At 46.5% G+C, this 71,811-nt stretch overlaps 1 protein-coding gene across 1 annotated transcript; it reads left to right on the plus strand.

Moving 5' to 3' along the window:
* The first annotated feature begins 4,909 nt into the window (after positions 1-4,909).
* Positions 4,910-26,744, plus strand: LOC115932787 (dual specificity mitogen-activated protein kinase kinase 3-like). Its single transcript, XM_055386547.2, has 4 exons — positions 4,910-5,157; positions 23,662-23,801; positions 25,017-25,062; positions 25,669-26,744. Exons 2-4 carry the CDS (start codon positions 23,668-23,670, stop codon positions 25,750-25,752), a joined length of 264 nt encoding a protein of 87 aa, XP_055242522.2. The 5' UTR covers positions 4,910-5,157; positions 23,662-23,667; the 3' UTR covers positions 25,753-26,744.
* The last annotated feature ends 45,067 nt before the right edge of the window (positions 26,745-71,811 follow it).

Raw genomic sequence — 71,811 nt, forward strand, 5'->3', positions numbered from 1 at the left:
AGCAGAAAAATTAATTCATCAGCGTGTCTTTTGGGGGAAGACTAGGGATAGTGGATGGAACCACAGAAATATGCTCGTATTACAAAACATAATCTGTAAAATGCCTTTAAAGAAAGCCAGTCCTGTTAACTGGACAGGGAGGTGGGATGGGTAGCTTTTGTTTTGCTGAATGCCAAGTCTGAAATTTAGAAACAGAAACTCCTTCAGGAATGAATTACTCTGCGTAATAAACAAGAGATGATCCAATAAGGCTGGGCACTGCGTGAGGAAAGGGAAAAAGGAGATAGAAAGGGACGGTGAGGGAGAGAGACGGGGATAGAGAGAGAGAGAAGCTCGTCCACACCATGCCCCTGTTAGTACCATCATGGAGATCAGAAGTAAAATTATATGCTTTAAATAGCTTATTTTGGGAAACAAAATGTAAAGCCTTGCCTCTTGGTCCCTTACCAAATCCTCAGTGAAGTCTCAATTGTGCGAAAGCTTTTGTGTGAGTGGATTCATTTTGTGGAATCCGAAAAGGTTCTATGTTTTGAATCTGGTATGTGCAGAGCAAAATTAGATACTTCACATGCAAAATGGAAGGGAGAGAACAAAGGATCACTTTAGAGCTGGTTAACCTTTGGGAAGTCCAAGATGAAATTATTTTAAACAAGATGTAGTACACGGTTGCAGCTCATATTGAATCACCACATTCTGATTGATCTATGACTCCCCAGTTACTGAAGCGTGGTGTGGGAGAACCTGTAGAGGTGTTGAGTGTTGAGACCGAATGAATGCAGGAGAGAAGAGAAGGGCCAGCTCTAATGTGTGTCACACACTATATTGCAATAGATTGTTTACTTTTCAATTTCCCAAAGACTGTCAATTACTGAAGAATTGGAATAATGTCTGTCACAGCATTGTAGGCCCAGTGCCTAGCATGGTGCCTGACAAGCACAATATTTGTTGAATAAATAATTTCAAAACAGAATCCTGATTTTTATAATGACTTCAACTTCTATCCACTGAAATTTCATATTTTCTCAAAAAGCACATTCAATAGGGCAAAAAAAAAAAAATCAGTCAAGGGGCTACTCTGACCCCTCCTGCCCCCGAGACTGACCCAGGTTTTCTGACTTCAAAGTGAATTTCATAAAGTATGAGTTATAATGTCTCATCTGATTCATTTTTCCTTGCCCAGAAAGTAGTGTGTATGGATACGTTTCAGCAGCATTTGAAAAAAAAAGTATGGTTGCCATTGCACTTCTATAAATCTTAGATTCTCAACCTCCTTGTCACAGATCTTTAAACTTATCCTGTAAAATACTGGGTACTTACCCAATAGGCGTCAGGTACCATGGAATGCACTGAAGATAAAGAGAAGCAGCAAAACGAATGAAATAAACATGTATGTTGGATAAGAATACAGTAGTAGAAATACCAAATTCTTGTTGATCTCTGAAGAAACCTTGTTCTTCTAAGCTCCTGAGTCTTTGCCCAAGCTGTTCTGCCTGAAATTCTTATTACCTCCTCCCTCACTGCACCAACACTGCTCAATCTCCACCATGCTTCCTGGTAAACTTGGAAAATTCCTATTCATTGTTTGGGTTTGAGCTTTAATGCCAACTGTTCTTTCCTCAATCGTTTTCATTGATAATTTATTCCTTTGTGCTCTTATAGTCTCGTATGCATACCTTTGTAATAATATGTGCTACACTGTTGTATCTCCTTATGTGTCTGTGCCTTCATTAGATTGATGGACATTCTAGGGGAGAGTCCCTCGAAAACTCCCTCATTCGAGAGGAGAATCACCTCAGGCTGAATCCACCTACCTTGGATTGCTGATATGTCACAAGATTCTGGTCCTGACAACCAAGCAGTTCTGTGGTTCCTATCCCTGGTCTGACATTTCCACTGATGCACTACCAACTTTGGTTAGAATTGGCTCGTTTGAGAGTGGCCAGAGAGCTTCTTTGCCAGAAAGAATTTTATTGATGGCAGAGTTTTGGAATTTATTAACCGCATCCTCTATATCATACTTATTTTTGCATCTATTTTCTACTTGCAACCCTTAATCAAGATCACATTTGTCTAAGCCGTAAGTAACTGCAAATCAGAGTTCTTCTTAGAACCCTATGGCCAGATAATCTCATTTATTCTGAAATCAATGTCTCACCTAGATTCTACTCCTTAGCTTGAGCTCTGCATATCTCAGTGTCTTTAAAATGTTTCCACTTGGAAATCCTCACTGGTAGAGGTGAGCTGAACCCAGCCTGTGCTAGCTTATGAAAGCCTATTCATGCACATTTCTTTCCAACTGCTTATTTGGTGGCATCATCTTGGTAGCTTGAAATAGGCCATCACGGGTACATTTGCATCGTGGAAATCATCAAAGGCTGTAAACAGGATTTTTTGTTTTTGTTTTCTGGGAGAGCAGATTTGTCTGTATACCCCTGCTCATAGGAATCTCAAAGTCAGCTTGTTCAATTGGAATGTTTTTTCTTCTTCCAAATGTCTTCTGCTGCTTCTTCTCCCTGTCTGTGAATGGTATCCCAAATCAGAAACTTGGCCACTGTCTTAGTGACTTGTCTCCTCTCCTTATGCTTCTATATGGTCATCCTCAGACAGGATTGAATCAATGTACAGAGCCCGTTAGTTGTCTCTGTCATCAGTTGTACATATACAACATTTAAAAACAGTTTCTGGCACTTAGTTTAAGCACTAAGTAATTAGCAACTATTACCGTCACCACCCCAACTACTACTATTTATGCATGGGAGTAAATTTTGAGATTGGCTTTTTTCTCCCACTCAGCGTAATGTCCATGATGTCCATCCAAGTTTTTGCATGTGTCAACAGTTCATGTCGACATATTGCCTGACTCACAATTAGGCAATATTGTTTGTTATCTTGGTTTCTTTAACTAATATTGTTTCTAAAACCTACTCCTCACTTCTTTATTTGTTTCTTATCTTGTGAAGTCTTTGGCAGCTCTTTCAGAGGGGACCAATATTAGACTGAGTACATATTTTTTTCTTCCTAAATAGATGATACATTTACTTGCTATAGAATTAGGTGAAAAATATTTTTCTTCTTAGCCTTGAGGATACTGTTTCATTCTCTTCATGCATCCAATGTCATTGATGAAATGTCTGATGTCAAAGTTAGTATAATTGTGGATCTTTGTAGCATTCTTCTCTCCATCGTTGGTATTATGAAATTTTATGCAGATCTTTTTATCTTCATCATGCTTGGCAACTTTTAATCGCCCATTAGACCTGAGATCTAATATCTGTTAACTTTTCTTTCATAATTTTGATCACACTTTCCTTTTATTCTATATTCTGCAGGAATTCTTGAGTTAACATTTTCTCTCTCCGGTTTGTTTTCGTTTTGATCTTTAGTGTGTCCCTCAAGTTTTTCTTTATTTCACATATCACATTGTAAATTTAACAAATATCTAGTTAACTCTAAGTATGGCTGCAATATCCTCTCACATCACTCTGGCAATTAAACACACTTATTCTAAATTCTTGTATCAACTGTCCTTTTAACTTTGTTTTCTTGGCATGTCAGTTTCTTCTGATTATCGTGCTTTGTGCCTCTCTTTCAGGTATTAGTCTCTTTCAAATGATTGGTAATTTTTGGTTATGTGTTCATCTTTGCATTTGAAATTTTCTGCTAGCCTCCCTGTAAATGTTGGGTTTATTTATTGCACTTTTCTTCTGGGAGAGGGGTTAGAAATATTTCCTGGTGCTGAGTGCCAATATCCATTCTTCTGAGAGTGCGTGCTCTCTTCTTCCCTCTTGGGGATTATGCACAGCACTGCTCTGTCTTCCCAACCCTTGCACACATTCTCAGTGCTTCCATATGATATGTGGAGAGGTCATTCCTCATGGCTCTGTCTGTCAAACTCTGTGTCCACCTTTACTGATTTCAGTAAGAGTCATAGGAAAAGACAGAAATACTATTATTTTACATATTTCTCATCAGGATATCCAACAAGTTCTCTTTGATATCAAACATAAATCCTGGGACTATTTAATTATGCCGTTTTCCTAGATCCAAAAATAATCATATATCTCTACTTAATTGAAAAAACAATGTTCCTCTAGTAGGAGACCTAATATATGCTTTGAGCATCTTGAGTGCCAATTGCCTTGCATGTGTGCTGTGTTTAATCGTGTGAGGTTGTTTTTCTTCCCCATGTTCACTAATGGGGCATCTGAGGCTCAGAGAGCTTAATTGTCCTATGAGCAAAAGCTGTGTATACACGGAGACACATATACTGGGGGAAGAAGCCAGGTCTGCCTCCCCTCAATGGCCATACCATCTATTCTGCCTCTAGGCCTCTAAACTAACTGCAGGGACTTTCTTCTTTCATAAAGTGTTTTCATTAATATTTTTTATCATTGTCATTACGTTATCTGTGCATATTTTCTTTTATGTTCTTTTGGTTTTTTTTTTTTTTGAGACAGAGTCTCGCTCTGTCGCCCAGGCTGGAGTGCAGTGGCACGATCTCGGCTCGCTGCAAGCTCTGCTTCCCGGGTTCACGCCATTCTCCTGCCTCAGCCTCCCGAGTAGCTGGGACTACAGGCTCCCGCCACTGCGCCCGGCTAATTTTTTGTGTTTTTAGTAGAGATGGGGTTTCATCGTGTTAACCAGGATGGTCTCCATCTCCTGACCTCATGATCCGCCCGCCTTGGCCTACCAAAGTGCTGGAACTACAGGCGTGAGCCAGCGCGCCCGGCCCTCTTTTATGTTCTGTAGTAAATAAAGATGACCGATTCCTGAACATTGAGAAGAGGCTAAATATGTAAATATTTAGGAAGAGTGGAAAAAAAATGTGCCCCTAGCCTCTTCTCAATGTTCAGGAATCGGTCATCTTTATTTACTACAGAACATAAAAGAGGGCCGGGCGCGCTGGCTCACGCCTGTAGTTCCAGCACTTTGGTAGGCCAAGGCGGGCGGATCATGAGGTCAGGAGATGGAGACCATCCTGGTTAACACGATGAAACCCCATCTCTACTAAAAACACAAAAAATTAGCCGGGCGCAGTGGCGGGAGCCTGTAGTCCCAGCTACTCGGGAGGCTGAGGCAGGAGAATGGCGTGAACCCGGGAGGCGAAGCTTGCAGCGAGCCGAGATCGCGCTACTGCACTCCAGCCTGGGTGAAAGAGTGAGTGAGACTCCTTCTTAAAAAAAAAAAAAAAAAAAAAGTTGCAAAGTCATACTCAACTTTCTGCTCTTGTCAGACAATTAAGGGGTCTTTGAATACTTCAGCCCTAATAATTTGCTTCCTAACATACATATTGCAGTGTTTATCTAATTTTAAATATCTTTTTGTTTCAACACCTAATTTTTTATTTAGATCTATCTGTATGTTTACAATATATTTTGCTCTGTGTTCATTCTTTGATTTCGGAACTTCAACCTTTCTGAAGCATGTTTTCAGAGTTTCTCTTTAGTTTCTTTAGTGGAATTCTGCTGGTGGCGTTTTGGTTTTTGTCTCTAAATATGTTATTTAGCCATAGGTTGATGAATATTTTTCTTGGTTGAGAATTTCAGAATGGCATTATTATTCTTAACAAATAATATTGTTTATTTTACCTTTCATTCTTTCCGATTTCAATATGATTAGAGGTAATTTGATTTTTCTAGTGCTAATTGAAATATTTTTCCCTTCCTGATTCTTTACTATTTCTCTAGGAGATACGTAGGTGTAGGTTTATCTCCATTGTAGCTTGCTTAGCATGCATGGAATTTTTGAATATGCGGTTTAGTGTCTTACAAAAGTCTAGAGAACTTTCAGCCAAAATACCATCACATATTGTCGCTTCCCAGTTCCCTTCTATGAGAACACTCACTAAACACATGCTACACTTTCTCACTGTATCTCCCATGTCTCTTCATGATTCTGTCTACATTTTGCATTTTTTTAAATTTTCTGTAATGCATTCTGAAATATTTATTAACTCCCACCATGGCCATGTCTAATCTGATGAGTTCATTTTTGAGTTTTTAATTTAAAATACTATATTTTTATACAAACTACTTTTCAAATTTGCTACATCAATTTTTTAGTCTCCTAAAAATATATTCATTTTTTAAAAATTTTTTTAAAGCAAATGTGCTTTATAATCTAACAGTGATATTTCTACTAATGAACCTTTGTGGATCTGTTTGTACTCTTTTCCTGCTTTCCTTTCAAATGGTGGAATATCATTTCCTGCGTACTTAGATGCCTTTGAATGACAAATATTTATTTTTCTCTGAAAATTATTTTTGTGCACTTCTGAGGATTAGTAAGAAGAAAATTTGCCAAAGAAAATTTGAATTTTTTTTTGTGAGTCTACTAAAGGCACCACCATTCTGGGACCACATTATGTTAATTCTTGGCCTAGAGATGTTTGGACATATTTTGGACTGCACATTTAAACAATTTTTAAATTAATTGCTGTAAATCATTAATGATTGAGTTTCTTTAAATCTGTCCAATCTCAAGTCATTTTTATTTGCTGTTTCCAGGGAATGTGAAATGAGATTAATTTACCTCTGATTCTTCTTTATACTGAGGATAGAAATTTTGGTCCTAGCTTTAGGGAGGAGCTCCTGTGTGATGCCTTATCTTGGGAAAAACTGTGTATTTCTTTACGTCCTATGTGATGTATGACAGTAGGAATCTGCACTCATTCATTTTGGTACATGTCCGTAGGGCAAAATCAGTTTCGGTGTTTAGGTATATTTCGTCTGCTCCCTGCCTTCCCATGGTTTTGACCTTATATTTTACTTTTTTTTTGTGAGCATACCAATGCTTCAATTTTTTTCCAGTAATATAATCAACTATATTATGAGAAAGAGAAAAATTTTGATAAAACACAAATTTTATGTTTTCCTACTCTAATTGCCTTTTACGTAAAAATACAGGTAAAATTTATTTGTGCTTTTTTGCTATTTCTGTTTTGCTATTCTCTGTTTGTCTATGTCTTCTCCACATAGACACAGTTAGGGAATTTTGTACACTCTTGTGCCAACTGCTTTGATAGTAACAAAATGTATTTCTCAAACTCCTAGGTATAAAACTCAAGTATCCACAATTTAAATTCTTTTTCCCTCACTTCTACTACGTTTCCAGTCTCAATAGAAATCGATGCCAACCCAGAAATACAAGCATTATTCTAATACTTCTCACACATTACAGATATAGATTAAATTTTCTAGATCTCCTTAAATACTATCATTTTTCACTACTTGTATCTTAACTGTTAAGTTCAACATTTTCTATAATATTAATATATTGTGAAAATTTCCTTACTTTCTTATTTGTCCCAGATTCAACGTTTTGCAGTCTGTACCTCACCCTGTGAAGCATAAACATTGTACATGCTGTACAAATAATACATAGTTCATGTGCTTAGAGATTGCACAATTTTTATTTGGTTGACAATAGTTAATGTTTTCTTCTTCATTTTCTATTTCCTGATTTTTCTGTATTTAGTATATACTACATTATCATAAAAGTAAGAACGTTTTACAAACTAAACCAAAAGCAACCCTAGGAATAAAATGCACAAATAAAATATATAAACATGCAATTAGATGTACCATGTACCCTTCTAATTTATTTAGACATTCAATTTTAGTACAATTTTAATTAAAGTCTGTGTATTATCTGTCATCGTCTTAGTATTTTTTATATAACAAATTTTGTAAATCAAAAAGTCTCAATGTCATTATAAACTATCTTGGCAGAGGTTGATGTCCAAGGAATAATTTCTCTCCCAAATTATGCCAATCAGAATTTCACTCGACCATAATTCTTTTAATCAGTTTCAGAGGAATAATAAATTTCAAAATTGTTCAAGGTACTTGTAGTTCAAGTACATTTTGACAGGTGTAAAACTGTAGACAGACTGATACAAACATATTCTAATTGACTTAAAAGTATATGGGACCTATTTTAAAATCTAGATTTTAAAATGTCGTGTCAACATACACATGTTCTCCTTGTGAAATAATTGCTTTTTATTCTCTGGATGGAATAATTTAATCTTTAAACCTTCAATTCACAGTTAAAAACAAAATATTACATAAGGATATGCTTATAAAAATATTTCCCAACTAGCTTTTTAATTCAGAAATATATGTGAAAAATCATCAAGCGTCTAATGGATTTCAAGGAGAAATGGGTTAGTAATTTATTCCATATGTCTCAATTTTTCCTAGACACAAGGCTTCCTTTAAAATAATTGTAGGCGTTTAAGAAACCATGTAAACTAAAAAGAAGAAATTGTGACACTGCCGCTTAGGTTTTTTAAATCTTTGGACATGAATCAATATATTTTTAAATTTTATCTTAATTAGACACGGTGAGTTCACCATCTTCCTGTCAGTATAGCATCCAAGCTAATTATCATAGATTACAAGTTCAACTATCAACTGTGTTCTGAGAGTCTAAAAAAATTAATGAATGTATTTGTTTGGGTATTCTTAAAGCAGGAGTGAGGACACAGCAAAAGTGAGACAAGCAAGAGAGAACAAACTAAAACAGGAAAGATAGAAAAGCCAATACCACACGTGTTAAGAGGCAAGTTCCTGTATTAGATATCTGGGCTTAATTCTATGGGAAGCTATGTGGAGCATGCCTCAGAATTACATCACTGAATCCAGGGAGATTCTTCTTAGTTACCCTCACCTTTTCTTCCCACTTCATGCCCAATATCAAGCTCCCGTGCTGCTAGAGAAAGTCCTCAGCTAGAAAATGGTGCAAATTCTGGAGATGAGACCTTGTAGAGTGTTAAGAATGGCTTTCTTCCCAGCAGCTACAGGTAAGGAATAGGGGCTGGGCTATTAATAATACATCTGCTACAAACCAATAAAGCCCTTATGCTCCTTTTGGTGATCGAGAATGTATTTAAAAATATTAGATGATCAAGAAGGGCTGCAGAAAGGAGGAAACAGAATCAAACAGCACACCTCTTGGTTTATTTTTATTCATTTCATCAGTTTCAAGGAAAATGTGATGGGAGTTCCTGGCATAGAGAATGTCACAAAGATGTGTTTTCAATAGTGGTGCTATCCCTAGGGCAGAGAAGACCCAGAGAAAGCCCAAGTGGCTGCTGGAACAAAGTCAGACACCGTGCCACCTGTCCACACTCCTTGGCTCTGCCATCATGCTGAAGATAGGTTTAAAGGACTGGCTTCCCTCCCCCCAAAATTAAAAGAGCACAAACTGAGAAACTGAATGTGGGAGACAGCAGTGGATTGTGCTGTTCTCGGGGGTCACCTCAGGTTTGGAACCATTCTTTCAAATTAACCCATCTCAGGCCATCTGCAGAGAAGAAAGGTGGTACCTAACTTTTTTTCTTGTCAGCATTTTGTAGGGGTGTTTTATTGACCAAATATGTTCCCACAACCTAGTTTTTTGTAACTAACTAAATATAGTAGATTTTTAAATTTTATCATCAAAATCTATAGACAATTTTTGATTAAAATAGACTCCACATCTATGTCCTGCTTTTCTTCTTATTATTAATTACATTGCTGTATAAAAGAACAAGACTTCAGAATCAAGAATATCTTGTCTCTTTGCATTGAATTTATACAAGGTGCTCTTTCTTTAATGCTGTCTCAAAGGATATATTTTTACTCATTAAAAAGGAAGATTGGAATCTAGTTGTATGCACTGCTCCAACGTATTAATAATTAAAATTAGGAGGTAAATGTGGTCAAAGCTAGAGAAAGACTTGAGATGCCATTTATATTGATTACTGTATAGCACTCTACAAACAGAAATTGTTAAATAATAGTTTATGTAAATATTTTGTAGCATTTCAAATATTTGAGTGCCTGAAGTTTCTCCTCTTATATAGTTCAGATTATCAATTTGAAGACTTACTCTGCTAGTTAAAATGTTTTTAGTCTTGTTTGAGTATTATATAAAAGCAATTTTCAGTTAAATGTGTTCTGCTTACATCAAACATTACAAATTAGTGAGTATTTAATTACATTTTCATGTTCCTGTAATGTCTTTAGAAGATTTTCATATCATTACCTATCAATATATGTATGCTTTGTCAAAGAAAAGTCAAACATACGTATCATTGAAATTGAAAATTTTAAAAGTACTTATTAATTCTGTTGAGAAACCACATCCATAGGAGCAATTACAATATAATATTGTGAACATGTAAATATATATCCTGTGTCTATTTTATATATAAGCATATATGATTAAAAATATAGTAAGAATTTTTAAACCTAGCAATATAAACTAAAAATTAGTTAAACTTCTGATGATTATTTGTTAATTAAGATAGAATTATTTTGATTTGGGTGATTTAAAATAAAAAATTACATGACAAAAATTCTTTATAAAATGTTTATGATTTTTACATTGGTTTTATCACTTTATTCCACTATTTTATTTTAAGATGACCTGCCTTGTTTAAAACACTGTATTCATCTTAATTAAATTAGATTCCATTTGTAAAAAAATTAACAAAGATTTGCTCTATTATACAGTGCGGGTTATAAACTGAGTCAGTATCTCAAGATTTATCCCCATTATCATCATCTGCGGCCCTATTTGTTTGATAAATGTAGTGTCTTTTTCCATGCCTGTCACATCTCTATTGCTCATTCATTTTTCTCTTTGTCCCTTATAGGGAGAATTGCCTATCTCTATATTAAGCAAAAGTTGCATCTTAACAAAGCACAATAACCTGCTCAATCTTTCTCACACAGAGAAATGTTTGTTAAGTAATTAAAGTGTAGATGATGATGCAAAGAGCTTGATTAAATTAGGTGCCAAAGTACCCTTGTGATTCATAATATGAATGGTATTTAATTTCTTTGAAATCAATAATTGCAGAGTGACATTAATTAATGCCAATATTTCAGAAGTTGTTCTAGTTAGTGAAATGTATACAACATGCAAAAGTTTCAGAACTCTGAAGGGCAACACTATTCTATAATTAAGAATTAAGAATTAATTCACATTAATTTTTGGGGAGAAATAATTATTAAGAATTAATGACTGAGAAAATGTTATTTTTATTTAGAAAATTATTTTGTGCATGAGCATTACTGCAAGTTTTGCAAGAAACATAAATTTAAAGAAACAATTATGTGCAGAAGATGAATTTAATAACATCTTGATATTTTCCACAATTAGAGTTTTATTTGGTAAATCTTTAAATGCACATCATCTAAAGATAATAAATGAATCTTGGAAATCTTGTAGGTAAGGATAAATATTAGGATGTATCCAATTACATTTACACACACATACATGCACACACACTCACTGATACACATGTGTATATATAATACATGAATTTACTAATTGATTTTAACTAATATTTATAAGAGCCAGTAGGATTGATATATATTGTTGAACCTGAAAAATATTTATTATATACATGTTAAAAATACACAAAGGAATAAGTAGTAATTGCACTGGGCATTTGAAACTGTACTAAAATATAACATGTGAACATTTTGTGATCATTACAAATTCTTACACTGAATAAATATTTTTATTTTTATAATATTAATATGTTTGATACATGTGTACATTTTTTACAATGTATTATTTTATTTTTGTCATAGAGTCATGTCATGCATAATAACATTTCAGTCAAAGACGGATTACATACACAAAAGTGGTCCCATGAGATTATAATACATATTTTTACATACTTTTCTATGTTTAAGTATATTTAGATACATAAACTCTTACCATCGTGTTCTTATTGCCTGCAGTATTCGGTACAGTAATCTAGCACACAGGTTTGTAGCCTAGGAGAGAGAGGCTATACCATATAACCTAGACGTGGTAGGCTGTACAATCTAGGTGTTTGTAATATTCTCTGTGATGTTTACAAAACGATGAAATTGCCTATGGACGCATCTGTTAGAACATATCCATATCATTTAGTGATGTGTGACTGTACTAAAATGCTCAATCTAAGTTTCAGTGCCCTCCATAAAATTGTTGTACTGTGAAATACAAATCTCTCACCTATGGCCTGAACATGTTTGCAAACCTAGCAGATCATGGGAAGGAGAATGTGCTGGCATCGCTGGGATGATTTTCTCACACTACATGAATTATATCTCCAGACTTCACGAATATGAGCCACTTGCATAGAGTTAAAGTAGGCATCTCTTTGCTGGGAAATTTATCAAATGGGAGTGTGAAGTGTTTTTTAAAAGATACTTGTTTGTTTGTAGCCGGTAGGCCTACAGTGGCTCATGGCAATGGTTGAGGTTGCTAAGATTTGGTGGAAGGAGGCAAAATGAAATGGCCACTTATATGGTATATGGATCACTTGTTTCTGTTGAGTTACAGATTAAGCTGGCTATTTCTCCCAATGTTAGGTATTTGGAGTAAAAAAAACATGATGGTAATTTTGGGGTAACAAATACAATATTTGATAAAAGCAAATTTATTGAGGATTAGACAGACTACAAGATACTTTAGGCTGCAAAGTCAACACGAGACTTCTGGCCCAAATTGTGCAGAGTTTGGGTCCAGCTGCAAAGTTCAAAGGAAGAGGCCATATAAGACGATTCTCACTTTCGACACCAACTGCCAGTTCAGGGGTTTCCCCAGAAAACCCTCAGTTTCAAGAATTTACTAGAAACACTCACAGAACTCATTGAATGCCATTGTACTCATGGTTTATAATAGAGAAAGCATAGAAATTAGGACCAATCAAAGGAAGAGACATATCACATAAAGTGGAATCTAGGAGGAATTTGAATGTTAAGTTTCCATTGTCTTCAGGACATATTACCTGCCATTGTTGTACAGCAATAAACATGGAGTACTACCAACCTGGGAAGCTCACCTGATGCTAAAAAGACACTATTTAGAAAATGAAAAGACAAAGGAAAGGATGAGATAATATGACCTTCCACATTAAGGCACTGGAAAGAATAGCAAACTAAACCTAAAGCAAGCAGAAGGAAGAAAATAAAAATTAGAGAAATTAATAATTTATAATATTAATCATATTTGTTAGTATTGACTAATTGATATTAATTCTTGACTAACTTTTTTTAAAAAGAGAAATATTCACTTCCCAATTTATTCTGTGGGGCCAGTGTTACCTTGATACAAAAGTTAGTCCAAATAGCATAGAAAAATAAAACTACAATAAGTATAAATGCAAAATTCCTTAAAAAATACTAACAAATCAGATCTAGCAACATATAAAAGAATTACACAATATGACAAAGTGAAATTTATACTAGTAATCCCAGGTTGGTTCAACAGCCCAAAATCCATTAAGGTAATACATCTTATCCACAGAATAAGAAAGAAGAATTGCATGATCATCTCAATAGATTCAGAAAAGACATTTAACAAAATCCAAATGCTTTAATGATTACAAATAAAAATAAAAACTCAATGAACCAGGAATAGAGAACTTTCTACACCAGATACATGGCACTTGTGAAAAGCCAACAGCAAGCATTCAACTTAGTGGTGAAAGAAAGGATACTTTCCCGCTATGGTTAGAGATAAGAATAAGATACATACTTTGACCTCTTCTAGTCAACGCTGTACTAAAGATTTTATGCAGGACAAATCGGCAAGTAAAGAAATAAGAGTCACCCATATTGAACAGGAAGAAATAAAACTTTATTTGCAAATAACATTCTTGTATATAGAAAATTTTAAGGAATCCACTGAACGACAGAACTAGTAAATTATTTCAGCAATATTACAGCATAGAAGATAAATATACAAAAATCAATTGCACACATCTACAATGAAAACCCCAAAATGAAATTAAGAAAACACTTCAATGTACAATAGCATCAAAAAAAGAAATAATAATTAATTTGGAAAATGTGATACAAGATTTTACTCTGAAAATTAAAAATTATTGTTTAAAGAAGATCTAAATAATTAGCAAACATCTTACAGCCATGAATTGGAAGATTTAACATTGTACTCCTTTACAATTTGAACTACAGATTTGATGAAATCCCTGCAAGTATCCCAACAGACTTCTGTCTAGAAACTGACAAGCTGATTCTAAAATACACATGGAATTGTAAGGGACTCAAAATAGCCAAAATAGTCTTGAAAAAAGAAAACATATTAGGATAATTCACACCTCCATGCTCCAAACCTTACGGCAAAGCATCAGTAATCAAGATAACACAATACTGATGAAGGAAAAATATATGGATTGATGGAAGAGAATTGAGAATCCATATATAAAACTATGTATCTATAGTCAATGGATTCTTACAGTGGTGCCATGTGCAATTCAATGAGGAAGAGACAGTCTGAACAAACTGGGTCAACAACGTACACGTGGATCACCACTTGCAAAATAATAAATTCAAACCCTTACCCCAAAGCATACAAAAACATTAACTCAAATGAATTAAAGACATACATGCAAGAGCTAGAATAAAGCATATGGGAAAATCTTCAGGATATTGGATCTAGCAAAGAAATAACTGTAACACCAAAAACATGAGCAACAAAATAAAAATTAGATAGTTAAAATTTCTTAAAAATTAAAGACATTGGTGTTTCAAAGGACAACCAACAAGTCAAAAGGCATCTCGAAAATCGTGGGAAGATATTTGAAAAACACATATCAATATGTCTGTATATATATGTATCTTGAATATAGAAAAATTAACTCAGTAACAGATATCCCAACTCAAAACTGATAAATGATAGGAATAGATGTGTTTCCCAAGAAGATACATGAACAGTCAATAATCCCATAAAAAATACTCAATAGCATCACTCATCAGGTAACTACAAATCAAAACCACAGTTAGATACTCTATGGCTAGAACTGGCCACTTTGGAAAATAGTTTGATGGCTTCTAAATATATTAAACATAGAATTGTCATATGACCCAGAAATGTATTCCCAGGTATACCCCCAGAGTATTGGAAAGAGGTGTTCAAACACAAATTGTACACAAGTATTTTTAGCAGCACTATTTACAATAGCCAAAGGCTGAGCACAACTCAAATGTCAATAAAAATATTATTGGATAAACAAAATGTTATATCCATGAAATTGAATATTATACAGTTATAAAAAGAAATAAAGTACCAATACGTACATGAACCTTGATAGCATTATGCCAACTGAAAGAAGCCAGGCACAAAAGGCCACCTATTGTATGATTCTATTTAGATGAAAATAGAATAGGAAAATCTATAGAGACAGAAAACAGATTTGTGGCTGCTTAGGATTGAGTAGGGGATGGGTGCATAGGAGGTTAACAGAGAAGGTGGGGTTTCTTTTTGAAGTGATGAAAATGCTCTAAAATTCATTGTGATGATGGCTCCACTTATCTGTGCATATACTAAAAGCCACTGACTTGTAGACATTAATGTGTGCACTCTACACTATGTAAATTATATCTCAATAAATCCTTTCAAAAATACACAGAAGAGTAAGGGGTTTTGGAATGTTGCAGCTCGGAGGCAGTTTGAAATACTGAATAGGTCTCATCGAGAATGTGAGGTTTCAGTAAAGACTTGAGGAAGTTGAATGATCAATGGATATATGGAGGGCTATCTTTCCAAGCCAAGAAATTAACTAGAGTTTTGGTCATAAGACAGCAGCATGTCAGCATGTCCAGAGGACAGTGAGGTGGCCAGGACCACTGGTAAGATCAAGGGCGAAGATATAAAATAATTTTGGTGGTTAACATGCAGCAGATCATGATGGGCTTGCAGACCATTGTAAGAATTGTGGCTTTTAGTGTAAATGAAATGGGCAGACAAATCATTATCCCATTATCAATATTTGAATAAATTGGATCCATGAACCAAATCCAATGAGATTAAATCAATTAGTAATAATATGCAAATTTGTATTAAAATTACAAGAATTACTTGCACATTTGAGAACAGGAGAGTCATGATTGTTATCAGCAATAATAAACATTATTAATTTTAATTGTGATCAGCTAATTGAGATTAATTGTAATACATCATGCTTTATAATGTGACTGTCAAAAGGAAAATATGATTGTAATCTTATACTACATCTATCAATGTCTTTGATACATAAGACTATAGAGTAAGCCCCTAGTTTTCAAAGCCAACTTATGAGGCAGTGACATCTTAGGCAAGTTTGCTGCTTTCTGCCACAGTGGTCCTTGGTCAGCTGGCACAAATTGTTTTACAAACGCCACTAGGTCTAAAAATAGTTTGGATCACAATGAACACAGAAACACCTTCATCCCTTCAGGAATACCTATCAATTACTTCCAATACAGAATGAAAAATTGACAAAGGAAATATGTCAATTGTAAAAACGCCAGTTAGCTTGCATCTGCCTGAAAGAAAAATGCCATTTTTATTACATTAGATCATTGTTTTACATGAGTTTTGGTATAGCACAATGTTGAACCAAGGGCAAAGAGAGATGAATTAATGAAGTCTTAAGATATCAAGAATTTGAAAGAAAAGGAAGGTCATCTTTGAAGGTTAGTGACATAGCATTCATCTTCTGTTGTCACCTTTTCTGTCATTCCCTGTATGCCTGATGGACAGCTTTCACTCAAGTTCAGAGAACAGCATGCAAAGATTAGCTGCCAATTAATCTTTATGAAGTGAGCTTAATTTCTAGCCAGACTGAGCTTACATTTTAGCAGGAAGCATTTTTGGGAAATGTTTATGTTAGAGTTTGCCCTTCTTGACAAGGTGAGACATAAATGTCTACTTAATAGACATGAATTAAGATGGGAAGATATTTGGGGGAAACATCTACTCAAACGCTAAATAATAAAGGTCCACAAAGGGCAAATTATGCTAGATTTCTTTCCCACTTATTTTCTATGTCTCATGCAATTCACCTTGATTCCCTTCAGTTTCTGTTTAATGTAGAAAGTGGCATTTTCATTACTTTAAGCTTTTTGCACAATGAAAGAATTTCTCTTTTTCATGAACTGGATCATAAATGAAAGGGAGGAAGAGTGTCCTATATCATATTTATTGTTCAACAAAACACTGCTCCATGGCTTAAATTCAGTTTAAAAAAGAGAATTTATTGAACATCTAACACATACATAAAAGGCAGTAAAGACAAATGAGAAGGGGGCAGGATATTGAAGTATACGGACTTTAATGCTGAGTTTTGTATCTTAGGAAGTTACTCCACCTTACAGAGGCTCAATTTCCCCTGATTTAGGAAGGCGATGCTAATGGGTATTGCTTAGGTGTAAGATGTGTGACTTTGGCATCAGTGGCTACTTGGTGGACTCTGTGGCCAAGACGATGGATGCCGGCTGCAAGCCCTACATGGCCATGAGTGGTCCCCAGCCGGGCGTGGTGTGCGCCTGTAATCTTGGAGCTACTTGGAGGCTGAGGGAGGAGAATCGCTTGAACCTGGGAGGCAGAGGTTACAGTGAGCTGGAGATCTCGCCACTGCACTCCAGCCTGGGTGACAGAGTGTGACTCCCTCTCAATAAATATGAGCTAATTTTAAGATGTGGTGAGAAGCGTTGGTGGGGTGTTTTCCAACACCGCAACCCATTCTCGGATTCTCCAGACACCCACCCAGTGCCCTGCAGTTCTGTTCGGTTCTGATGCTACCTGGAGTTCGCACAGACCCCAGAGGTTAAGGGCTCTGTCCCACCAGACTGCCCCCAACATCACACACCAGTTGGAAGTAGCGGGTCTCCCATGCTACTGGACTGACCAGCTACAAATTGGGGGTCCCCACGACCCTCTCCTAAGGTTTGATAATTTCCTAGAATGGCTCACAAAACTCAGGAAAACATTTTATATGTGTTTACTGGTTTATCAGAAAGGATATAACTCAGGGCCAACCAGATGGAAGAGACTCACGGGGGACGGGTGTGAGTGTGGGGTGCAGAGCTGCCGTGCCCTCTCGGGGCCTGGCACCCTCCTGGTACCTCCCTGTGCTTGCCAACCTACAGGCTTCTCAAGCTCATGGAATTTTGTTGTTTTTGACACAGAGTCTCACTCTGTCGCCCAGGCTGGAGTGCAGCAGCACAATCTCAGCTCACCATAACCTCTGCCTCCTGGGTTCAAGCGATTATTGTGCCTCAGCCTCCCGATTAGCTGGGATTACAGGCACCACCATGCCCAGCTGATTTTTGTATTTTTAGTGGAGATGGGGTTTTGCCATGTTGGCCAGGCTGGTCTTGAACTCCTGACCTCAAGTGATCTGCCCACCTCAGCCTGCCATAGTGCTGGGATTACAGGCATGAGCCACCACGCCCAGCCTCACATGGAGAGGTTTTTTGTGAGAGAGGGTCTCGCTCTGTTGCTCAGGCTGGAGTGCAGTGGTATCATCGCAGCTCACTGCAGCCTTGAACTCCCAGGCTCAAGCCATCCCCTACCTCAGTCTCCTGAGTAGCTGGAACTACAGGTGTGTGCCCCCATGCCCAGGTCCTTTTTTAATGTTTTGTAGAGAAGGGGTCTCACTATGTTGCCCAGGCTGGTCTTGAAATCCTGGGCTCAAGCAGTCTGCCTACCTCGGCCTCCCAAAGTGCTGGGATTATAGGCACAAGCTACTGCACCCACTGAAAGTTTTTATAGAGCAGAGTCTCCAGGCCCCCGTCCTCTCAGCATCAGTTGGCGGGTGATGCTGAGCATTCCCACCCTCTATAATCAGCTGGGTTTTCTGGGGAGCAGCCGCATCCTGAGGCTGTCTAGGGGCCTTACCCTGAGTCACCTCATTAGCATAAACTCAGGCTCCTTGTGGATAACAAAGCCACTCCTGTCACTCAGGAAATTCCAAGGGTTTTAGGAGCTCCATGCCAGGAACAAAGACCAAATAAATTCCTTTTTATGCCACAGGGGTGGAGAAGGGTGGAGCAGGTAGGGGTGTCTCTGGGGACAGGTGGGAGGCCACTGTTGCAGATGCGGAGGCCCCTGCAAGGAGGGCACCCTGCTGACCTGAGGGCAGGGTAGACCAGGGGGTGCAAGTGCAAAGGCCCTGAGGTGGGGCTGTGCCTGCTGTGTGCCTGGGTGGCCGGGTCAGAGGAGAGGGAGGGAGGGTTGGGAGCGAGGGAAGAGAAGTGTCTGGTGGGTAGAGAGTTGACGCGGGTGTTGTGGGTTTTACTGGTGTTGCTGCTACCATCGTTATCATCATCATGTGGTTATAACTTTATTTATTTTTAATTTTTATTTTGTTGAGATGGAGTCTCACTCTGTTGCCCAGGCTGGAGTGCAGTGGGACGATCTCAGCTCACTGCAACCTCTGCCTCCTAGGTTCAAGTGATTCTCCTGTCTCAGCCTCCTGAGTAACTGGGATTACAGGCTCGTGCCACCATGCCCGGCTATCTTTTTTTTTTTTTTTTTTTTTTTTTGAGACGGAGTTGCACTCTGTTGCCTAGCCTGGAGTGCAATGACATGATCTCAGCTCACTGCAACCTCTGCCTCTCATGTTCAGGCAATTCTCCTGTCTCAGCCTCCCCAGTAGCTGGGATTATAGGCGTGAGCCACCACACCTGGCAAATTTTTGTATTTTTAGAAGAGACGGGGTTTCACCATGTTGGCCAGGCTGGTCTCAAACTCCTGACCTCAGGTGATCTGGCTGCCTCTGCCTCCCAAAGTGCTAGGATTACAGGGGTGAGCCACTGTGCCTGGCCTTTTTTTTTTTTTTTTTTGGAGGGAGTCTCACTCTGTTGACCAGGCTAGAATGCAATGGCACAATCTCAGTTCACTGCAACCTCCGGCTCCCAGGTTCAAGCAATTCTCTTGCCTCAGCCTCTCAAGTGGCTAGGATTACAGGCATCTGCCACGATGCCCGGCTAATTTTTGTATTTTTAGTAGAGACGGGGTTTTGCCATGTTGGCCAGGCTGGTCTCAAACTCCTGACCTCAGCTGATCCACCTGCCTCAGCCTCCCAAAGTGTTGGGATTACAGGTGTGAACCACCACGCCCAGCCTTGAGCCACTGTGCCTGGCCTGTGGCAGTAACTTTATAAACAGTGTATCTGTAGACAGTGACTGGGAAAGACTCAAAGTCAAAATAATTTTGTCAGAGAGGTGGGACTGGGCCATACCTTCAATTTTCTTTAACTGGTGACATGTAATTTTTCAATTAAATTTTTTTTTTTGAGGTGGAGAGGAATATTCAGCCTGAAGGCAGGTGCTGTATCTGCAATAACAGTTTTCCAGGTCCTAGGTTTGATGCAAAGGACAAGTTCTTGCTGTATTTAGACTGCACAAAACTGGTTGGATATTAGAGACCCCGCTCATGACTACCTCACACATACACACACCCTTATGTCCCTTCCCCATCTCCCTGTCTCCCTTCCATCTGTCCATCCATCATGATTGTTGGGGCCACCATGGCTGGTGGCCTTCTGATATGGCTGGTGGAACTTGGACAATTGTGTGCTAAGTGTATATTTCAGTTATCAAATATTGCATAGCAAACCACCCCAGAACCTAGTGACCCAAACCAACAGCAGTTTCTTATTTCTCATGTTTCCACCATTGTGGCTGAGCTCAGCTGGATGGCTCTTCTGCTGTACCTGGGACTGGCTGGGATCATGGCTGGACTGGGCTGGTCTGGAAGGCCCAAGACGGCCTCACAAACATGGGCCTCCTCTGCCTGGCCTCTCCATGCAACTTACTCACATTGGCCTGCTCCGGAAGGCCCAAGACGGCCTCACAAACATGGGCCTCCTCTGCCTGGCCTCTCCATGCAACTTACTCACATTGGCCTGCTCCCTGGGCTTCAGAGCATGGCAGCGTCAGCAGAGTTGGAGTTCTTTCATGATGGCTGGCATCTGAAAGGAAGTTCTCTGAAGTGCTAGGCCTGGAACTGGCACAGCATCACTTCTGCCTCATTGTGTTGGTCAGCGAGTCACAGGCCAGCCCAGGTTCAAGGGCAGGGAATGCTCCCGGCTTAATGGAGGATCGGCAGGCGCACACAGGGGGAGGCGGAGATGGTCACTTTAGGCACAGGTTAGGTTTTTCTCTCACAAGTTACAAAAGTAGTGGAAACCTAACATAAAAACACAGAGGCAAAGTAAGGGGAAAATTACTGTAGTTATTCTACCTAGAGACACCTCTTACCCCGTTTCAGTGCCAACATTGTGCATTATATATATAATATTTTTATTATATTCTATATAATACATTTTATTATAATTTAGAGAAATACAAACAATATGTAATGCTTCTCTTTTTTGTTGTTGAAACAGAGCCTCGCTCTGTCACCCATGCTGGAGTGCGGTGGTGTGATCTCGGCTTACTGCAACCTCCGCCTCCCAGGTTCAAGTGATTCTCCTGCCTCAGGCTCCTGAGTAGCTGGGACTACAGGCATGCGCCACCATGCCCGGCTAATTTTGGTATTTTTAGTAGAGATGGGGTTTCACCATATTGGCCAGGCAAGTCTCAAACTTGTGATACACCCACCTTGGACTTCCAAAGTGCTGGGATTACAGGTGTGAGCCACTGCGCCTGGCCTTGTAATGCTTCTTTTAAAAAAACTTTTTAAAAAAAATTTTGTAGCATTACACATTGTTCATATTTCTCTCTCTCTCTCTGTTTTGTGTTTTTTTTTTTTTTAGATGTAGTTTTGCTCTTGGTGCCCAGGCTGGAGTGCAGTGGTGCAATCTCGGCTCACCACAACCTCTACCTCTTAGGTTCAAGTGATTCTCCTGCCTCACTCAATCTCCCAAGTAGCTGGGATTACAGGTGTGCACCACCACATCCAGCTAATTTTGTATTTTTAGCAGAGATGGGGTTTCTCCATTTTGGTCAGACTGGTCTCGAACCCCTGACCTCAAGTGATCTGCCTGCCTCAGCCTCCCACAGTGCTTGGATTATAGGTGTGAGCCACCACACCTGGCTAATTTCTCTAAATTATAATAGACTCCCGTATGTATCCCTTCCAAAGACTCCATAACCATCTGCCACCATTCAGTCACCCTGTCTGCTGATGTGGGATGTTTCCCTTGTTCCTGATGTTTTCCTTCCATTTCAAATTCTCAGCCATCCTGGGGGAGTGACTGGTGAAACAGAGTCTGGAGAGTCCTCCTGGGTGGGGCTCTGGTCTCGGCCTCCCCCTATCCTGCAAGGGCCCCAGAGCTCTCTTGGCGTTGGCTTTTTCCCACTCACTGCCCAAGCCTCAGGATGCCAGTGGGAATCACCCAGAACAGACAGGGGTCATGCCGGGGATGGCCCTTGGCCAGGAGCAAGTGCTGACTGGGTGCTGGCCTGTTAGTGTTGTCGCTGGGGAGTCACAGGGGTGCGACTACGGTCCTGGCTGGGTCTCCGCCCCCATGGTGGGGCCGGCCCCTGGCGCTGGACATTCAGGCTGTTTCTTAATATTTCCTGGCAGATAACACCATATGGCACATCTTCGTGCCCGGAGGCTATTTTTGTTGTTTTTCATTTTTTGAGCTCTTTAGAAAAAATAAAGGAGTACGAGGTTGAAGGTTTGGACACTTCTGCTTTTCTAATTATAACTCTCATGGCCGCTGGTCCTTCTCCTGTAGCTCGTATGGGGTACTTGCTCTAGATATTGCAGTCAGTGAAAATTCTAAGAGAAAAGCCCCCCAGATCAGTACAGTTTTGTCCTGTGAACATGCGTGCACACATGCACACACACCCAGTGGGCCCTGCCTGTGTGGGTGTGTTTGTCTGAGCTGGAAAGGGCCTCCAGCCTGATGGGAGGCACAGTCTCGGCACAGTCCTTAGGGTCTTGTCCGGGCTCCAGTTGCCAGCGCCAAGTGTTTGTGCTGAGGTCTCTTCCATTCATCATGATGATGACGGCCGGCAGCGAGGGCCCTTGTGCTGGAGCCTCGGAATTCTCTGTTCTTCCAGGCCGGGGCCAGGGCTGACATGACTTGTTTTTTCCATCCAGTCATCATGATTGGAGCCCAGAGTTGGTTGTAAGCTAGCTAGTCCGTCACTTCCATGATGACTTCCTGCCAACCACAGGGCTGGGAGCTTGGAGCGAGGACAGAGACCCACCGGCCCAATGTCACCCACAGGAAATCTGGATCCAGCAGGGCACATGTGGCCACACAGGCCACTTGTCTAGGAGGGAAACTGCTGGGGCCCTGCAGAAGATGAGGCTGCAGGCTCACGGGTGCAGAGGCGAAGCAGCCTCATGATCTCACACTCTGTCCGCGGCCTTGGAGACAGCTCTGTGTGTGTGTGTGTGTGTGTGTGTGTGTGTGTGTGTGTGTGTGTAGCATTTCCCATGTGCCTCCTCTGTGAAAACAGCAGCCCAAATTAATGACAGCAAATGCTGAAGTCTGAGATGGTCAGATGTTAGGAAGGGGATTGGCTGTGACTACCTGGGACCTGCCCACCTGGCTCATGAGGCTGCGGCCCACGGTTGCCAGCTCCTCAGATTTTTTCCAGAGCAGCCGGAACCTGCATTGTTTTGTAAAATCTTCAGAATTCAGGTTTTCTGAAAACCCTATGATGGTCCCACCAATCCCGGTGTGGGCTAAATCTGCTTCCTGAGCTGGGTCCTGCTGGCTGGGTCGGAGGAGTTAAGAGCTGGCATCCCCGGCTTTCTCACCTTTGTTCTGCTGGGATGTGGTAGGGAGATCAGCTGTGCAGCTTTGACGCCTGGCTCTGGTACCAGGATGGGTGGGAGCCCCCAACCCTCGCTCCTGGGTGCAGAGCGTGGTTGTATCTGGGGCCGGGGCCTCTGACCTCCCTGTCCCTGCTGCAGATTGAGATGGCCATCCTGCAGTTCCCTTACGAGTCCTGGGGGACCCCGTTCCAGCAGCTGAAGCAGGTGGTGGAGGAGCCGTCACCCCAGCTCCCAGCTGATCATTTCTCCCCCAAGTTTGTGGACTTCACTGCTCAGTGGTGAGTCTTGGGTGCTGTTGAGCGCCTGCCACTGCCCCTCCCTGCCCAGGTCCCTGCACCTTCCTGGGCCCTGTTCCTTTATTCCTTTAGCAAATAAACCCCCAGAGGACTTGGCATCCAAATATGTAAGGCAGAAACAGCTGGAGCATGAGGAGCATTTGACAAAACGATGGTCTTGGTGGGAGATTTTAATACAGTTCTTCCAGAAGTGGACAAATCAGATAGACTGAAAAAGAGAACAAAGTGTATGGAAAATTTGAACACAAAAAACAAGTTTGCTTTTATTGATATCTAGAACTTTGTACCAAATTAAAGAATGCCCCATAGGAACCTTATAAAAATCATGTTTGAGAGGCTGGGCACAGTGGCTCACGCCTGTAATCCCAGCACTTTGGGAGGCCAAGGCAGGCGGATCCCGAGGTCAGGAGTTTGAGACCAGCCTGACCAACATGGTGAAACCCCGACTCTACTAAAAATAGGAAAATTAGCCGGGCATGGTGGCGCATGCCTGTAATCCCAGCTACTCAGGAGGCTGAAGCAGGAGAGTCGCTTGAACCCGGGAGCCAGAGGTTGCAGTGAGCCTGAGCTGAGATCATGCCATTGCACTCCAGCATGGGCGACAGAGCGAGACTGTCTCAAAAAAAAAAAAAAAATCATGTTTGAGGTTACAGAAGGAATAAGGAAGAGGGCAACTTCTCTGACCATAATTAAATAGAGCAAGAATTGGGTAAGGAAGAAGCGGCTGGGTGCGGTGGCTCACACCCATGGTCCCCGCACTTTTATTGTTGACCATAATCAGCAACAGAGGAGCCCAGCAGAGTCCCTGGTCAGTCTGACCCCTTTAATTGTGGACTAACCTCTCCCAGAACCCATGATAAGGAGTTTCTCTCCTGATTGAGGATACCAAGTGTGTGACTGTTAGGAAGAGCATTGCAGCCCCATTTTGGTGTTGATATGGAAATTCCTAGGTCACTATGGAGACAAGAAAACCAGGACCCCAAGAGCCAGAGAAACTCACTGCAAGTCTCTAGTTTGCTCCTATGAATGCCCCTCCACCCTGGAAGATGCTCTGGACAGTCCTGTCCCTTCTTCCATGGGTGCATGTGTCCCCTGCTGCCAGGCCTGGGGCAATCCTGGGGTGGTTTGGCTGGCCCTTGGGGGCTGGGCTTCCTTCCTCCCTGCCAGCCTGGCCACAGCTGCACTATTCTCTCCTAGCCTGAGGAAGAACCCCGCAGAGCGTATGAGCTACCTGGAGCTGATGGTGAGTATGGGCGGGAGGTGCCTGCCCTGCTCTTCAGGGCTGGCTGGGGCTGGGTGGGGCTCTGGGGAGAGGGCTGCATCCTGCACACAGATGGGTAGCTCGTCTGGCTGGCCCCACGTTCTCTCCTTTAGGTGCTCGGTCATTTGTTTGCTCCTGCATACATGGCTCCTTCCCTCCTTCCTGCATGCCAAGCCCTGGGAAGGGTACACAGGCAGTGTGTGACAGAATGGGGCAGAGGGGCCAAGGGTGGCATCAGGGAAGGCTTCATGGAGGAGGTACCATTTGAACTGAGCCTGGAAGGATGAATAAGGGTTATCTCCTGATGGAGAGGCTGTCCCAAGCAGAAGGTCCAGCATGGGCAGAGGCCTGACGTGTGGGGGGAAAGGGAGGTTAGTGTGGCTGGAGAGTGACCACAAGAGAGCTGAGGAGGAGCCACAAATGCCATCTGTGACAGTCATGGAGGGCCTCCTGGGGGTGGAGGTCCTAGAAGGATGAGTAGGATTTTGCCAGTCAGGAGAACACTTGGGCTGGAGCTGGTTGGGGAGGAGTGGCCACCTCCCCCTCCCGCTACCCCTCCATGATGACTGTGCCTTCTGTCACCCCCAGGAGCACCCCTTCTTCACCTTGCACAAAACCAAGAAGACGGACATTGCTGCCTTCGTGAAGGAGATCCTGGGAGAAGACTCATAGGGGCTGGGCCTTGGACCCCACTCCGGCCCTCCAGAGCCCCACATCCCCACCTGGGGGTCAGTGCTCACCCATACCATAAGCTACTGCCATCCTGGCCCAGGGCATCTGGGAGGTACCGAGGGGGCTGCTCCCACCTGGCTCTGTGGTGAGCCATTTGTCCCAAGTGCCAAAGAAGCAGACTATCGGGGCTTCCGGCCTGGCCCTTCTCGGCCCCACCAGCACCTCTCCCTGCTGCTCCAAGGACCCGTCTCCAGCTCCTGAGATCCTGGACTGAGGGGGCCTGAATGCCCCCTGTGGATGCTGCTGCCCCTGCACAGCGGGCCGCCGGTGCCTGGGTGGATGGGCCACCGCCTTGCCCAGCCTGGATGCCATCCAAGTTGTATATTTTTTTAATCTCTCGACTGAATGGACTTTGCACACTTTGGCCCAGCCAGGGTGGCCACACCTCTATCCCGGCTTTGGTGCAGGGTACACAAGAGGGGATGAGGTGTGTGAATACCTCAAGACTCCCATGAGGGAGATGCCATGAGCCACCCAAGGCCTTCCCTTGGCACTGGCAAACAGGGCCTCTGCAGGGCACACTGGCTCACCCAGTCCTGCCCGCCACCGTTATCGGTGTCATTCACCTTTTCGGTTTTTTTTTTAATTTATCCTCTGTTGATTTTTTCTTTTGCTTTATGGGTTTGGCTTGTTTTTCTTGCATGGTTTGGAGCTGATCGCTTCTCCCCCATCCCCTAGGGTACCAGCAGGCAGAGCCTTGCCCTCTGCTCAGGCTGGGGTCCAGTGGGAGGGGCCCAAGTTCTCTGCTCAGAGAAGTGCAGGGGGAGCCTTCCAGCTCACTCTCCCCTGAGGTCTGGCTTGACAGGGGCTATGGGTTTCTTTTGGTGTTGTTTTTAAAAAAAGAAAATATATTTTTTTGAAAAAACAACTGCCCATCCCGGGTCCTTTCCCTGATGGGTTGCGGCAGTTACCTGGTTGCTGTTTTAATTAAAAAAAAAAAAAAAGGACTAAAGGTTGTGTGAGATTGTGTATGGCACCTGTGAGCTCCCCTCCTACTTGGGGAAGGTTGTGGCCCCTTGAGGGACCCTTGTCTCTGGGCCAGGGGCAGGGTGTCGTGCTCAGGGGAGGGAGGACTGCCAACCTACCAGGCCCTTCTACGTCTGAGGACACAGAGGCCCCCAGAGGGCTGTGATGAGGTAACATCCTGTGATCATCCAGGCACCAGGCCCTGTACTGACGCTGGACAGAGCAGTGAACACACAGGTCCAGTCTGCTGGTGGCAGCCACCCATCCCACTGTCCTGGAGTAGTGATGACAGCCAGGTACACAGAGTAGAGAGCACCCTGCACACTGTGCCTGGGCTGGACACGGTAACCTCATGGAGGTTACGTGACCTCCAGTTTACAGATGGGAACAACAGACCCAGAGAGCTGACATCACTTACCCAAAGCCACACAGCTTATAAGACAGAAAAACAGACTTGGGGACAGGTGGTGGGCTCCGGAGAAGGCTCCGAGGGGAGTAGGGGCAGCCTGATGAAGGCGCCCTGCAGTCTGGCCCTGTGACGCTGGCAGCATGGCTGGGGCAGCAGGGAATTTGCTCACGTAAGCTGGGTGTGCTCAGCTTCAGGTACCGTTGGGTTCGAAGTTCAGCTGATGGCCTGAAGGACTTGCATCCACCTTGGCTGTTCATCGGTCTCAGGTTCACCCCCTCATGGGGACCAGTCAGGACCCAGGGACTCCAAGAGCTCGGCACACCGTGCCCAGGGTACTCCTGAAGTCCCAGGACTGGCTCTTACCAGCTGGGAAGGAGTCGAATTCATCCCCAGGCCAGGAGGGTGGGTGTGACAGCTCAGGTCAGGCGTGAGGGGACTCCGCCCACTACAGCTCAAGGTCTGAGAGCAGGGTCTCTGTGGTCCTCTGAGGAAGCTTAGAGTGTGTTCCCAGGAGGAGGGTCCCCATGGGGTCTGTCTCTGCACTCCTCCTGTCCTCCAGCCCCAGTCTGGGACAGGTCTCTGCCCACTAACCCTTCCCTGGCACAGGGGCTAGCAGTTCCTGGGAGCTGTTGTCTCCCTCCCTCCATCCTTCAATCATGAAGACTTGTTTTCACCCCAGGGCCTTTGCACTGGCTGTCCCCTCTGCGTAGAACACCCCCTCCCCCGTCTTCCTGTGGCTGGCTCCCCCCAACCCCATCCCGGTCTCCCATGTCACCTCCTCAGCGAGGTCTTCCAGGACCACTCTGGCTCAAATAGCCTCCGCCCACTAGGCCCAACCAATCTAGCTTATTATCCTGGGTTATCCGGGCTGAGACCTGACTTGTCACTGTTGTGTCGTCAGCGCTAAGAATGCTGCCGACACCGAGGGAGCGCTCGGCTTCTCCTGAATGAACACATGAAAAAATGAATGAGGGAGGGAGGGAAGGGGGGAGGAAGGGAATGAATCCCTTGCCAGGGGCGCGGCCCCAGGCTCTGTTTCCTGTAGCCGCCTGGGGGCGGTAGAGCTCGGCTTCAACCGCGTGCCCTGGAGCCATGCCCGGCCCCGAGCGCCGGTCCTCTTGCGTCCTCGGCGCAGCTGGAGGCCGCGGGCTTGCCACCCGTCATCCCAGTTCTCGGCCTCTGCGGCTGTCCTGCCCGTGTGGCTGGCCCTCGGGGCTTCTGGGGACTCTGCAGCCTGCAGACAGCAGCAGACCCAACGCCTAGAGATTTACCGTGCGCGCCCCTGAAGTTACCCAGCGCCCCGCAGCTCACCGCGCCCCTCGCGGCTCGCAGGCCTGGCTGGACGCCGCAGGCCTGGCTGGACGCCGCAGGCCTGGCTGGATGCCGCAGCCCTTCACAGACAGCAGGCTCCTCCGCGCACGACTGCAGCCCCAGTCGTTTGCAGTTGCCTTGCCATTTATGGGACCCTTTGGCTTTTACAGAGCGTGTCCAGCCATCAGAGTGGGGAAGCCAGTGTACAGATCACTAACATTTACAAAGCCCAGGCCCTTGACAGTTTATACTACCCGTGGAGGTCTCAAGCGGCAGGGCCCCTCTGCCCTGTTCCCTGTCCCTGAGGTGGGGGAATGGGGATGGGGAGCGGCCGGGCCCCCCCTTCCCTGAGGCTGGACGCCCGCATTTCCTGTCAGGCAGCAGGGTCCGGGCAGGCGCCTCTTCCAGGCCAGGGATTAATGAGTCTCTGGACTGGGAGATGGCAGAGGCATGTAGACTTTGTTCAATTACAGCCGTGAGAGCCTTCTCATCAGGCAGCATTAAAACTGCAGCAGACAGGCCGGGCGTGTTGGCTCACGCCTGTAATCCCAGCACTTTGGGAGGCCGAGGTAGGTGGATCACCTGAGGTCGGGAGTTCGAGACCAGCCTGGCCAAGATGGTGAAACTGCGTCTCTACTTTAAAAAATACAAAAATTAGATGGGCGTGGTGGCGCACGTCTGTAATCCAAGCTATTTGGGAGGCTGAGGCAAGAGAATCACTTGAACCTGGGAGGCAGAGGTTGCAGTGAGCTGAGATTTAGTTGCTACACTCCAGCCTGGGTGGCAGAGTGACACTCCGTCTCAAAAAAAAAAAAAAAAGAAAGAAAGAGAAAGGAAAAGAAAAAAAAATGCAGCAGACAGGCCTGCTTAGGAGCAGGGAGGCTGCAGAGGGAGGATTTGGCGAATTCCCTTCTAGAGGCCAGGGCGGGAAGCCTCTCCTCCAGATCCCTGCTGCACCTTCCGTCTTCGGTGGGGGCCTCCTCATGGTCCACAGTGCCCCACCCCGGGCGCCCTCCCCTGTACCCTGTGCCTGGCTCCCTGCGCTTCACCCCGAGCCTGGCGGTGCAGGGCCTCTGCAGGAGCTGTCTAGTTCTCCTCCTGGAACGCTCTTCCCCGGATGTGCTCCCGCTTAGGGGTCTGCTCAGATGCCTCCCTGACCACCCTTGTCCTGCCGCACTTTCTTTACATTTATTCATTTTCATTCTTGCCCAGTGGCCGCCTCCCCCGCAAGACCAGGAGGAGCCGGCCTTGCTCAGAGGAGACAGGGCGGGTGCAGGAAGGCTGCCGCAAGGCCCAGCGCAGGCAGCAGGCAGCAGGCAGCAGGGCTGTGCGGGAGGTGGTCTGGGGACAGTGCTGCCATTCCATTTATTCCGGGGGTCTGCTCTGGGAAGGCTTTCCAGGAGCGAGCCAGTACTGAGCCGATAGGCGCGTTGTGCTGGCTGAGGACTCTGCACCTCAGAGAAGGGAAGCCAGGAGCTCCAAGTCAAAGAGCAGGCAGCACCCATGCCGGGGGTTAGCGTCCCGGCTGCGCTCCGCTCCCATGCCCTCCCTCGGGGCCGAGCTCTGCTTCTGAGGGCAGAGCCCTAGGAGGCCTGTGCTGCCCACCTGGCAGCTCAGGCCCCAGCAGCCCCGAAACTGTGGTCAAGTCCCTCTTCCCCCAGGGAATGGACAGAGGCCAGAAGGATTGAATGTGTCCCCCAAGCTACTGTGTTGGGAGGTGGGGCCTCACAGCAGGATTAGGTCCTGGGGGCCCGCCCTCCTGAATGGATGAATGCTGCCAGCCATCTCCCAGTGGGTTAGTTACTGAGCGGTTTGGTTGCAATAAAAGGGTGTTTTGCCCTCCACTGCTCCCTCCAGCACTCTCTTGCCTTTCGGCCTTCCTTCTGCCATGGGAGGACACAGCAGGGAGGCCTTGTCAGATGCCGGCCTGGATCTTGATTTCCCAGCCTCCAGAACCCTGAGAAATTTCTGTTGTTTAGAAAGTACCCAGTCTGGGCTGGGCACATGGCTCACACTTGTAATCCCAGCATTTTGGGAGGCCAAGGCGGGCGGATCGCTTGAGGCCAGGAGCTGGAGACCAGCTGGGGCAATATAGCAACACCTCACCTGTACAAAAAAGCCAGGTGTGGTGGTGCATGTCTGTAGTCCCAGCTCCTCCAGGAGCTGAAGTGGGAGGATTGCTTGAGCCCAGGAGTTCGAGGCTGCAATGAGCGGTGATTGTCACTGCACTCCAGCCTGGGTGACACATTGAGACCCTGTCTCAATTTAAAAAAAGAATAAAGAAGAAGAAATCATCCAGTTTGTGGTATTTTGTTATAGCAACAATGAACCAGATGAATACAGGCCCCCAACACCAGCATTATCTCATCCTGGTTTCCCTGTGGGCAGGGGCTGTGGTGGGCAGGCAGTACCAGTCACCTCATCTTCCAACAGGGGCTTCGCATCTGACCACACCTCTCCCTGATGCACCAATCCCCTTGACCACACCCCCACCAAGGACTGCTGGCCTCTGCTTGCATACCTGCCCTGATGGGGAGCTCACTCCCATACAGACGCGATTCCTGGAGGGATCTGGGCTCCATCTTCTTGTCCCTGTTCTAGTTCCCCAGGCCTGTGACGTGAGGGACCCATGTGTAAACCCTGGCTCACTCTCAATGCTCATTTCTTCGCCTCTTGTGAAAGCTGTTGCAAATCCTTTTGGAAACCAGGTGGGAGGGTCTATATATACATTGGCTGTACTATGTTTATCAGAGCTTGTGTATCTTCACACCCACGGCAGCTGGCTTCTCCTGGAGGTTACAGAGGCTCAGCGAGGCTCTGACCCGTCCTGAGGCCACCAGAGAGTGAGGCAGAGCCAGGGAAGCCCAGAAACCCAGGTGTCCTGCCCCTAGTCCCTACCCTCAGCTGAGGCTCTGCCCAGCCCCAATCAGCCACCTGCCAAGCCAGGTTTAGCTGCAGCCACCCCCGCTGTCCTCGCAGAAGCCATGGGCTGCTCTATTCCTGTTCTCGGCCAGCCTTATTGGGGACTTGAGTTGGGGAGGCCTGGGGAGGCAGCAGCAGCTGCAAGCTCTGGTTGCGGATGGGGGAGTTGCTCTGTGAACTAGCCTAGGAAATTCTTTCCTTGTCTGCCTCCCAAATCCTCCATAGCTCCCTATTCCAACAACATCCAAGGAAAAGGAGGCACAGCATGAACTTGACAGCAGGGCCTGTCAAGTTGTTCTCCACTTGACAGCAGGCTTGACCCCTCTGGGTTGTTCTCCACAGGGCTTGGCCCATGGCACACTTTATCTGAGCACCTTCTATGTGCCACGTTGTGTTCTAGAACCAGAGCTGTAGCAGGGCTCAGACAGACCTGGACCTGCTCAGCCAGGGTGTCAGGCAGGGAGGAGGCACTCACCTTCGTGGAAAGCCGTGCTCTCCCCATTCTTCCAGCATCACCCCATGATCACTCCCTAAGGAGAAGTAGTGAACTCTAAGTTAATTAGCAAAGTCATTTAAACTAGTTAAGCTTAATTACCATTAAATGATTACATTTAATTAATTAAAATTTTACATTTGAATTTAAAAGCCCCTGGGGCAGGCAGGGATTTCGTGCCACCCAACAGACCAAGGGGTTGAAGGACAGATGGCACGGGCCCTGCAGGCCATGGCAGAGAGCCTGAACTTCATATTCAGGGCAAAAGTCACTGGAGGGCTGTGAGCCGGGGAGAGATGTCTTCTGCATTAAGAACAACAGCAGCGCAAGATGATGCCTGTTTGCCCTCAAAGCCCTACTCCGTGCCTTTTCAGTCCCCACTGTCCCCAGTCCTTGGGTCAGACAACCTTGAATTTGACACTTTCACCCCAGGTTGTATGACCTTGAAGATGTCACTGCACCTCTCAGAGACTCAGTTTCCTCATCTGCAAATTGGGGCAGGATCTGGCAGGATTGCAGGTGGTTTCAACAGAACCCTGCAGCATGGAACAGGCTGGCACACAGTAGGTACTCCATGAATAATGCTGTCCCCCTGGTCCCTGCCTCCACTGCCTCCTCTTGGGCCAAACCCAAATTTATTTTGCTTCCTATAGTCGCCTTCAACTACAATCTGTCCCTGTGGGGTCCCTCAGGATGCACATCCATGGCAGAGCTGGGCTTGCTCTTAAACCTTGGGCTAGGAGGCTGGAGGCATCTGTCCTGGGACTCTGAGATTTCACAGGCTGTGCTTGTAAGTGGGCACAGACCTGTCATCTTGGAGTCCTGGAGCCCTGATTGGAGCTAGGGCAGAGCCTGGCCAGATACCCAGACCCCCTCTTGGGGCCCACTTGGTCCCTTCTGTCTGTGGATGACTTTCAGCGAGTCACCACATCCCTCATGGTTTGGTTGCTGTGAAGTGGAGCGGAGGGGTCAAGGTTGCTTGCATGAGTGCAAAGCCAGCCAGCTGAGGCTGGTGTTCCTCAGGAGCATCCGTCCAGCTGAGAGAGGAGACCTGGAAGTGTATATCCTGCGCCATCTCCAAGGGATGGAGCTCCAGTTGCACCCAACGGTAGCTCTGTTGATGACATGGCCTTGGTTGGCTCTTCCCTGTCTCACTTCTCCACTTCCCTATGGGTATTTCCTAGGATTTACTTGAGTTCAAAGCTTCTCAGTGTCTGAGAGTGTACTGGGAGAACCCAAGGAAACAGTGCCTCTGGGAATCATGGTGGGGAGAACAGGACTTGATGACGAAGTGCTCGGCAAATGACGCCTGATGTTACAGGGATCCTTGCTGCCCCACTGGACCATGCCCTCCACACCAGCGCTGGTGGTTTCCCACAGAGTCTGAGGTCTACTTCCCCCAGCTTCTCTCGCACCTTTAGACTTCTCTGTGGCACTGCTTTCTCCTCTCCTCACCATCTCAGCTTCTCCCTCCTGTTAGCCGTGTGGCCCTGGGCAAGTCACTGCACCTCTCTGCTTCTCCACGTTCTCAGTCCCATGGCTGGGACCTGACACCCTCTCTGGGCAAATGCCAGCATGCTTTGCTAAGCAGTCCTATCCCAGGTCTTGTGGTGTCTGCCAGAAATCTCCGGGAGGCAGAGGATGAAGGCCTGGGCGTTAGTGTGCCTGGTTGGAGGTCCTGGGGATGAAGGCTGCTGGGGTGGGGGTATTGCACTCCCGGTTGAAGGTCCTGGGGAAGTGTTTGTGGGGCTGTCACTCATTCATCTTGTTAGGCCAAGGTGTGAGGAGGTGGGCTGAGGTGGGTGGGGGAGGTTGACAGTTGTGGAAATCACAGAGGGCCTGGAAAGCTGCTGCGAAGAGTCTGGGACTCCTGGGCATAGAGTAATGTTGGTGCCTTGACCAGAGCCTACAGACCTCCTTACTGGGACAAGCCAGCTCCCCGCCTGCTCTGTGCTGTGCTGCTAACCCTTGCATCTCAAACCTGCTTCAGGGAAGTATGCAGCAGGAAAGCCTAGCCCTTTGCCTTAAGGCAGGACAAACTCAGAGGCATAATTTGTGCTGCAGAGCTCCCTTGGGCTCAGGCCACGGCAGGGATGGAAATTGAAGAAACCCTTGCTTGTCTTCTCCTTCTTTTTCCCTGGCTCCCTCACTGGTTTCAGCTGGGAGAAACTCCCTAGGGAAACATTTGCACCTGAATCCTGCTCTCAGGCTCGGCTTCTGGGAGAACCTGACATGAGACAACCTGCTGGCCTGGGCACCATAGGCAGGTTTTAATAGAATGAGTTTATTGGTTAGAATGCAGGCTCGGTTACTTATTAAACAACAAAACCGGCCGGGCGCAGTGTTTCACGCCTGTAATCCCAGCACTTTGGGAGGCTGAGGTGGGCGGATCACTTGAGGTCAGGAGTTCGAGACCAGCCTGGCCAACATAATGAAACCCCGTCTCTACTAAAAAATACAAAAATTAGCCAAGCGTGGTGGCCGGCGCCTGTAATCCCAGCTACTCGGGAGGCTGAGGCAGGGAGAATAGCTTGAACCCGGAGGCGGAGGTTGCAGTGAGTCCAGATCACGCCACTGCCTCCAGTCTGGGCGACCCAGCGAGACTCCGTCTCGAAAAACAAACACCAAAACCCAAGTTAATGATGGTTTAAACAAGGTAGACGATTATTCGCTCCTGTAGCAGTCAGTGGTTCACGGTGGCGACGGCGGGCTGGGTTCCATCCCTTTTCTGCCCTGCCGGGTGTGGGTTCATCCACTATCTCGCGCAGCTCGCGCCCCATTGGCAGTATTGGGTCACATGGCCAGCCGTGACCGCAAAGGACATTGGGAAATGTAGTCTTCATAAGGGAGCCAGTCTCTCCCGGGACAGTGGGGTCCACGGCTGTGGGAGGGGAATAGAGGTGGGGGCTGTCATTCCGTCTGCTGGGAGGGAGCACAAACTTTAAAGCGGGGACAAGATTCTTTTAGAAAGAATGGTCTTCGTGTAAGAAAATATGCAGAGGATTCTGTGTCTGTGGAAAGGGAGCTCTTGCCGGGGATGCGGGAAGATGTTTCTGGAGGTGCCCGGCCCAGGGCGTCCTGGGGCAAGGAGTGGCCAGGCAGGTCCTATGAGGACCCTCCTAGGGAAATCCGACCTTCTTCCAACTTCAGGGAAAGTGGACACAGGCAGCAGCCTGGGAGGGGCGTCGGAGGTGGGGAAAAGGAGCGGGTGTAAACGGAGCCCTCCAGGCGGGCAGGGACAAGTAGAAAACGACAAAGCTAGGTCGCGAGTGTAACGACACGGAACAAGGCAGCAGTGGGGTGAGGGACCCTAGGCCTCCTGGGAACTTCCGGGGCAGTTTGAGAACGCCGGGTTCCCCCAGGAGGGGTTAGGGGCGTTTCCATTTTAAATATTAGCGGGGTGTCCCGGGAGGCTGATAACTGGCGTCCATCCATTTCCCACACGTGTTTGCAAAACGAATGTGTCAGATGTGCAGATGCGCATCCCCGGCGCCCCAGCATAGTCTGCGGCCTTCTGCCCCGTGGTTACCGTTTTCCGTGGCTTCCCCAAGACACTCCCCGCCCTGGACGCGGCCTCTGACTCCAGCGTCCACTCCAGTAAATAGCCCCGACGTGGACACCTTGCGCAGGCAGCTTTGCTGGCATTTCAGATTTGAGATGATTTCCTCGGGCATGATTCCCAGAAGAGAAGTCGGGTAGGGGAAGTGCATTTGCCTGTAAGGGCCGTGGTTGGTACAGCCAAATATCTGCCTGGTCCAGTGGTGCCAATGTACCCGACCACCTGCAGAGCACAGGCAAAACCTTCCTCGGGGAAGGGTGGGATAGTTTGGTTTCATCTCTTTCCCAGATTTTTAAAGTACTGTTGAAGATACTAAGCAATTTAAAAAGTATTTTTACCTATAATCCCGTCTGCTAACATGTTGATTTATATCCTTCTAGCCTTTTTTCTAAATATAAATTTTTTATTGTGTGAAAATTTACATACACGAGGCTTTTATTATGAAAAGTTAAGACATACACAGAAACAGAGAGTCACATAAGGAACCTTCAGGAAGCCAGCACCAGCTGCAGCAGTGATGCCCACACACAGTCCTGTCTCATCTCTACCCTCAGCTACTTCCCCTCCCAAATTATCTAAACATTCATTCCATTCATCCCAGACACAGTATAATTTAATTCACAAATATTTCAGATCATAGCTCTGGATGATTAGGATCTTAAAAAATGATAATAACAATCTTTAGTATTTGCACAAGTAACAACCATCCCTTAATATCAGCAACCATCCAGTCTCTGTTCAAATTTCCAAATGTCTCATAAATAATAGAATTAACAAAAGAATGGTTTGATTTGGTATCTGAATAAGACCCCGCGTCTCCACTGGCTGATGGATTGCCTTGGTGTCTTTCATTTAGTGGTTGCCCCTCCCTGTTTTCTTCCTCATAATTTATTTATTGAAGAAACTGGGTTGTTAGATTGTAGAGTTTCCCATAGTCTGTATTTCCGGTAAATCGGTAGCTGGTCTAGTGACTTGACCAGATCAGGTTGGACTTTTTTTTTTTTTTTTTTTTGGCAAGAACACTTGGTGCAGAGTTCTGTGCTCTTCTGTTGGGAGGCAGTGTTCTGTCCTCTCTTTGTGGTATTAGCAGCTGCTGATGCTCAGTGCCTGGACTTATTAATTTATTAGTGGTTGCAAATAAATTTAAAACAAATTAGTGGTTGCATAATGGTGATATTCTGTCATTCCTTCATGTATTCGCTGAAATGTTTCTATAGAGAGAAACTTCCCCTCAACCAAACTTCTGCTATTTGGCTACCTGGTGGTACAGTTTATAAAGTGATATATGCTTGATCTGGTTCCTCTAACAGTTTTCTAAATTAAATTGTTCTTCCAACGGTGATCAAGTAGGGATAAAAAAAAATAAGTACAAACTTGTGAGTTCAAAGACATTTTCTGTGTTTTAATTGATTGCATTAATTGCCCTTATTGAAGTTCAAATTGTCCCATCTTTCAAGCTGGCTCTTGAGTACTTTGGACATGACCCCATTGGTCTTTGAGAATGTACTTGCTCTCTGGTTTGGCAAGGTGCTGCAGGTTTATCGTGTGCATTTACTGCTCTAGACCTGGAGTCAGCCATTTCTCCCAGGAGCCCTAGTTCCTTTTAGTGAGAAATGGCTCCACAACCTTTGTCAAAATAGCATGTAAAACAAAATATGAAAAAAGGAAAATAGAATTTAAAAAAAACCACAACTTGGGTAGCAGGGGTGCACAGTACTGCTGTGGTCAGTACTTCCTCCTCCTCCTCTTCCTCTTCTTTTTTGAGACAGTCTCCCTCTGTTGTTCAGGTTGGAGTGCAGTGGCACGATCTCCGCTTACTGCAACCTCTGCCTCTCGGGTTCCAACGATTCTCTGGCCTCAACCTCCCGAGTAGCTGGGATTACAGGTGTGCAGTACCACACCTGGCTAAGTTTTGTTTTGTTAGTAGAGACGGAGTTTTACCATGTTGGCCTGGCTGGTCTTGAATTCCTGACCTCAAGTGATCTGCCCACCTCGGCCTCTCAAAGTGTTGGGATTACAGGATTGAGCCACCATGCCCAGCCTGTGGTCAGTATTTCTACATCATTAAATCATAATGATACTTCCTATTCAAATTTAGGACCGCAGGGCTTTCACTTAACTTCTGTCATTTATTTGTATTCATTTTCTCTAGGAAAGAATCTGGTTCTGAATGACACACATTAATACAGTAAGAAAACCATTTGCATGAAGCCACTGTACACACAAAATGATATCAGAAAAATACCAGCACCATCATCAGCATAATGCAATGATTGAAACAGTTTAAAATGATTTTTTCTTTGTGTCTTTAGGGCATATTGCACTAGAAATGTATAGTCAAATTATGGTATTTTAAAGTTCCTTGGAATACTTCCTCTCAATGTGGTTGTAAAACGTGTATACACAGGCCGGGCACGGTGGCTCACACCTGTAATCCCAGCACTTTGGGAGGCTGAGACAGACGGATCACGAGGTCAGGAGTTCGAGACCAACTTGGCCAATATGGTGACACCCCGTCTCTACCAAAAATACAAAAATTAGCCGGGCGTGGTAGCTCGTGCCTGTAGTCCCAGCTCTTCAGGAGACTGAGGCAGAAGAATTGCTTGAACCTAGGAGGTGGAGGTTGCAGTGAGCTGAGGTGGTGCCACTGTACTCCAGCCTGGGTGACAGAGCAAGACTCTGTCTCAAAAAAAATAAAATGTATACCGAGGTTCATTTGTTCCCTTTTGCTTTCAATGTTTAGGGGATTTGTAAAACTTTTATAATTATATGACATACTTACATGTTTCTAAAATCAGATCTACAGAATGAATTATATTCAGAGAAGCCTAACTTCTATTCCTTTCTGCCCCACCCTGTCCCCACTCTTCCCCATATGTAACCATTATACACAATATACAGTTTATCCTTCATGGCATTTGTAAAACATGGCCACAAATCCTTGGATAGTCATCCCATTAAGAGATGTGGTCTATGTCCCTCTGCTTGCATCTGGAGGATTTGTGACTGCTTTAGCTAACAGTGTGGCAGAAATGATGCTCAGAGACTTCTGAGGTGGGTTATAAAATGCCTTAGAGCCTCCACCCAGCTCACCTGGGGCATTCATGCTTGGAGCTGCCTGAGCCATCACGTGAAGAAGTCCAGTCACTCCAAGACCCCTTTTTGGAGAGGCCGGGTGTGGGCACCTGGGTCCATCCGCTGAGCCCAGCCTTCCAGATGTCCCACCAAACACTGCTGTGTGAGTGAAGCCATCATGGAGCCTCCAGATCAGCCCATCTTCCAACCGGCTGTCAGTGAGTGATCTCCATCAATGCCACATGGGAAAGAAAAACCACCCAGCCAGCCCTGCCTGAACTCCTGACCCAAATAATCATTTATGCAATAAAATGATTGTTCAGACCCACCAAAAAGGTAGTTTGTTATGCTGCTTCAGGTAATTAGAACACCCTTCCTTTTCCATTTTTAATATAAGCTGGTTATATGTGTGTATCCTGTCTCTGTATTAGACAAATGGTAGCATATTAGAGTCACTTCCCTACCTCACACTTTTCACTAGACAATATGTTCTGGCCACCACTCCAGAGAGATTTTATTTTATCTTATTTTATTTATTTTTTATCTGAGACAAGGTCTTGCTCTGTCACCCAGGCTGGAGTATAGTGGTGTGATCATAGCTTACTGCAGCCTCAACCCCCTGGGCTCAAACAATCCCTCCTGAGCCTCCTGAGTAGCTGGGACCACAGGTGTGCACCATTGCACTGGGCTAATTTTTTTTTTTTTGATATAGAGTTTTCCTATGTTGCCCAGGCTGGTCTCAAACTCCTGGGCTCAAGCAATCCTCCTGCCTTGGCCCCCCAAAGCGTTGGGATTACAGGTGTGAGCCTCCATCTCAGCCTCCAGAGAAATTTTAAAGGACAGGTTTGAATTTTGTTTTGTTAGCCAATATAGAAATCTTTTTTCTGCTAATAGGTGAATTAAGACCATATAATCAGTATGTTTAACCTCAGTTCTGTCATATTGTTTTATGTTACATTTATACTTACGTAAATACTTTAAACAAACTGTTTTTCAGTGTGGCTTTTATTTTTCTCTATCTCTTATTGGTTTTTTTTTTTTGGTACTTAGGAAGGGTCATATTTTTGCTGAAATGATTACCTTTATACTAATATCTGCACATAATGCTTCCAGTTCCCTCTTTTTTGTCTGTTGGTTTCCTACTATGAACAATATTGAAATTTGCTAGTATCCTCTTCCCTTTCCTTTCTCTCCCACAGCACCTGATTTGAATTAATATCCTTTTACTCCTAGTTATTAACTATAAGGCAGTCAACAAGCTTATTCTACTTTTCATATGCTATTCCCATTTTCCCTCAAATATCTCATAATTGTACTGTAACAGCTGTACTTTATTCCTTACAACCATTTTTTACTCCTAATCGTACAAGTAAGTATATGCTGTATATGTTGAATACTCACCATCAGCCCTTATGTTTATGTTTCTCTAGTCACTTTGGTTGCCTGATGCTTGTTTTCTAATAGGGTCCTCAGTAGGTGCTCCCAGGAATAATACTCTTGGAGTTCTTGCATGTTGATAATTGTTTATGGCCCTTATACTTGAACATCAGTTTGGCTGGAGACATACCTCTCTTGGATTGTACTTTACCCCTTTAATAATGTGGCCATACTAGTCCCTTATCTTCTGGCATGAAGTATTGATGTAGGTAAGTCTGATGACAATCTGATTTTCCTGATAAGTGACTTAATCTTTTTCTTTCTCTTTTTTCTTTTTGTCATGCCGTCTTGTCTAAGAGTGACTTGATCTTTTCCCAGATTCTCAGTGGCATCCATAGAATATGTCATAGAATACGATTCTCTGTTGGATGTGCCGGGTCACTTTTTTTTTAGGTACACAATGTTGTTTCAAGTTTTTATCTATCTCGGGAAAGTGTTTTTAAATTGTAGTGTTTACTCTTTCTTTGATTATCTAGCTTTGGTTTTCTTTTTCAGCAGCTACTATTATACATATGTTAGATCATTTGCCTGTCATCTACATAGTCACTTTCTCTCAATCCTAGTTCTCTGTCTTCCATTTTTTTGTTTTAGAAATGTTCATCATTTTGTCTTCTTTGTGTTCATTTGGTCTTGTGTTCCTTTTAGTTTACTCGTCATTCTGAAATAGGGTTTTTCTTTTATTTCTAATTATTTCTTCAGTTCTAGCACATCTTTCCTGAAGTCTTCCAAATTTTGTTATTCTTTTATAACTTTTGTTACTTTCTTAACTTCTGTTGGCTCATTTTTAAATGAGTTTCTACACTTTGGGGCATGTATTTTGGGGCATGTGTTTCTGGAATGCCTTCATTATCTGTGGGGGCATCATTCATCATTCTCATTTTTCTTAACAATAATTTTGTATGGGGTTTAACCACAATCATTTTGTGTTGCTCATTTTTTAATGAAATGAGTTTTCTAAACTCTGAAGAAGAGGGTGGGTCAGAGCCACTTTTCTAACTTCACTGCTCTATAGTTTCCTCTTCTGTTGTTTTTGTGAAGTGTTAAAAAATAGGATCTTGTATTTTATTTTATACCCCTTTTCCTTCCTACCTAAACCTTTTCTCCCTTCCTCCCTCCCTCCCTCTCTTGCTCTTTCTTTCTTTCATTTCTAGTTTTTGGTTCTTGTTATTTCTGTTCTGCCCATTTTAGATTCTACTCTCAGCCAGTTCTTTTCCTTTCTTTTTTTTTTTTTTTGACAGTGTCTCACTCTGTCGCCCAGGCTTGAATGCAGTGGCATGATCACAGCTCACTGCAGCCTTGACCTCTTGGGCTCAAGTGATCCTCCTGCATCAGCCTCCCAAATAGCTGGGATTACAGGTGTGTGCCACCATGCCCAGTTAATTTTTGTGTTTTCTGTAGAGACAAGGTTTGCCATGCTGGTCTCGAACTCCTGAGCTCAAGCAATCTGGCCACCTTGGCCTCCCAAAGTTCTGGGAACACAGGCGTGAGCCACCATACCCTGCCTACTCTTAGCCAGTTCTCAGTGTGGACCCTGCCCTGGAAGGGAGTTTTAATTTATTAGCACTGTTCCGGCCCCTCTGACCTTTCTATGAACCCCTTGTAATCACCATGAGTGGGGCGTGTAGCAAGACCTCCCAGTCTCAGCAATGACTGTCACTTCCAGTTGGAAGCAATTAAGACCTGGTGTGCCTCCTCCGTCTTTTTCTTTTACTGCTGTGGTGATCTCCAAAGACACAGTGGCATCTAAGGTAGAGGGAGCCTTGATCCTCCATCATCCCTATAAGGCACACAGAACAGACTGGAGGCAACTAGATCAGAATCCTACTAGATGTTTAAAGGGAATGTGATTCCAAGGAAATCCCATGCCTGGCTTACAAAAGCCTTTGATGACTTGAAACTTAAAAAGGGATTAAATGACATTAGGACCTTTGCCCTTCTAGGAGACAGGCAGTGGACTGAGAAAGAGGGAAATCTCACCCCAGATAGGGATAAGAAGAAAAAGGAAATAGGCAGAAAGAGAACACCCCAAAAGGCAGAATAAGGGGCCCTGGAGGACACTGGACAAGGGAGTTTCTTCCCTGAGAAGCATCAGGGCCTGATGAAAGGCCCATCCTCATCCTCAAGTTAGGGGCCGCCCACAGAGTGACCGGTGGGCTCTCAAATTCACTATGAATCTTGACATGTCTGCACAGGCTCTAGGTGGGAAGGATGCCCGTGGTATCCACCGGAGTATACTGGGGGGTGTGGAGAAGGGTAAGTAACTTATCATTTTAGTCGAGAAGGCCCTGGACAAGAGGACCCTCACATAGACCTGCACATCACCCTGAGCTGGAGGCTGTGCTGGGTGGGACAGATTTCTTCCCCTTAGGGAAGAGGGGTGTGTTCTCTGTATAGGAAAAATGGAGCAAGAGTTATCTGGGACTGTAAGGAAATATTACAGCAGAGACAACCAGCACTCGCCACATATCCATGGTCTCCTTCCTTTCCCAGCCTCCCTGCCTGTTGAGTTGAGGCCACACGACTCATCCTGGCAGATGGCAGACGCAGCGGGGACCTGCACCAACCGCAGTGGAAACAGTTAAGAGTTGGGACCTTCTCACATCCTCCTCTCTTGTTGGCAGTAACTGTGGAAGTCACATGTTGAGAGGCTGGAACCGCAGGATGGATGCTGCTTGGATGCCAGCACCACTGTGTGGAGCAGAGCTGCCTTAGACATTACCCAATTTATCTTAGACTGGGACATGATGAGGAAATGAACCTTAGTTTGCAGCCGTCAAGATTGAGGGGTTTTGTTGCCACAGCTTGTCTTAATCTGTCCTGACTAACACAGGTATATACTTCTGTTTTACACAAAATTGAGACCCTACCAATCATGTTATTTTATTTTATTTTATTTTTGAGATGAAGTCTCACTCTTTTCCCCTAGGCTGCAGTGCAATGGCGCCATCTCAGCTCACTGCAACCTCCACCTCCCAGGTTCAAGTGATTCTTCTGCCTCAGCCTCCCCATTAGCTGGGATTACAGGCCCCTGCCACCACGTCTGGCTAATTTTTGTATTTTTAGTAGAGACGGGGTTTCACCATGTTGGCCAGCCTGGTCTTGAACTCCTGACCTCAGGTGATCCACCTGCCTCGGCCTCCCAAAGTGCTGGGATTACAGGTGTGAGCCACTGTGCCCGGCCCAACCATGTTATTTTATAACATGCTTTAAAAAACTGTTAAAGAATCAGCTTAATTGAGGCATAATTTATAGACTTTAAAATTCACCAACTAGAAGTGTCAGTTTGATAAATGGAGACAGCTGTGTAACCCCTGCCTAGGACCCTTCCTTCACACCCCAGAGACCTCACCTGCACATTTGCAGTTGACTTCCATTCCCACCCCACCCCTCCCACCCCCTCACTAAACATGGATTTGTTTTCTGTCACTAGAGTTTTACCTTTTCCAGAATGCCATATAAATGGAACATAATGCTTTTGAGATTGAGCCAAAAGTCCATTCCTTTTTATTGCTGAGTCGTATTTCATGGTATGGATGTGCCACGGTTTGTTTATTGCCCATTCAGCAGTTGAGGGACGCTTGGGTTGTTTCCAGTTTTGGGCTATTGTGAATTAAGACGCTATGAACATTTGTGTACAGGTTTTGTGTGATCACATGTTTTCATTTCTCTTGGGTAAATAGCTGAGAATAGAATTTCTGGGTTCTGTGATAAATGTAGATTTGACTTTAGAAAAGGCTGCCAAAATGTTTTCCAGAGTGGCTGTACCATGTTTTATTCTAATCAGCAATCTATCGGAGTACCACCTTCTTCTTCAGGAAGCTACGACAACATCATTATTTTGCAACTTAAGGAAAGACATTTTTTTTCCTTTTTTTTCTTTTTTCTTTGAGATGGAGTTTCGCTCTGTCACCCAGGCTGGAGTGCAGTGGCGCAATCTCGGCTCACTGCAACCTCCGCCTCCTGGGTTCAGCCATTCTCCTGCCTCAGCCTCGCCAGTAGCTGGGACTACAGGCGCCCGCCACCACGCCCGGCTAATTTTTTGTATTTTTAGTAGAGACGGGGTTTCACCGTGTTAGCCAGGATGGTCTCAATCTCCTTACCTTGTGATCCGCCTGCCTCGGCCTCCCAAAATGCTGGGATTATAGGTGTGAGCCACTGCTCCAGGCCGGAAAGATTTTTTTTGCAACATGATTTCAATAGTTTGGATAGTTTAAACCATGCCATATTGTTTCACATTTAGGTCACTTCCATTTTGCTCCCTGGTTTGAGGTGTGACTGTGAAGGGCATCTTGTAAAGGAATTTTAGTGCACATCTCGGGCTGTTTCCTGAAGCAAAATTCCTAAAAATGCGGTTACTAGGTTAAAGGGTGAACTTTTCTTTCACCTTTTGATATACATTGCCCTCTTAAACTGTTGAACCAACTTCCATTAGAACCAGAGTGAGGGGCTTGTCACCCCTTTCCTGTCTGATTTGGAAAGGGCCTCGTCACGTAGTAAGGATATTCATCTTTCCAGTGCCTTATTTTCACAGTTTTTGTTTTGCCCGTCCTACTCTGCTTCAGGTGTTTTTTAATCCACAGGCTTTTTAAGCTATTTTGTCATCAAACGTGTCAGTCTATTCTTTTGCAGCTTGTCTTTGGTGATATGCTTGGACAGGGCTTCCTCATCTGAAGAGCATGAAAACAGTCACTTAAACTACTTTATTTTATTTATTCATTTATTTATTTATTTATTTATTTATTTATTTATTTTATTTATTTATTTTGAGATGGGGTCTCGCTCTGTCGCCCAGGCTGGAGTGCAGTGGCGCAATGTCGGCTCACTGCAAGCTCTGCCTCCCGGGTTCACGCCATTCTCCTGCCTCAGCCTGTGAAGTTGCTGGGACTACAGGCACCCACCACCGCACCCAGCTAATTTTTTGTATTTTTAGTAGAGGCGGGGTTTCACCGTGTTAGTCAGGATGGTCTCGATCTCCTGACCTCGTGATTCACCCGCCTCAGCCTCCCAAAGTGCTGGGATTACAGGCATAAGCCACCGCGCCTGGCCTAAACTGCTTTATTTTTTTTAAGACTTTGAGCTTTACATTTGGCACTGTATGTATTTATTTGTAACTGTTAAGTGTATGAGACACGCCAAAGAGAACATGGCACGCATGCAAGTTTAACAGATAATAATAAAAACGCTCACCCCAAGATACCCAGGCAGAAGAGGAAGCCACAGAAGAGATTTAGTGTTTTCTCTGTTACATTTATGTAGAGGTTAAAACCAAGTAAAATTGAACTGTATATTGTTTAAGAATACACCTTCAGAACTGTAAAAAGCAAGGGAGTTTTTTTGAGAGGAGAGGGAGATGAAGCTGGGTGGGGACACTCGGGGCCTCCACGGGACTGGAATGCTGTTTCTTCAGGCAGGTGGTGGGCCTATTGGAGTCATTCTGGTCTAAACTGTATCCCATCATTTTACAAACTCTTTGAATATGTATCTTTCTCTGTGGGTATAGAAAACCCCAAACCAAAGTGCTTTTTCTATCCTATCATTCAACAATCAACACAGAAAGAACACTCTGACCAAATGTGGGGGGATTGTTCCCCACCAGCAAGCAAGCACTTCTGCAGCAGACACCAGCTGGGTTCTGACACCATTGATCTGAAGACAACATCGGACCACAGGCTGAGGAGGAGACAGAGCAGAGACCCCTCCCTCTTAAGGGGACACCAGCACTGCCACCCTACCCCACACAAGGAGATAAAGGAAAATCTTGAGTCCTTTCAGGGGAACTTCCAGGTACCCAGCTAGGCCTGAGAAGTAAATGAGCAACTTGATAAGTAAGAAGGTAATAGTAACATAAAACAATAGCCAAGGAAGTTAGAGTCAGATGTTTGGTTCCCTATAGAAACTGAAGATAAGATCTTCACGTATGTCCCTGAGTTGTTTTTCAGCACCACACTCTAACCAATTGAGCTAACCGGCCACCGACCCTGACCTTTTCAAAAACCTGGATCCCCACCACATGGAGTCTGCTGGCACATAGACTCCAGAGAACGGGGAGCTGAGCACTGAACTCTGACCTCTTGCTGTTCTTTGATCTACATTTCTTCCTGAGGGGCCTGAAAGAAGCCACATCCACAGGCCAGACCTTAACATTCCTTTCTGCTGACCCCAAGTTTTTAGACAAAGTGTAGATTCCTTAATCAATGGCAAATCAGAGAGTCTTTGAATCTACCTATGACCCAGAAGTGCACCCACTTCAAGACATCCCACGTTTTTAGGCCAAACCAATGTGTAGCTCCTGCATATTTATTTATGATTGTGCTTGTAACTTCTGCTTTCCTGAAATGTACCCCTGTCTTTAAGAGGCCTTGTTTGTAAGCCACTGGGGAGGTTGGGTCTCAAGTGTGAGCTGTCCCCATTCTCCTTGCTTGGTGCCCTGCAAATAAATGCCCTCTCTTCTCCTGCTGCAAAACCTCAGTGTGGATGTTTGGCTTTACTGCACTTGGCAAGCAGACCCCAGTCCAGTGTGGTAGCAAGGGCTCAGTCCCCAAGACTGCTCCCCAACTTCCAATGTCAATCAAAAGCCCCAGGTTGTTTCACCTCTGCTTCTGGCCAACCAGCTAGAAATTGGGGTTCCCATGGCCACATCCTTGGGTTTAACTTGCTAGAGTGGCTCATGGAACTTAGGGAGACACTTACATATATTTACGGGTTTATCACAAGAGATACGTCAAAGGAGACAGCTGAAGGGATGCATAGGGTGAGTTATGGGGAAGGGGTGTGGAACTTCCATGCCCTCCCTGGGAAGCACCGCCCTCTAGGAACCTTCATGTGTTCAGCTCCCTGAATCTGTCCCTTTATGTTGTTACGGAGGCTTCATTATGGAGATACGATTGATTGTAATATGATATGATTGCAATGTCACTGGTGATCAACTTAACCGTCAGTTCTCTCTCCTCTTCCCAGGACTGATCCTGCCTTGGTCTTTCCTCTGACCAGCCCTATCCTGAAGCTACTTAGGGGCTGCCAGCCCTCAGTGAATCACTCACATGCAAGAAGACATCACTTTGGAGATTCCAAGGATTTCAGGAGTTGTATGCCAGGAAAAGGGAAGAAGACCAAATGTATATTTAACAATATCACAGTTCCACATAGCATTTCAGCAAATTTTTAATTGTGGTAAGATACACATAATATAAAATCTACCATCTTAACCATTTTTAAGTGCACAGTTCAGTGGCATTAAGTGCGTTCACATTGTTGTGCATGCAGTCATCACCACCATCCATCTCCAGAATTCTTTTCATCTTGCAAAACTGAAACTCTGTCCTCATTAAACAACTTCTCATCTCTCCCCCATCCCTGGGCAACCACCATTCTACTCTCTGTCTCTCTGAATTTGACAAGTTGAGGACCTCATATAAGTGGAGTCATGTTTGTCCTTTCATGCCTTAGCGTAATGTCCTCAAGGTTCACCATGTGGCAGCACGTATCAGAGTGTTCTTCCTTTTTAAGGCTGAATCTTATTCCACCGTGGGTATCAACCACATCTTATTCATTCATCTGTCAATGGGCTTTGCATAGAATTAAAATTTTCCTCCTTGCATCTCCATTTGACTCCTCAATTGTCCAGGAAGGTACATGGGTGTGTGGTGTGAGGTCTGGGCAGGTGGTCTACTTTGATTTCCCCACTTCTGAGAGCCATGAGAAACTTGCTCCATTTCACAAGCTTTTGTATAAACCCTATTGTACAGGGCATGGTGAGGAGGCTGAAATAAAGCTATTCTTTTATTCACCAAATATCAATTGAGCCCCTGTTACTTGGTGTATGTGTTTCTAAGGGCCTGGGGCACTCTCCGTGAAGACAGGTGTAAACCCTGCCCTCACTGGTGCTGAGGGTTGGAAGACAGAGACCAATTCTAAGGCAGAGGAGGGAGTGATCGCTTCCAGATTTGTGGGAGATGTTCAAGGAAGGCTTCCTGGGGGAGGCAGCCTTTGATCTGGGCCCTAACACATGGATAGACTGAACAGAAATGAGAAGGGGAGAATTTCACTAAGAGGGAAAAGTTCACCTAAAGGCCTAAGAGCCAAATGTGGGTATTGGTTTGTAGTTTTATCAGAGAGTATTCAGCAGCAGGTGACAGAATTCCTCAACTACAGTGGCTTAGTAATAAAGACATTGGATTCATAGAAAGAAAACTGCAGAGGCAGTTAGTTCCATAGCTTGGTGGAGCTCCAGGTTCCTTCCATCCTGTGTGTGTTGGTTTTTGTTCTTAGGCTTTTTGCCTCATAGTTGCAAGACGGCTGCCTCAGCTCCAGTCATTGCATCATCTCACAGCCTTCAAAGGCTGGAGGCAAGGGGGCCAGCCAATGTGATAAGAGTCTGCTCCTCTCACGTCTATCTCTTTATACCAGGAGGTCCATCTCTCCCAGCTTTCCCTTATGCTTCATTGTTGTTCAGAAGTACATCAGGAGGCAGCCACAGACCCCCCACTTGCCATGGGGAGTGGGATTCCCTGACTGGTTTGGCCCAGTCAGGATTCATCCTCCAGAGCTGAGCTGTGCAACAGAACTCTCTGTGTTGATGGGAATGTTCCAGATCTGTGCTATCTAAATGACAGCCACCAGCCACAGGTGGCCATTGAGCACCCAGAATGTGGCTCATTTGATGGAGGAGTGGAATTCTTACTAAAGGTCATTTTCATTTGTTTAAGTGTGAATGTGTGGTGAGAGGCTGCTGCAGAGGACAGCCCAGTTCTGGAGGTTGCGCCACTGACCCCTGGCTGGATGAGGTCTGGCTTCTGTTAATGGGGAGAAGGGAGATGTCAGTTGAGGAGGTGACAAAGGCATCTGCCCAGGGCAGCACCTGCAAGTAGATAAGGAACCAGTGTGTATGTGTGTGTGTGTGTGTGGAGGGGGAGAGGCATTAGAGGGGGCCTGGGTGACCGCAGCGCCTCCACTTTCTTCACCAGGAGGGGGAATGGGAGAGAACTCACCCCATGCACCCACCAGCATGCAGGCTCTTCAGTCCCACCCTGAGGGCTGCAGAAAGCTCGGCACCCTCTCCAGGGTCTCCTGGGCCCCTCTGGCTCTGATTTTGTCTCCGCATTCGGGCCCCTCTTTAGGTCTTCCCAGCTGAGGAGGAGGAACTGACACGACAGCAAATTCCAAAGTCCGTTCTTCCTCTCCTGAATCACACTCGGCCTGGCCAGCTCCCTTCTGGCCACAGGGTCAGGGCTGGAGGAGCCTCTTGCAGGCCTGGTGTCTGGGAAATGTTCCCATAAGCCTGCAGGGAGGGGTGGGTCAGCCCCTTTCATAGGCGAGGAAGGTGAGCTGGTCCCTCTGGCCGGGAGGTGGCCCCGGCCAGCCTGGCACGCCCAGCCTCCGGAGTCTGAGCTGGAGGCAGCCACAGGCCCAAGGCTGTAACTCAGGGCCAAGTCAATGGAAACATGGTTTGGGTGTATTTTTAACCTTGCTGGCTGTGAGCTAAGAGGCTGGCTCTGGCATCTGTGTGGTCAGTGAAGATGAATGGCTGGGCTGCTGGGCAGCAGTGTTCAGCATCCCGGTTGAGCAGGCCTCCTGCCCACCATCCCCCTTGTCACTGATGGTTCGTATGGGAGGGGCAGAGGGGCAATGGGCAGGAAGCCAGTACCCTTCCTGCCAATGCCCCTCCTGTCTCTCCCTCCAGCATCTGGGCTGTGGAGAGAGGGTTCAGTTCGAACCCTGGCTCTGCCTCTTACCAGCTGTGTAATCTTGGGCCAGTTACTTTACTTCTCTGTGCCTCAGTTTTCTCACCTACAAAATGGGCATCCTAGCACTGTCTCCTGGGGCCAGTGTGAGCCCAGCATCTGCTCATGGCAAATACTCAAAAACAATGACCAACATTGGCACAGCCAGCTCCGGTCCACCAACTTTCTATACCAACCCACAATGAGCTCCACAATTATTGCCTAAGCAGCTACCATCACCTTCACCTTGTGGTTGGGAAACCAAGGCACAGAGAGGAAAGTAACCAGTGCGAGGCTCACATGTGGGGCTGGCAGGGAGCACAGATCTGAGCCCAGGAGCCCTCTTCCAGCAAGGCTGGCCTCTGGCGCCACGGCTGGGTCATTGGCTTCCGTGTTCCTGGGATGCTGGGTCCCACTGCCTGTGGGGACCCCAGGCCCGTCGTCGCTTATCTACTGATCTCTGCCTCCACTCCTGCTTGTGAGCCTCAGGAGGGTGAGTGAGTGAGTTCGCTTGTTCGGCTGTTTATTCATTTACTCACGCACTCATCCCACCCGTGTCCACAGAGCCCCTTGGTGGGTGGACTCTGCTCTGTAGATGCCACCATGCCCACAGCCCGCCCTCACCGAACTCAGTCTGGTGGAGCCAACAGACATCAAAGAAACAAGCAGCCACAATGACAGTCAAGGGGCACTCGTGGAGAGAAATGGGGGGCTTTCAGTCTTGGGCTGAGTGGTTTGGGAAGCCTTGCAGAGGAGGTGGGTTTTTTCTGGAACTAGGGGACAGACAGTGGGGACAACAAAGCAATTAACTTGGAGGGGCCTTGAGGCTGCATATGAGTTGGACCTGGTCTAGCAAGGAAAGAGGGAATGGTGCACCAGGCAGAAAGAATAGCAGTTGTAGAGGCATGAGTGGAAAATGCCGAGCCTGGTGTGGCTGGGGCTGCAGGGTGCACAGGGGAAGCCAAGCTAGCTCTGACCTCCCCTCTGCTCCCTCCCCTCTGAAACCATCCAGGGCACAGCTGGCTTCCTGGGCAAAGGAGAAGCCTCCCTCCCTGTGGCTCCGTCTCGGGGAAGAGGCTGATGCTGGCTGGCCCTTTTACACTTTCTGGTGGGGGCCAGGCTGCCAGCTGGATCAACGAACAGCCAGGGCAAAAATGTCAGGAGCAATTAGAAGGTACCCATGGTCTGAGCTTTATCTGCAACAATACCTCTTTATTAATGATGCTTTTAATGATGCAACCAAGAGTGCTGGCAGAAACGGTCACAGCTACCCATCCTCTGGGGTTGCACTTTTTTTTTTGAGACGGAGTCTCCCTCTGTTGCCCAGGCTGGAGTGCAGTGGCGCAATCTCGGCTCACTGTAACCCCCGCCTCCCACGTTCAAGTGATTCTCCTGCCTCAGCCTCCTGAGTAGCTGGGATTACAGGCATGCGCCACCACACCAAGCTAATATTTTTGTATTTTTAGTACAGACGGGTTTTCACCATGTTGGCCAGGCTGGTCTCAAACTCCTGACTTCAGGTGATCCACCCACCTCAGCTTCCCAAAGTGCTGGGGTTACAGGCGTGAGCCGCTGTGCCCGGCCTGGGCGTGTACTTTTTGTGTGTGTGTGTGTGTGGTGGGGGGCAATGTCTTGCTCTGTTACCAGGCTGGAGTGCAGTAGCATGATCTCGGCTTACTGCAACCTCCGCCTCCCGGATTCAAGCCATTCTCCTCCCTCAGCCTCCCGAGTAGCTGGGATTATAGGCACCCACCACCATGCCCAGCTAATTTTTGTATTTTCAGTAGAGATGGGGTTTCACCATGTTGGCCAGGATGGTCTTGAACTCCTCACCTCGTGATCTGCCCGCCTTGGCCTCCCAAAGTGCTGGGATTACAGGCGTGAGCCACTGCGCCCAGCTGGGTGTGTACTTTTAATTCACTGCTGCAGCCCCTGATGGAGATGAGGCCTTGAGTTCTGCCCCCTTGAAAGCTCAATCTCCTCCCTGTGAAATGGGGTTATGGTGTGTATCAGTTAGGTATTGTGCCATAACAAACATCTCCTAAACTCAGGGGTAGAAAACAACAACGATTTTAATTAGCTCACGGTTCTTTGTTGGGCTCAGCTGCTCTCAGCCACTTGGTCACTGTCTGTGGCCTCAGCTGGGACATGTGGGCCTGGTGATTTAGGGGTCCTCTCACTCCCCAGTGGGCTTGCCCTGGCTGGGTCACTGGTGGCAGAGAAGTCCCCAGCACAAGAGTGGAAGGGGCAAGGCCCCTTGACACCTAGTCTCAGAACTGGCACAGCATTGCTCTGCCTTCTACTGGCATGGCAATCACATGACTTGAGGGAGGGGAGACAGAGTCCTTTCTTTGTGGAAGTTGCTGCAAATAACTTGCAGCCATATTTGCAATTTAGATGTAGTGAAAGCAATCTTGAGTTATATCAATAAATGTTTTCTGAGCACCGCCCCCTCCCCTGGCCCCGATGTGCAGGCCTTATGCTGGGTAGTGCTGGGACCACAGGGAGAAATCTGACTTGGTGTCTCCTTCCCAGGAGCTCTGATGGAGGAGGCAGACACAGTCAGACAGGAGCACATACAAGGTACTAGAAGCCAATGGAAAGTTTGGCTTAACAGACAAAAGGGTCGGCCGGGCACAGTGGCTCATACCTGTAATCCCAGCACTTTGGGAGGCCAAAATGGGCAGATCACCTGAGGTCAGGAGGTGGAGACCAGCCTGGCCAAGATGGTGAAACACTGTCTCTACTAAAAATACAAAAATTAGATGGGTGTGGTGGCGGCTGCCTGTAATCCCAGCTACTTAAGAGGCTGAGGCAGGAGAATCGCTGAACCCGGAAGCCAGAGATTGCAGTGAGCCAAGATCGCACCACTGCACTCCAGCCTGGGCGACAAGAATGAGACTCCATCTCCGTAAAAAAAAAAAAAAGAGGTCATGGGGGTCACGGGGTGGTATGTATGTGGGGAATAAACTCTAAAGGGGTTGTGAAGTGTCCTGTGGCTGCAGGGGACTGGAGCTACCCTTGATTCTGCACTGATTCTTTCCCAGTGGTGTTCATGATGGTCTTGTCAGCTTTGTGTTGTTTGCTAAGGCTCAGAGTGGGTGAGGTTATGCAGCCTAACAAGCTCTCAGATTGGGATCCAAGTATGCCTGGCCTTTGGCAACTGTCTTGAGCCAACTGGCTTTGACCCTGATGGATTCAGTAAGTGAGACACTGCCAGGTGAGCCAATGAGGCTCAGGCCCCAACACGGAGGTGTGTGTGTGCAGGTGAGCTTGGGGAGGCAGGTGGCTGAGGCTTGGGCACAGAGGCTGGACCAAACACAAATGCCTAAAGGGTTTCCAGGGGATACATTCTGGGATCCAGAGTCAGGAACTACTTTGTGGGAACCACTTGTTCCCCAGCCCCTGCTCTGCCCTGGCTTTGCCGCCCAGGGCTCACGACCTTTCTTTCCCTTCTGATGTGTTTGCCGCATGTCAGTCTTGCTGGGAAGAAAACAAAGGAGATGCAGCCTTCAGCTTTTCCTTGTCACCTGGAGAGGAAGCCTCCAATGTCTTCCAGGGTGGGGCCTGCCCCAGAGGAAGACACAGACACTGTGGGTGTCTTCTGGATGGCAGGAGTGACAATGGCAGCAGCAGCAGTCACAGGGACAGCAACGTTTGCCAGGCACTGTCCTGGCCTTGCCTCTTTGAATCCTCATCATGTCCCCAAATAGGTGTTATTAAGCCTGTTTTGCAGATGAGGAAATCAAGGCATAGAAAGGTGAAGTGGATTGCCCAGATTCACACAATGAGTAAAGATGTAGCCCTGGGAATGTCCGATGCCAGCAGCCCTGCTGTCTTCAGCAAGTTGGCAGCCTCAGGAGCCAGTGGGTACCAGGCTCAGGAGCCCAGTGGGTACCAGGCTAACTGCTTTGTCTATGTCATGGCCCTGAATCTCCACAACCACCCCACCTAGGGCTGCTATCATCTACTGTCTTGGAGATGGGGAAACGGGGGCACAGAGAGGCAAAGCAACCTGCCCAAGGTCACACAGCAGGTAGGCAGCAGAGCTAGGAATGGGTCACAGCAGTTGGGACTCTGAAGAGTCCTGGTTCTTAGCTGCTGGGCAGGGAACCCTCTGGGCTCCAGGCCCTGCCGGGAGAGCGGGGCTGCAAGAGGCCAGTGTGGGCATCTTTGGGATGGTCCCTGTGGGAAAGTTCACTCTCAGAATCTTTGCTTCCTTGTGGTCCCTTCTGATGTGGCCAGAGGGAAGAGCAGAGACGCCATGGAGGTAGGCCTGGCAGGTGGAAGGTTGTGGGGAGGAACAGAGGGTGGCTGACCGGGATGCAGCTCTCTCCACTCTGGGAGGCCGTGAGCTCCTGCAGCTGCCTTGGGCTCTGGGCACAGGCCACCTCCTGGGCCTCTCTGGGAACCTGGATGTTTGGACACCCCCATCCTCTGGTCAGGGGTCTTAGGGAGTACTCACTTTACAGCAGCAACAGCAATAGCAATAATAACAGCGTGGCTGCCACTTCCTAAGCACTTACTAAGTGCCAGGCACTGCCCTAGGAGCTTACTCCTGGGAGGCAGGGGCCGTTCCCATTTCCATTTTACAGGGGAGAAAACAGAAGCACAGAGAGGGTGAAAGACTCACTTTCTAGGCCAGCAAGTAGAAGGGCCAGGGATTAGACTCTATGCACCTGGACCCTTCACTGCTAGGGAAACCAAGGCCAGAGAGAGGAAAGGGCCCACCCTGATGCCCCAGCACTGGAATAGAAGAGCCAGGATCAGAAATGCCAGGTGCCACCGAGGACAGAGGAATGAAGGTGGGGTCCCACGTCCTGTTCATGTTCCCTTAGCTCCCTGGGCCTCTGTTTCTCTGTCTGTAAAGTAGAGATGCTAATGGCACCTGCCCCAGATAATGGGTTTGAAGATTAATTGTTAATGCACACAAAGCACTTAGGAGACAGCCTGCATGCAGTAGGTGCCTGGTGCAGCCGCTGTCACCACTCTGCTGGGGCCCTGGGGCTGTGGTGCCGGCACTGGGTCTCTGGCGAGGCCGTGGGCAGCTGGGACATCCCCACAGTTTACAAGAGATAGCCTTGAGGTAGCACCCGCTCACCCAAGTCCGGCAGAGAGGACAGCCAGGCTTACATGACTGACTGCTCGGCGTCTACCCACACACCCACCTGGTGTCCCCTCACTGAGCTCCCTGGCCTGGTTGCTCATCGCGTGGGCCTCAACCAAGGCTGGCCGGCCAGGCAGGACGAGGCATGTGGCTCCAACCCTTGGGGATGCCCCCTTGGTGGCAGGGAGGGGCTGCCCAGAAGGGACTCTCTGTTTACAGGTGTCACTGGCCAAGAAGCTGGCAGTGCTGACAAATCTCATGTGGCCCTCATGCTGTGCAGGGCTCGTTCTCAATGCTTTACGCCTAACTGACAGGGCAGGGAACAGCAGCAGCCCATTCTGCAGATGGGAAAACTGAGCTGAGAGGCAAAGTTCCACAGCTGGTGAGCAGCAGGGACCCAGAGGCTGCACCTTGACCACCACCTGGTAAGTGGGGTACTTTCATCATTATGAGTTAATTACTGGGGAAACAGGCACAGAGAGGTGAAGTGTCTTGCCCAGGGCCGCTCAGATGGGAAGGGGTGGAGCTGGGGTTGGAAGCCAGGTTCCCCAGCCAGAGGCTGCAGAGGTCCCCTTGCTACCCTCAGCTTAGCCATGCCCCCGGACCCCCCTGCAGCCCTGCCTGTTGGCTCACCTGGCCCTCCAGCATTCACCCCAGGCCCAGGCTGCTGTGTGCAGTCTCTGATGGGACAATGATCTTCCCAGGCCTCAGGGTGCCCATCTAAGAAATGGCCTTGAAGCCCCAGTCTTGGGGAATGGGGGTCTGCAGGTGGCCCACGTGCTGCCTGGGCTCCCTGATGCCCTCCTGTCTCAGCTGCATCCTTCTGGGCCTGATCTTGGAAGCATAACGGGGCTGCCAGGGCCCTGCGGGAGGCCCCTTGCAGCCTCACCTGCCGCCTCTGGAAATGCACGCAGCCCTGTGGGAGTGGGAGGCCCTGCCCACCCTCCGCGTCCTCGCCTCACCCTGCTGTCCTCCCGAGCTGAGTTAGGGATTCGGGGTGCATGCTGCCCTCCCTCTCCCTCCTCGGGCCCTTTTCCTCCCTTTGAACTGTCTGTCTTGCTGCCGAGGAGGAAGCTATTCATAGCCAAGGTGATGCAAAATTCATCAAGTGTGGCTGCTGGGGCCGAGGCTGCCCCTGTGGGTGGCCAGCGCACCCCGACCACTCAGCACTCTTCCTCTGCAGGTGCGAGTGAGTGTGTGACTCTTTGTGAGAGTGTGAGTGTGTGTAAGTGTGTAACTGTGACTGTGTAACTATGAGTATGTGCGACTCTGTGTGTGATTCTGTGTCTCTGTGTGAGTGTGTGACTCTCAGTGTGTGTGAGTGAGTTTGTGAGTGTGCAAGCGAGTGTGGGGGCACCTCCTCGGTCCTCTCCCGAGCTGCCTCTCTCCTGGCCTCTCCTCTGGGTCTCCACTCTGGGGACCGAGCTCAGCACAGCTTCTTAGGAGGGAGCAGAGCTGGTGGCATTAGCCCGTGTACTCTTCACATTCTGGCCAGTTCTGGGCAGGGCTTCTTTCTCGCCTTACCTGGATAACAGTTTGTTGTTCTAATTCTCAACAGTGAGAATTAGACACAACAATGGTCCATACCTCCGGAGCCCACACCATGAGCCAGGCGTTGTTCTCACAGACTCATTCCATCTTCACAATACCCTACGGGGTAGTGGCGATTACTACCTGAATTTTACAGGTGGGTAAACTGAGGCACGGAAAGGCTGGCTAGGGCAGCTGGGGCCTGAGGGTGGAGGGCTGGGAGGTGGAGGAGCTGGGATTTGAACCCCTGTCTGTCAGCTTAATCACCACTGCTTACCCAATGCTCCATTCCGCCTCCCTCTCCGTTGGTCCTGTGGGTAGATCCATAGATTGATTGATTGATTGTCTTCCCCAGAGACTCCAGGCGCAGAAAGATTCTGGTGCTGGAAGCTTCCTAGAGGACTGGTCTCTATCCCCTTCCCAGAGGTAGGTGAGGACCAGGGAGGAGACATGAACTAGCCAGGGAGGGAGGGCCGACCCCACCTGACTCCCCACTCTGGCTCTGCTCTTGGCCACTGCTGGGGCTGTGGCCACAGGCGTGGCCTGGGTTGGCCCGGCGCCTCCCCTGGCAGGGCAGCCAGCCTGAGCTGCATGGGCCGCCCTGCAGAAGCATGGTCTGGGGATGGTAATGAACGCAGCAAATGTTTCACTTGCTCTGCTTCTGGGCCCCCGTGCTCAGCGCTCCTCCCTCACAGCAGCCCCGGGAGCGTGGGTGTCCTTCTCCTCTCCAGCAGGCCCGGATCCAGAGCCCCGCCTCTCAGCCTTGTCTCTGCGTGGGCTGCTGTTTCTTCTGTGTCCCTGGTTGGGGATTCCCCCGTTTTTATTGAGGTAAAATTCACGTGAGGTAAAATTCACGTAAGGTAGAATGGCCCTTCCTTTTTTTTTTTTTTTTTTTTGAGACAGAGTCTTGCTCTGTTGCGCAAGCTGGAGTGCAGTGGCACAGTCTTAGCTGTATGCAACCTCTGCCTCCTGGGCTCAAGCGATTCTCCTGCCTCAGCCTCCCGAGTAGCTGGGATTACAGGCAAGCTCCACCACCCCCGGCTAATTTTTGTATTTTTAGTAGAGACAGGGTTTCACCATGTTGCCCAGGCTAGTCTTGAACTCCTGACCTCAGGTGATCCACCTGCCTCGGCCTCCCAAAGTGCTGGGATTACAGGCGTGAACCACCGCGCCCAGCCAGAAATTGCGCTTCTTAAAGCGTACACATTAAGTGGCATTCTGCTCACGATGTTTTGCCGTCATCACAACTCTCTAGTTCCAAAACGTTTCCATGGCTCCAAAAGAAGATCCCGTGAAAATGCGGCACACTCACTCCCCGTGTGCCCTCCCCCAAGCCCCTGGAAGCCTCTGAGCTGCTTTCTGTCTGTATGGGTTTGCCAGTTCTGGGCATTTCATATGAATGGAACCCTAAGCATTTGTCCTTCTGTGCCCTCAAAGTCTGTGCATGTTGTACCAGTGCCGGAATGCCACCCTCTTCATGTCATGGATGAAAGACATTCCATTGTGTGGACACACTTGGTGTGTTCATTCATCTGTGGGTGGACTCAGGGCTGTTTCCACCTCTTGGCTACTGTGAACAGCGTTGTTATCAGCATTCATGTACAAGCTTTGTCTGAACACCTGTTTTGATGCTTTTGGGTAGAGGCCCAGGAGCGGAATGGCTGAGTTGCTGTCCCTGGTGTTTAATGGTTTGTTTTCTTGCTGTCCAAGGCCTTAATAACAGTCCTCATGGTCTCATCCTGTCTGTGTCTTCCCTCTGGGCTCCCTACCTGCCCATTGGTCCAATCCAAGGCTACTTTTTGCTCCTCCCTCCCTAAAAACCAGGAGCTCCAGCCAGGGACCCAGGACCCCAAGGGACAGGCTCCAGATGAGGAAATCAAGGTTCTCAGGGGAAAAGGGTTTCACCCCACAAGTTGGAGTGGAGCTGGGAGTTAACCTCCCCCCACCCTGGACCCCTAGGTCCTGGTTCTTTGTGCTGTAGCTGCATATCCCACACGGGGATATCACTCCCAGAGAGAGCTGGCCACATTCCCAGCATCTCATCTGTTGGGCGTTGGCTTTCCTGGAAGATCCAGGGCAGGACATGAGGCTCTTGTATGAAAACAAGCCTCAAGTGGACTCTGCAGCAGAATGCCAGCCTTGCATACACTTCCAGCCTCAGTGAACGGCATCCAAGAAATGTCATGGCTTGAATGGGCAGGGACCCCCTGGGACTCCCTTGGCCCAGCCCCCGGCCTCAGCTGCTCCATGACTTAGAAGTGGGGAAGCTTTGAGATGGCCTCCTCAGGGTGCACTGGGGAGGTCTCTTTGCCATGTTCAGAACTCGCCCTGGCCTGGGCTCCCCTGGAGCTCCCTTGAGCTTCTCTGAACCCCTAGGTGACAGGGAAAGAAACCCTCAGATGGGTGATCACGGCCCTTCCCGCCCCCTGGTCCCAGGCATTGATGGGGCTGTGGCATTTGCTTTTCCTTCCTCCAGGGGCCCTGGCTCCACTCAGCTTCCCACTCCTCCTGCCCCCTCCAGAGCAGCTGCGGCCCTGCGATCAATATGGAGCTGATCAATCTATCTGTCCCTCTGCTTGGCTGAGGAAGCCAGCAATGATGGCCACCTCGGGACCCCATGCGTGCCCCTGAGACTGTGGCATGTATCACCCCCTCACTGCACAGGTGGGGAAATTGAGGCCTCCAGAGGGTCAGGCCTTCCCAAAGTTCCCAGCAAGTCTGTGGGGTGGGAAGGGCTGGAACCCGCTCAGCTGGCTCCTCTTTCAGACATCACGTCTGTGATGCATATGGTCCTGGGTGCCCTGTGTCCCCGTGGCCATGCCTCAGGGGTCCTGAAGTGCTAAGCCATGAATTCATCAAATGTTGACTGAGTGTCTGCTCTGGGTTGGGCAGGCCCTGTGCATCCAGGGATGCCTAAGACAAGGACCCTGCCCTCATGAGGGAGCTGATGTTCTCATCGGGAGCGGGACAACACTGAGATGTCAGGTGGAAGTGAGCACTGTAAAGAAAAATAAACCAGCGAAATGGGAAGGAAAAGGTCAGGGAAGACCTCCTGGAGGAGACAACATTTGAGCAGACGCCTGAAGACAGTGCGGGATGAGCCACGAGATGCCAGCAGGAAGAGTTTTCCAGGCAGGGAGCAGCAGTGCAAATGCCCTGTGGTCGGCATTTGCTTGGCACTTGAGAAACTTGCTTCAGAGCTGGCAGAGCTCACAGGCCTGGCCCCTACTGTAGACACTCAGCCTGGCCTCCATGGATTCATTCCACATACTTTAAACATTCCAACTAGGGGCCAGCATTTTCAAATCTAAGATTTGTTTCCATAAAAAGTCCTGATTTCCAGCCTTTCTTAAGAAATTGAAACCTAGAGTCAGGAGTGTCCACCCCTTTGGCCTGCCTTATCCACCCTCTTGCTTGAGTCCTGCAAGGGCTTGTGGCCCTGGCAAGAGGATGTGGTTGGGGCACAGATGGCACATATGTTATCACAGGTTTCTGCTTCTTTGCATTCTGTCTGGAGAAAAACACTGGTGATTGAAGCACGGTTGCCACCCAATGAGGCAGAATTGAAAGGCCACTGAATGGTGTTGACCACATTCTCCTGGTTGTCACCAGTTGCTGGCAGTTTGCAGCAATCTCTCCACCTTTGGAAAGTCGGGGGTGGGTGGGCATCCACCGCCCCTTGCTGTAGCTGTGCCACTCATAACTGAAATCTCAGGCAGGTCACTTTGTCACTTGGTCAAGGTCCTCCATGTCTTTGTGCCTCAGATTCCTTGTCTGGAGAACAGGGAAAATGAACACTGGGCTGTCTAGCTCCGGACAGAAACAAGAGCAGTCAGGGGCTTTGATGCTTTAGGGCTAAACATCTTACTTATTTTCAAGTTATGGTAAGAGAGAGAACGTTTGGGGACGTGCCAGCCCTCAGATTTCAGCCAAACCCAAGCTGGCATTCAGAGCCTCTGAGGTCTCAGCACGGACACACCTAGTGTCCATCCCTTCTTTCTCCTTCCCATCTGGGGCCCCAGCCACCTGGCTTTATCTCCCACTCCGCACCCACTCACTGTGCGACTCATGCTTTTGAGCACCTGTTGTAGACCAGGCCCCTGCTAGGATGAGTGGCAGGCCGTGGTTTGAGCAGGCCCCTGGGGACGGGCCAGCGGCAGGCCTAGCTGTGCTCCCATCCTAGCCTCTCAGGTGGGCCCCATCCCACCCCCATGGGCCCCTGCTCTGATTCTCAGGTCATTTCCCAGTATCCTTTGCCCTCAGGCTTCTGCGCTTGGTGGTAGTGGGGGAAGGGGCCATGTCTCTCCTTATGTCTCTCCTCGGATGGCCTCCTAGCAGCGGCCACCTGCCCCCACCAGCCCCATGGCTCCAGACACCCCTGCCGAGGCTCCAGCTCCCTTCGCATGAACACAGCCCCTGGGACTGGTGACCCTGTTGCTTTCTTCCCTGCCTCCAGCCTGGGATGGCGGCTTCCTGCTGATTTCAATCCTGGATTCCTCCCCAACCCGTTTAGCTCTCAGAGCCTTTATCACAGTGTGACCAGCTCCCTAGACGCAATTCTCTCTGTTGGAGAGAACTGGAGGCCTTCTTTTTCCTGGCTGGATCCTGCCTGATTCCGTGGCCATGTCCTGACTGCACAGATCAGAGTGGTCTGGCTGTGGGCCTCTTTCCTTCCCTGAATCATGAGCTTCCTGAGGACAAGGACTGATGGGCTTCTTCCACGGTAACAGACTCAGCTTCGAGGAGGCCTCAGTGATGTCACACCTCATGATGTCAGCTGATATCACTTCTGCAGCAGGCACAGCCAGGGCCAGTCAGGCAGCTCCAGGGCATGAAGTGTCAGTCCCTGCCCCCAGCCCTGAGCATCACCTAGTGGCAGGGAAGGCCAAGAGGGAGAACCCTGGCCTGCAGTCTCCAGGGCAGAGAATCAGCCCAGTCAGCAGGGCCTGCTGTGATCTCTCTCTTGCCCTCTCAGTACTGGCTGGGGAGGGGTCTGGACCCCAGACTCAGGACTCCTCTTCATTCTTGTTCCCACAGGCTTGGGGCCCTCACAGTCGCTCTGGGCTGACTTACTCCCAAGTCCAGCCCGTTCCTAGGACCAGGTATTTGGGGCTCAGAGGGTTTGTTTTATGGCCTTGACTCTCATCAGGGCCTGTGGCAGAGCCCAGCTTCCCCTGCTGAAGCCTCTTACACAGCTGGACATAGACCCAGCTACACAAGGGTGCACAGGGACACAGACACAACTACACACAGATATGTACATGTGCGCACAGACACACGTGGGTATGCACAACACAGACACACAGGGACTCATACAGTCGCACATGAGTACACGCAGACGCGGACACATGTGCACACATGGACACACATGATCACATACAGACACACAGGGACATACAATCACACATCAGTACACACAGACACACATGGACACACAGGCACACACATACAGACACATCTGCATAGGCACACACACATATACATGGACACAAAAATATAGATAATAGAGACATACATATCTATACCTGCATAGATACAGAGACACAGACATGCAAATACAGATACGCCCAGACACACACACGCAGCCTGGGGCTGTGATGGGGTAATGCTGGGTGCCTGGTATCCTGGCCCAGCCTGGTGGGGCGGCAGGCCTGAGGGTGAGTCCCTTCACCCCATTAGCGATGCATTTTCAGAAATACAGAGGCAGCAAGAAGAGGCCACAGCCTTGGCCAGCATCTGGGTGGTTTCAGGTGACATCTGTCATGCGGAGAAACACGCCTCAGGGTTCTCCTCCACCTCCCCGATGGCTGCCCTCCTGCTCACAGGCCCTCCCAGATGCCTTTTCCTTTTCGCACCATCAGTGTCTCCACCTTTCCGCACCATCAGTATCTCTGGGTTGAGGCTGTTGAGGCTGCAGGCCCCCAGGCAGGTGCCAGATGCGGACGCTGTGGGCATTTCCGCTCAGCTACAAGAACAGCACCACTGAGGCATCCAGAGGCTGCGACCTCCACCAGCAACAGTCATGTCCGTGGTGTTTGTGCTTCACTACAAGTCCCTGGCCAGCAGGCTGGCAGGTTTCATTTTCATTTTCGTGGGCACTGTGCACGGCCCCATGTTCACAGGAATCCAGGCACGGAGTGGACATCCCCTCCCTGCCGCATCCCCAGCCTCTCAGTTCTCTCCAGAGGTCAGCGCTGGATTGTTTGTGTGTCCTGCTGGAGACTCCTGTACACACAGCATTGCTATGACATCTTTTTTGTGGTTCTTTTTTGTTTTGTTGGTTTTTTGGTTTTGGTTTTTTTGAGACAGAGTCTCACTTTGATACCCAGGCTGGAGTGCAGTGGTGCCATCACAGCTCACTGCAGCCTCAAACTCCAGTGCTCAAGGGATCCTCCCAACTCAGCCTCCTAAGTTGCTAGGACTACAAGCATGAGCCACCACGCCCAGCTAATTAATTTTTTTTTTTTTTTTTGTATAGACAGGGTCTTCCTATATTACCCATGCTGGTCTCGAACTCCTGAGCTCAATCGATCCTCCTGCCTTGGCCTCCTGTAGTGCTGGTGTTGCAGGCATGAGCCTCTGTGACTGAGCCCTTTTTTGTGGTTCTTATTTTGAACAGAAAAAGTAGCCTGTGTGGACACTGCTCTGCACCCTTGGTTTTGCAAACCTGATGCATTGGGGAAGTGTCTCGTGGTGACAATGGAGGTGCCACTTCTTTTTTCCTGGCTGTCTCCCCTTCAACAGTGTGGATGTCCCCACACATTATGCACCCCGCCCCATGGTGGCGTCCTGGTTGTGCAGAGAGGCTGCAGTCAGCACCCTTGCTCAGGGACCTGGTTATCTGTGAGCCAAAGTAATCAGTAGGTGTGGGGACACTCCCCATGCCAATTCTATGTCTCATCACATTCTCCTCTGGCCTCTCGGCCCCCAGCACACAGGCTTCAGCCTCTGTTTCTGCTGAAGCCCTTTCTTCATACACCCTAGAACATACAACACAGGACAGAGAGAGACTTTAGTAGGAATACTGACATTTAAAAACTTATCAGAGATATGAAAAATCAACTACATGAAGTATGGCGGTATATTAAGGCTTTGTGAATAAAAACACAATAAAGGGTGGGTGTGTAAAGCTATTTTCCAATCATCCTTCCAAACCAAGGCTTTTGAGGGAAAAAGGCCTCCCAGCAGATGGCAGGATGGGCCCAGCAGTGTCTTCAGCCCATTGCTGCCCTGAGTTAGGAAAGGCTGAATTCTATTTTACATGCAAAAGAAAACATTTATTTAATTAAAGATTCAAGCTACAATACAGTTCTTCATAAAACACTAAAATATTTTGATTATCGATATTTTTCTGTTGCTTTTTCTCGTGAAACACGATTTGCCTTTGTGAAACCTGAAGTCTCCTATTCTATCAATGAGAAGGTGTATCAAATGGATAGTCCATCCAGTGTATCCAACATCAACTACAAAATGTCTCCCTTTTTCCTAATTTTGCCTTTTTTTCCCCTTTGTCATTCTTGAGTCTCTGTTAGTGCACTGCAGAAGTGAAGACGTGTACTTAAAGAAATGCCAACATCTGCTGAAGATCAGATTAGATTCCATATTTTGTATTTTAGTTGATGTAATGATGATTTTAGTTATGATGACTTTAGTTGATGTAATGATTCTAATGAACAGGAAATATTTTGTTTCCTATTTTAAAAGATACCATTAAATCATGCTGAATATTTTTCAATTTATTAAGGATGTGTATTCAAGGGGTTGCCATTTCACCTGCTTCAGTCTTCCCTCTAAACCAATCCTAAGACATACCTAGGCTGAACTCATATCACATGAAAATTCATCACATGATGTCCTACTAGGTCAATAAGTATAAAAACTGACATTATGGAGAAAGACTTCATTGCAACCAGGACACAAAGACACTAAGGAACACAGTGCTCATACCGGCGTGCTGACAAGATCTCTGGTGGGAGGCCATTGTCTGGACACCTGCTGGGCTTTGTCCTGTACACCATTCATTCACTTGAGCATGTTTGGTACCCAGGGTTCCTTCAGGTACATCAGTATTCAGTGGCGTGCCCAGAAGTCAGATGACTCTCATGTCAGGTGTGCAAAGTCGGACTCAACTTGCTTTGGGAAGTCCACTGGGGTGCAGGCTGTGTCAGGAAGCTTCCTGGCAGGGAAAAATCAACAGCATCAGCTAGGATGGAAGTACATCAACTGATGATGACCCTGCACATGTGGCTTTATCAACGATGGATCTGCCAGTCTCCAAAACAGTGCGGATTCAATGCAATCCAGGAGGAAATTCACTCACGTGACCAGGAAAATGCAATTAACAATTCACGGTGCTTTTTGGTTGTGGAGACCTTTCTCTGGGCTACTGTTTCTGAAAGGAAATCTGTGTCTTCAGAAACAAATAAACTGATCAAGAGATACTTTGAAATGTTTCATGTAGAATTGTTTCTAATCTTCTAGCTATAGGATTCTTCGTTACCCAGAGAATGCGCCACTCTCCTGACTGTGTGTGGGGCTCATCCACTCCCAAGCCATCCAGGGCCTCTGGGTGCTGTAATTCAGAGGGTCGCCGAAAGAGCACGAGGGAGACTGTTGACATGAATGGTTTTCTCTGTTGGCTATACCTGTCTTACACAGAGTTCTATGTGTCATTCAAATACCTTCATATATTAAACTTCAGGACATTCCAAGTCTCATGCAAATCTCACAGAGGAAATTTTCCAAGGGTTTTGGGCCCTCCTCTCCCATTTGGGAGGTTTTGTTGATTTCTACCTGAAGAATGAGGTGCTGGAACATGCCAGGTTCTGGTTCCCGTGGCCATAACGGAGCTGGACAACAGGGGTGACCACAGAGGCACAGTCCTGAAAGCATTGCACAGTAAGAATGCAGAGTATCTACTCAGGGTAGAGGATGGCTACAGAAACATGCTCAGCTTGTCATGGTGGGTACACTGGGCATGGGAAGCAGGCACAGGAAGCTCAGCTGGTGTCTTCCGGGGCACCCCCAAGCTCCACCATGATACCAAAAGAAGATGTAACTGACCACTGGGAGGAGAGCCCCACATGATCTTGCTGTGTCCTCTTTGATCTGCTTGGCACTTTTGCTGTTGCAGAGCTCCTCTGAAGCAGGGTCCCATGCAGCAGCAGCACTGAGGACTGCGTCCACAGTAATAGGCTGTCAGATGTGTGTGAGGCATCTCGTGCAAGGTCAACGGCAGGCCCAGTGCTGTTACATGAGCAACTACTTTTTACAATTATTTTAAAACAATATATGACAACATTGGGAAACTGCTTTCCTTTAAAATGGTTCAATGTTTTTAGTTTGGACAAGATATGACTAAATTAATTTTCACATCATTGTGCTCAGGCACAAGCTCATGCATGAGGCATGACCAAAAATAGTTCTGGAAAGATAAGGCTAGTCTACAAGCCAAGGGCACACATATGATGGAGGGCACCTATAGACGGTGGGGACACAGGACGAGCATGCCGAGAAACCCTGTGAACTGACCTTCCCGCCGCCAAGGTTGCAGCCTCCACCACTGCAGTTCTGACTCACAGTTTACATTGCTGAAGTCAAATAAAATATAGAGATGAATCTCTAAACTTAACACTGATTATTTAGGAGGCAAGAATGGCAAAGTGGGGCATACTCACAGATCGGGTGGTCTTCAGTATGTTCCAAGAACAAAGAGAAAGTTGAGAGTTTTTATTTTAAAATTCATATGGAACCAAAAAGAGCCCGAATAGCCCAGGGGCAATCCTAAGCAGAAAGAACCAAGCTGGAGGCATCACACTACCTGACTTCAAACTGTATTACAGGGCTACAGTAATCAAAACAGCATGGTACCAGGACAAAAACAGGCACATAGACCAATGGAACAGAATAGAGAACCCAGAAATAAGGCCGCATACCTACAAGTATCTGATCTTTGACAAACCTGACAAAAACAAGCACTGGGGAAAGGACTCTCTATTCAATAAACGGTGCTAGGATAGCTGGCTAGCCATATGCAGAAGATTGAAACTGGACCCCTTCCTCTCACCATATACAAAAATTAACTCAAGATGGATTAAAGCAGAGGTCCCCAACCCCTGGACAATGGACTGGTACCAGTCTGTGGCTTGTTAGGAACCAGGCTGCACAGCAGGAGGTGAGTGGCTGGTAAGCAAGCATTACCACCTGAGCTCCACCTCCCGTCAGATCAGCAGCAGCATTAGATTCTCATAAGAGCGCGAACCCTATCGTGAAATGCACATGTGAGGGATCTAGGTTGTACACTCCTTTTGAGAATCTAACTAATACCTGATGATCTGAAGTGGAACAGTTTCATCCCAAAACCATCCCCCTGCCTACTGCTCTCTGTGGGAACATTGTCTTCCACAGAGTCAGTCCCTGGTGCCAAAAAGGTTGTGGACTGCTGGATTCAAGACTAAAATGTAAAACCCAAAACTGTAAAAACCCTGGAAGACACCCTAGGCAATACCATCCTGGACATAGAAACGGACAAAAATTTCATGATGAAGACACCAAAAGCAATTGCAACAAAAGCAAAATTTGACAGATGGAATCTAATTAAACTTAAGAGCCTCTGCAGAGCAAAAGAAGCCATCAACAAAGTAAACAGAAAATCTACAGAATAGGAGAAAATATTTGCAAACTATGCATCTGACAAAGACATAATATTCAGCATCTCTATGGAACTTAAAGAAATTTAGAAGAGAAAAACAACCCCATTAAAAACTGGGCAAAGGACATGAAGAGACATTTTTCAAAAGAATACATACATATGATCAACAAACATATGAAAAAAAAGCTCAATATCACTGATCATTAGAAAAACGCCAATCAAAACCACAATGAGATATCTTCTCACACAAGTCAGAATGGTTATTATTAAAAAGTCACAAAATAACAGATGCTGGAGAAAAGGGAACACTTGTACACTGATGGTGGGAATGCAAATTAGTTCAACCATTGTGGAAAGCAGTGTGGCAATTCATCAAAGAGCTAAAAACAGAACTACCATTTGACTCAGCAATCCCATTTGGGATTTATATACCCACAGGAATATAAATCATTGCACTGTAAAAACACATGCACACAAATATTCATTGCGGCACTGTTCACAATAGCAAAGACATGGAATCAACTTAAATGACCATCAATGACAGATTAGATAAAGAACATGTGGCATATATACACCATGGAATACTATGCAGCCATAAAAAATGAGATCGTCTTTTTCAGGAACATGGATGGAGTGGGAGGCCATTATCCTTAGCAAACTAAGGTAGAAACAGAAAACCAGACACCACATGTTCTCACTTATAAGTGGAAGCTAAATGATCACAACACATGGACACATAGAGGGGAACAACACACAATGGGGCTTACTTGAGGGTGGAGGGTGGGAGGAGGGAGTGGAGCAGAAAAGATAACTAGTGGGTACTGGGTTTAATACCTGGGTGATGAAAAAAATCTGTACAACAAACGCCCATGACACGAGTTCACCTATGTAAACTGATAACAAACCTGAACATGCATCTTCAAACCTAAAATAAAAGTTTTTTTAAAAAAAAAGAAAGGTGAGAGTTTTATTAGAGAAATGTTAGGTATTGTTTGGAAAGAAAGCACATTGGCTCTGAAGAAGCTTCTGGGAGCTGGCGAGCTCTGACTGGTGAGTGACAGCTGGAGGTAAGGTTGGTCTTTGAGTCAAGGCAGTGTGTTTGAGGAAATATGAGCTTAAACTGGTCCTCCGGTTACAGCTAGGCTTGTGGAAAATTCAATTTTCAGAGCAGGTTCTCTTGGTATGACCAGTGCTCTTGTCCTGCAAGCCTGTCCCCGTGCCACGATCACCCAGTAGACAGTCCCTCAGGGCCCGGGACCATGGGGCTTCTGCATCATGGGGAGCAAGGACTTCAAGCATCCTCTCCATTTCCAGGTCACCCCCAGAAGCAAGGCTGCTGTAGCTAATTTGTGTATCAGAGATGTAATCACAGCCATGGACTGGGGAAATACCAGCCATAAGGCACAGTGGGAAGCTCAGAACAAAATCAAAAACAGCGCAGATGACATGACTCTCATTGGAGCCAGATCTGAAGATAAAATCTGGTCTCTGGTGACAGAGGAAGAGGAACATCATCCATACAAGATGAACTTATCCTCTGCACCCCAGGAGGTCCTGCACGTAGGAAGGGCCCATGTCCGAAGCGCCATGCCCTTCACCACCTCACCGGCCTCCAGCACTGCCACCAGGGTTATCACGAGTCAGTACAACCATCCGGCTGGCTTCTGCTCCATCGAAAAATCTCCAGCTTTATCCACACCTTGCAGTCAAAGACACTGCCAGGGGCAGGGTAGCTGCAGCCCCTCAGAGCAGGCTTAGCCTCCAAGCAGTCTCTCACTGACAACCTGAAGTTTACGAGACAATTCCAGAGAAACAGGAGTTAAAGCAGATATTGTGCTTTCTACAAATTGAAGGTTTGTGGTAATCATGCATCAAGCAAATCTGTCGTTGTTTTTCCAACAGCATGTGCTCACTTCCTGCCTCTGTGTCACACTCTGGTAATTTTCACAATATTTAAAACTTTTTCATTATTGTTATTTCTGTTATGGTGATCTGTGATCAGTGATCTTTCTTGTTCCTATTGTAATTGTTTTCAGGCATGAACCAAGTCCATATAAGATGGCAAATTTAATCAATAAATGTTGTTTGTTGACTGCTCCATCAATCGCCATTCCCCATCTCTCTCCCTCTCCTCGGGCCTCCCTATTCCCTGAGATGCAGCAATATTGAAATTAGGCCAGTTAATAACCCTACAATGGCCTCTAAACGATCAGGGGAAAGGAAGAGTCACACAGCTCTCACTTTAAATCAAAAGCTAGGAATGATTAAGCTTAGTGAGGAAGGCATGTTGGAAGCCAAGCTAGGCCAAAAGTTTGACCTCTTGTGCTAAACATTTAGCCAAGTTGTGAATCCAAAAAAAAAAAGTTTTTGAAAGAAATGAAAAGTGCTACTCAGTGAACACAAGAATGATAAGAAAGCAAAACAACCTTATTGCTGAGCTGGAGAAAGTTTTAGGGGTGTGGAACCAGCTGTGGGTCAAAGCCTCATCCAGAGCAAGGCCCTAACTCTCTTCAATTCCATGAACCCTGAGAGATGAGGAAGCTGCAGAAGAGAAGCTGAAGTCTAACAGAGGTTGTTCATGAGACTGAAAGAAAGAAGCTGTCTCCGTAACATAAAAGTGCCAGGTAAAGCAGCAAGTGCCGATGTAGAAGTTGCAGCAAGTTCTCCAGAAGATCTAGATAACATCATTGATAAAGGTGGCTACACTAAACAACACATTTTCAATTTAGATGAAACAGCCTTCTATTGAAACAAGATGCTACCTAGGACTTTCATAGCTAGAAAGGACAAGTCAATGCCTGGCTTCCAAGTTTCAAAGGACAAGCTGACTCTCTTGTTAGGGGCTAATGCAGCTGGTGACTTTATGTTGAAGCCAGTGCTCATTTACCATTATGAAAATCCTAGGGCCCTTAAGAATTAAGTTAATTAACTCTGCCTGTGCTTTATGAATGCGACAGGGCCTGGATGACAGCTCATCTGTTTACAGTATGGTTTACTGAACACTTTAAGCCTGTGATTGAGACCTATTGCTCAGAAAAAAAAAGATTCTTTTCAAAATATTGCTGCTTATTGACAATGCACGTAGTCACTCAGAAGCTCTGATGGAGATATACAAGGAGATTAATGTGTTTTCATGCCTGCTAACACACATCCATTCTGCAGCCTGTGGATCAAGGGGTAGTTTTAGACTTTCAAGCCTTATCATTTAAGAAATATATTTCATAAGGCTATAGCTGTTATAGATAGTGATTCCTCTAATGGATCCAGGCAAAGTAAATTGAAAACCTACTGGAAAGGAGTCTCTGTTCTAGATGCTGTTAAGAACATTCATGATTCATGGAAGAAGGTCAAAATGTCAACATTAACAGGAGTTTGGAAGAAGTGGATTCCAACCCTCATGGATGACTTTGAAGGGTTCAAGACTTCAGTGGAGGTTACTTCTGATGTAGTGGAAATTGCAAGAGAACTTAGAATTAAAAGCGGAGCCTGAAGATAAGACTGAATTGCTGCAATCTCATGATTAACTGATGAAGAGTTGCTTCTGATGGATGAGCAAAGGCAATGGTTTCTTGTGATAGAATCTGCTTCTGCTGAAGATGCTGTGAACATTTTGAAGTGACAACAAAGGATTTGGAATATTACATGAACTTAGTGGATAAAGCAGCAGCAGGATTTAAGAGGATTGACTCAAATTTTGAAAGAAGATCTTCTGTGGGTCAAATGCTATCAAACAGCATCACATACTACAGAGAAATCTTTAGTGAAAGGAAGGGTCGATCAATGTGGCAAATTTCATCATTGTCTTATTTTAAGAAATTGCCACAGGCTGGGCACAGTGGCTACACCTGTTATCCCAGCACTTCAGGTAATGGGAGGATCATTTGAGGCCAGGAGTTCAAGACCAGCTTGGGCAACATAGAAGGACCACATCTCTACAAAAAAAAAAAAATTTTTTTTAATTAGCCAGGCATGGTGGCATGTACCTGTGGTCCCACCTACTCGGGAGGCTAAGGCAGGAGGATCGCTTGAGCCTGGGAGTTTGAGGCTGCAGTGAGCTGTCATTGCACCACTGCACTCCAGCTTGGGTGACAGAGCCAGACCCTGTCTCTAAAAAAAATAAAAAGAAAAGAAAAAAGAAATTGCCACAGCCACCCCAACCTTCAGAACCACCACCCTGATCAGTAAGTAGCCATCAACACTGAGGCAAGGCTCTGCAGCCAAAAGATTACAAATTGCTAATGGCTCAGAGGGTTGTTAGCATTTCTTAGCAGTAAAATATTTTTAATTAAGGTGTGTACACTGTTTTAGACATATGCTATTGCACACTTCATAGACTACCATATAATGTAAACATAATTTTATATGCACTGGGAGACCAAAAAATTTGTGTGACTCTCTTAATTGTGGTGGCCTGGAACCAAACCTGCAATATCTCCAAGATATGCCTGTAGCTTTTTGTTTGTTTGTTTTAGCTTTCTCATGGTGCTGAGTGTGTCTGTAGTTAAACAGCCCCTTGTCTTCATTCCCAGGAACCAGCTGAGGAGGTGTGTCATGCAACTTGCTGCCCCAGCCCTCCCCTTCTAAGGAACCCCCACACCTGCTCTGTCTTCCTGCTACAGTCTCTGAGAAAAGCGCTTTCATCTGTCAAGAACTACAAAAGTCATTCTTTAAGGTAAGAAAATGTGAGGAACTGATCCATATAGGAAGTTAGAAATATGTACATCAATCAATTCCTATAAGAAAAATGTATAAAATGCCATTTAGTAATGAAAATCTCCTACATTTGCTATCACAAAAGAGATACTTGTATCTTTTTAAAA

This window comes from Gorilla gorilla, chromosome 4 (assembly GCF_029281585.2).
Source record: "Gorilla gorilla gorilla isolate KB3781 chromosome 4, NHGRI_mGorGor1-v2.1_pri, whole genome shotgun sequence".
In the NCBI taxonomy this organism is placed as follows: domain Eukaryota; kingdom Metazoa; phylum Chordata; class Mammalia; order Primates; family Hominidae; genus Gorilla; species Gorilla gorilla.

What these genes read in the sequence shown, in the direction of transcription:
- LOC115932787 (XM_055386547.2), top strand. Translation starts at nt 23,668, where the DNA reads ATGGCCATCCTGCAGTTCCCTTACGAGTCCTGGGGGACCCCGTTCCAG. An exon ending in GTGGACTTCACTGCTCAGTG is followed by an intron (nt 23,802 to 25,016) that starts GTGAGTCTTGGG and finishes ATTCTCTCCTAG; the next exon opens with CCTGAGGAAGAACCCCGCAG. An exon ending in TGAGCTACCTGGAGCTGATG is followed by an intron (nt 25,063 to 25,668) that starts GTGAGTATGGGC and finishes TGTCACCCCCAG; the next exon opens with GAGCACCCCTTCTTCACCTT.